The sequence below is a fragment of the Lathyrus oleraceus genome, chromosome 4, assembly GCF_024323335.1.
Source record: "Lathyrus oleraceus cultivar Zhongwan6 chromosome 4, CAAS_Psat_ZW6_1.0, whole genome shotgun sequence".
Taxonomy (NCBI): Eukaryota; Viridiplantae; Streptophyta; class Magnoliopsida; order Fabales; family Fabaceae; genus Lathyrus; species Lathyrus oleraceus.
In genome coordinates, this window is record NC_066582.1 from 424,677,757 (window position 1) to 424,749,845 (window position 72,089).

Below are 72,089 nucleotides of genomic sequence, written 5' to 3' on the forward strand. Positions count from 1 at the left end.
ATACGAGACCAAAACAAATCATAAGTCTTTAATATTTAAATAAATAAACATCACTTTTAAAGAAATAAAAATAAACTACAATTGTTGAGATTCGAAAGATATTTCCTAAATTAGTTTTACCATCGTTTTTCTATTCCAATAGAGGAAATATATGATATTTAAAAAGAAATCAAAACATGACGCGTCCAAGAATTATACCTCAGTTATTTGTTGATTGAAGTGAAAATTTTATCATAAAATATGATATTTGTTGTAATGCAATTAAATTTACTCTTAATTTAGATTTAAAAAAAACAACCAATTCAAATAGGTTCAACTGGAAAATTCATTAATCGCAAGTAGTAATAGAGTTTGACACCCCCACACTTCCCTATTTTACTACTTGCACTATTTATTAATACACTTACTAAATTGCAATTAGACCTTGATGCAAACAAAGAGAAAAACATATTTTTAGAGATACTGATATGACATTTTCAAGAATTGTTGAATTTTTACGACAACTAATTGTCATATAACTGTCGGACATCAATACGTGTTAGATGCTGCTATCAGTCTTCTCCTAAAAGTGTATGTGCTTCATTGATTCCATTACATTTATAAACAATAGAATAAAACCTTGGACCATATTGACCCCAAATACCTAAGTGGTCCCTCAACTCAACCATAAATCAAATAGTACAAAAATCCAGCTATATATCTTGAACAAAAAATAGTGTTTAATATAAGAGAAAGTTAACATACAAAATAGGCCTCTACATCCTATACTATGAGCATGTAATCTCACGGGATTCTTTAAGGTTTGAAAATATTATGAAACAAATCACTACACTCAATATTATTATTCATCATCTCAATGATGAAGGAGCATAATAAAGGAAAATATCCAATATATAATATTAATGAGACACTTTACCTTACACCCTTATTTTCATTTTTCATAGTTAAAAGGATTAATTAATCCTCAAGTTTGGAGAAATTCTTTTGTTCTTGTTTCTGGAAGACCAATGAATAATTCAGTCTCCACGTATGAACTTGGACTACTTTGATCTGCATAAGCTTCAACCTCAACTACATTTTCTCGATCATCATTATTTGCTTGCTGTGATGAATAACTATCATACTGCAGCAGAATTTGGATTTTCATTATCTATAATAACAATGATTTGTAACAGTAGGATAGAAAATGAACTCACCTTCTCAGAGAGTCTGGTACTTTCAGCAACTAGGGTTTTTTCCTGAATTGTATTCAAAATATTTTCTTCAACATCAGAATCTTTTTTTAATGTAATGCTAGGTTGGAGTTTTTTCTATATAAAGATAGCTTACCTTTTCTTTAAGCTGATCCATCTGTTCCTTGAAAACCTCAGCCTTAAAATTATAAAGATCATCAGTAAAAAAAATCTATAAACTTTTAAACTTTATATGATTTTTTTTTAATTATTCTAACCTTTTTAACTCGAATTTTGGTTATACTCCTCTCCAACTGTTGCTCTATCCTTTGTAGTTCATCAATAGAAAAAGTCCCCAAACCTTCGCCTAAGAATTTTCTGCGAGCTCGACATATTTTCATCTTAGACATTGAATATTGTAAAAATATTTGTCAGTATGAATATAAACTGAAGATGTTTAACCGTTTTGAAGTCTCGAGAAGATCAATCTTTTTCATCATATTTTCTGCTTCTTCCTTCAAACGCTGTATAATATATACGACGATTTCATTCAAACTTGAAGTCTCTTATTAAGTTGAAGTAGAGGGTCTAGAAAAATGAATAGGAAGAGAGTATATGTAATTAAATAAACCTGAGTAGTTTCAGCAGATTCAGATGTTGTTGGAGTATTATGGATCCTTGTATGATTGCGGTATCGTTCTATTGTTTCTAAAATGCTGTGACAGTAAAGCAAATGTTACTGATGAATTCAAGGTTCAAATATATAACCAGGCACTTCCTAATAATTGGTTAGAAAATGAGTAAACTCACAAGGATGCATGTGAGAAAATGAAATATCAATAGGATATGTAAAATAAGAAGCAATTCCAGTTAGTATCTATATGACTCTATGATCCTGATTACTATGATATACTATCTAATCGTTAAGCCCTGCAAAGCCACGTTGAATACATATTTTACATAAAGATCAAGAGGAGGATAGCACATCATAGCCCTGCCAATTCCAATTGAGATATGTTGTTAATCACTTTTTTAGGTAGTTAGAAACAATTAAATAACCATCTTGCATATACAACAAGTCAGGTTGTTACTAAGTCAAATATTTGGAAAATATGTTTTTGAAGATCACCCATCTTCTATGCAGATGACACCTTATTACTGGCTGTCCAACTTTGAGAACATATAGAGAATTAAGACGATTCCGAGGAGGTTCGAGTTGGCTTCGGATCTTCTGATTAATTTCTTTAAGAGCAGTCTCGTTGGAGTTAATATAGACCCAGTCGTTCTGTCGTCTGTGGGTGATTTCCTCTAGTATAAGATTGAAGCACTCGCGTCCTTTTATCTTTCATGAAGATGTCTAAGAAGTTTTGGAATAAGCTAGTTAAGATTCAAAAAGGTTATTCTGGTAGGTGTGAAGGGTGGTTTAAAGATCTGTTGGGTCAAGTGGGATAATGTTCGTAAACCTAAGATCAAAGGAGAGCTACGAGTTAGGGATCTCCGATTGGTAAATATATCCTTATTGGCCAAATAGATGGCGATTGGTTACCGCAGCTTCGTATTTGGTGCAAGATTTTTGCTATCAGAGATACCGTGTCTCTATTGTTTCCTCTCATCGGGGATAAAGAACTCTGAGTTTCCGAATCACCTTTTCATGGTGGAAAGAAATGTCTCTTCTTGGGTGAGAAGAGGTTGACTCTTATGATTGGTTTGATGATGGAATTTTTAGGATTCTGTGTTGGATCCTCTAGACTTATATTTGGGAGGATATTTGGGTAAGACCTGTATCCCTTAGGAAAAAGTACCATGTTCTTTATTCAATATTTACTAAACAAGACACTTTTGTAGGAGAGATTAATAAGATGAAAAATGGGAATTTTGTTTGGGATCTTAGATGGAGTAGATAATTTTTCCTCCACGAGTTACTTGTAGTTGACGGCCTTCTCTCCGTGATCCATAGATTTATTCTCTCTTTGAAAAGAGATAAGCAGAAGTGGGATCATTGAGGAGATGGTGTTTTCTCGGTTACCTTGCTTATCTTTTTTTTTTTTTTGCCTTTCGAACCCCTCATTTGCCTTATATGGGTCAGTGAACCTCTTCAAATGTGGTGGTATTCTCTTGGAAGCTTCTATAAGACAAACTTTCTTATAAGGACAATCTGTTCAAAATGGGGTTGATTGTTGATTCTAATGGGATTGTCTATACCTTGTGTGAGAAAAATGGTTGAGTTGGTCTTTCATCTCTTTATCACCTATTGGTTAGCATTGTTAGTGTGGTATAGGATCTTTCATTGGTTAGGTTGGTAGGTGGTTATCTCTAGTGACCATAAACTCTTTATTGAGTATTTCTTCACTCAAGGTGGAAAGTCTAAGTTTAGGGGTGATTTTGTTATGATTTGGCATGTTATTGTTTTTTCTATTTGGAGGTTCATGGAATCTATTTGGTGGTCTATGCCCCATACTCAAAGGTAATCTAGATAAGGATAGGAATTATCCCTCTCATCATTCTTCATTGCTTAAGGCTCATGGAACATAATTTGTGTCATAGCTGTTAAGTATTGATACTTCTTTGTCTTATTGGTCCTGTTGATGCAATATTGCTTGTGAAGAAGAAACTTGATAATCATTTGATTTGAGTTGTACTAAAGTCTATAAGTGAAGGTGAATACTTTGAGTAGCTAGGGCCTATGCCTCGTACTCAAAGGTACTCTAGACAAGGATAAGAAAAATCCCTCTCATCATTCTTCATTGCTTAATACTCATGGCACACAACTTTAATCATGATTGACAAGTGTTGATACACGTTTGTTGTACTTGAATAGAAATTCATTGTCCATATGCAATGTGAATGCCTTGTACTGACTTGAAGTCTTGAACTCTTGATCTTGAATCTTGAGGTCTTAAGCTCCTGAGATCTAGTGCAACTTGAACACAACGGACTTGCCCTATCAAGTGATCAAGGGTCTTTTGATCACTTGAACAAACTTGGGGATTTGAGCATAATGCAAAGAATTTGGTTGATCAAAGTAAACTTTGATCAACACAAAGGAATAGTTTCTAAGATCCAAAAATCTAACTATAATTAACTAAACATAATGAATCCTAATTAAACCTAGTTATATCACATGATAGAAAAATTAAACTAACCCAATATTAACTAACCTACTATTCAGAAATGGTTAATGTATTATTTCCACTTCGGAGTAAGACATCTCAAAATCTATCATAACACACCATGTGTATTGGTTGGCTATCAAGAAAACAACATTTTGTTCAAATTTATTTGAAACCGGGATGTTCGATACCAAAGAAATCGCCGGAGTGGACATCACAATTCACACAAGACGCTGAAACTTGACCGAATCACTTTTTGGAAAGGATGGAAGAGTTCACCAAGTCAAGCGACTTTGAAAGAGAAATAAATAAATAAAGGTCAAAGAAGGAACCAACCGTAGATTTAGGTAATGACATATCTTTTAATGCATTTTAGTTTTAATCTAACAATGTAACTCATTTTGTTTGACATATCTTTTAATGCATTTTAGTTTTAATCTAACAATGTAACTCATTTTGTTTTGTATGTAATGCACCGCATAATGTTATAAAATTGGGTGATATTTTTTAGACAATTTTAGTGTTTCTAAAATTCTACACAACATAATACTAAGGTTTTGTATGAATAGTGGTTTGGGAGGATTCGGAGACGCATATTCGAACACACATTCTACTTATAAAAAAACAATACAGAGGACTTTACAGAGATGCATCTCCAGACACACCTTTAAATTATTTAAAAAACCCGAAGAATGAGGTTTATATTGATGTGCATCTCCGTAATGCCCTTTGATGATATATAGTCATTTTTTTACACAAACCAGAATGACTACATATCCCTATATTTTATTTGCGTATTTCAATGGCGCAAAAGCTCCACTTCAATTTTGGGTCTGCAAGGACACATTTCCCATAAATCTGAAAAACAAATTGAATACTCTCTTGTGATATCCAGAACATTGCAGAGTTGTCAAACTCGAGTAGCGTTCACCATCGATTGACAACGAATGAAAGATACACTTCACCATGCTTGAACTGAAGATAGATGATGATTTAAAGATTATGTGGAGTATCTTTTACCATTACCTAACAAAGTGTCTGATTGAAGTGGATCCAACGATGACAAGATCGACTGAAGATATTCTAAGGATGTTGCAATGTCTTAAACCACCAGTTTATAATTAAATGTAATGTTAAAGTTATGCTAACGTTAGCTTTTATCGATGTAGTGTTTATTTTGAAGTTAAATTATGTTGTTTTTACATTATGCTGCCTTTGGTCTTGGTTGTTTTTTGTTTGAACTAACAGAGATTTTTTGGAGATGTATTTCCGAAAATCTCACTGAAAATTGAATTAAGTTATGTTATTGAGATACATCTCTAAATAAATCATTTATACATACGGAGATGCATCTCCGGACCAATTTTTAACAAAATAAGAGTTCCTCAACAAACTCAACTAAAATGTGAGAAAAAAATATGTCCAAGGATACATCTCTATAGACGTTAGGGATATTTCTAATTATTCACGTTGGTGTGGGAGCACCCATTAAAGTGGAAACAACTTTTTCCATAAAAAATATAATTTCATAAGTTCTTTAATATTTAATACACTTGTGTTTAGGTTGAGTATCATGTTGTCCAAACAAAATTATTTTAAATTTTAAATTTATATATTAATAAATTAATATAGAATGATATAACACTCCATGGTTAATCAAATTCTAAGCTATCATAGTGTTAACTTACAAAATATTCCTTCATTAAAATTTATTTTTTAAAAGTCATTCATACTCTTATATATGAGATATATTCAGTGAATGAATTTGATGGAAAATATATTAAAAAATAATAATAATTGAATTATTTAAGTGATTCAATGTCATTAAATTGAAACTTATCAAATCTATCCATTATGATACCATCTCTTGAATTTCATCCATATATAGGTTTGAGAATATTATCAAGAAAATCACACTCAGTATTATTATTTATCATCCGAATGATGAGAGCATAATAAAGGAAACAAATCCAATATCCAATATTGATGAGACACTTTGCCTTACCCTTATTTTCAATTTGCATAGTCAAAGGGATTAATCAATCCTCAACATTGGAGAAATTCATCTTGTTCTTGTTGCTGGAAGACCAATGAATAATTCAGTTTCAACATCTAAAATTGGTTCAGCCTCAGCTATATTTTTCCTGTCATCTTTTTTTGCTTGCTGTGATGAATAACTACCATACTGCAGAGAGAATGTTTCATGTTTGATATCAAATGTTGAATTTTCAATATTTCCATTAGGGTAGGACTAGAATTAATTCATCAAGTAGAAAATGAACTCACCTTCTCAGAGAGTCTGGTATTTTCAGCAAATAGGGTTTTTTCCTGAATTGTTTTCAAAATAATTTCTTCAACATCAGAATCTTTTTTAATGTAATGCTAGGTTGGAGTTTTTTCTATATAAAGATAGCTTACCTTTTCTTTAAGCTGATCAATCTGTTCCTCGAAAACCTCAGCCTTAAAATTATAAAGATCATCAGTAAAAAAAATCTATAAACTTTTAAACTTTATATGATATTTTTTTTAATTATTCTAACCTTTTTAACTCGAATTTTGGTTATGCTCCTGTCCAACTGTTGCTCCATCCTTTGTAGTTCATCAATGGAACAACTCCCTAAGCCTCCTCCTAACAGTTTTCTGCAAACGCGACATGTTTTCATCTTAGACATTGAATTTGTAAACATGATTGTGAAAATGAATAGAAATTCAAGATGTTTAACCGTTTTGAAATTTCGAGAAGATCAATCCTTTTCATCATGTTTTCTACTTCTTCCTTCAAGCGCTGTAGTATAAATGACAATTTTATTCAAATTTCAAGTCTCTTATTAAGTTGAAATTTAGGGTCTAGAAAAATGATTAGGAGGACAGTATATGTAATTAAATAAACCTGAGTATTTTCAGCAGATTCAGATGTTGTTGGAGTATTATGGATCCTTGTATGACTGCGGTATCGCTCAATTGTTTCTTGAATGCTGTAACAATAAAGCAAATGTTATTGATTAATTCAAGGTCCAAATATATAAGTAGGCATTTGGTAATAATTGGTTAGAAAATGAAAAACTCACAAGGATACATGTGAGAAAATGAAATATCAATAGGATATGTAAAAAGAAGAGAATCTGAAAAGTAAAAAACTCACTCAGGATTCAGTTATGTTGTTAATCACACTGTTAGGTAGTTAGAAATAATAAATTAACTCTCTGGCGTGCATAACAAGCTACAGTTAATTTGTTACTTGAATAGCAAGTAATGACTCTTTCCCTTACATACAGATTACACACCTCGCATTAGCATAATTAAGCAATGTACTAATTAAGAAAATGACAACTTGTTAAACACACATGAACTGAAGATAGAAAAGATGTTTTGAATTTGATTATGCATTTTGTATTTCTTATTCATGATAACATTGTGAGTACTTATTCAAGATATCAAGTAATATAACATAAATAACTAAAATAACTTGTTAGTTAGTTGCATTTTAGGTTCTATTCATGATGTGCATAAGTAATCACAGTGTGAACATTTTAGGTTTAAATTATCAATCTAGTTATGGTAAGAGAGATATATGTCACCGAGTGATAACTGCTTGCATATGACATTTTAGGTTCCTGCATAAATTTGTTTACCACAATTAGATTGTGACATATATTAGGTTAATAATTGTAAGCATATCTCAAGCATTCCACAATCTTTTTGTATATTTAGGTGCTTTCCATATTCAACTTTGCCTAATTTTGAGTTTGCTTCCGTAAGAGTGCATGATGTGTTGCAGTTCAACATGTTAAGTATTTTCAGAAAATCAATGATGTACTTCCTTTGTGGATTACCAATCCCTTCTTAGGTTCAGATAAATCCAGACCAAAAAAAGTACCCCAAGGCTCTTAGGCCATTCATGTTAAATTCAATGCCTTATCTGCAGTTTGAGGTTTAGGCCATTCATGTTAAACTCAATGCCTTATCTGCAGTTTGAGGTTTTCAATCTTTGTATGATTACTCTGGTTAAGAATCAATCATCATCAATTTGTATCAATTATAATCAATTGTAATTATTGTATTACCTTATATGAATGTAAATATACCTAGTATATCCTCATTAGACAAACAAGATTATACAGAAAAATACTTTTTCAATACTGTATCAGAAGTAAAGGGTTTCAAGATCCTTTCTTTTGTGCCCTAGAAACCTCAGTCGCCCACAATACAAAGCTATGTTGCAGGTCTCCATTCTCTGCCACTGCGCATCCGATCATTGTTGCACTACCACCACTAGGTTTGTAACACTTCGGCAAACCCAGCGCCACAACTCCTACCTCTAGCTGACGTGGCATGCGCCCTCACGCGCAGCCACAGTCCCGGCACGTGAGCCCCACGCGCACTGCAACAAATCAATTTTTCAGGCGTGTTTTCTCCTTGTTTCGTTGTTCGTTTCGACCGTCACTGTCCTCCCCACCACTAAGTAACCCTTTTTTCACGGTTTTCAGCCATCAGATGCCATGGGAGATCCATTCGCAACGGATTCGGCCATTTGTACCAAACTTCCGCCCATCCAGTGTGAGAAGCTAACCGAAAAAACCAACTATAACATATGGGTCGGCGCCGTCAAGTTATGGTTTCTTGGTCAAGGACTTCAAGTTATGGTCGGCGCCGTCAAGTTGTGGTTTATATATATATATATATATATATATATATATATATATATATATATATATATATATATATATATATATATATATATATATATATATATATATATATTGTGTTGTGGTTTTCTATAGCGCCTAATCTTCAAACGCAATATCTTCACTTGCTATGAGGTTTGAAAAAAGACTAAGAAAGTTTTCTCGAACGATGTCCATGTCCACTGTCTCTATATTGTCATCCTTAATCTCAACTCTTTGAAATTGGAGAATATGAATATATGCAATAGTATCTGAGTAAGCTTGATTAGTTGAAGGCTAATTTTTCAAACCTAATGTCGTTTACGAATGATGCAATAGTTCATTAACAACAAAGTTTAAGGCATTGGTCGGGTACACCCACATCCAAACATGTCTTTAGATTTTATGCTCTACACTCATGGTTTACCTTTTAATCTAATTTTCGTCAACAAACTCACTCGTACTCTTGATAATTCGGTTCTTTTTTATTGATACTTTTGTTTGTGTTTAGGATCGACGTACAGGACGGACGATTGGAGCAGTGAGTGATTTTTGAGGATTATACAGTATATCTCCACCGGTGACATGTGCTTCCATTGTTTCTCAAATACTTACACATCAATATTTGGGTCACCCCATCCTTAATAAAATGCCTCTTTTAGTTCTTATGTTTTCTAAGCTTTCGTCATTTGAGTGTTAGTCGTGTCAATTAGGCAAACATACTAGTCACACCTATTATCAATGAGTAAATAAAAGTGTTGCGTCAGCTTTTTCTTTAGTTCATTGTGATATTTGGGGTCCCAATCGTGACGAGAAAACTTTGGGATATTATTACTTTGTAACTTTCATCAATACTTTTTCACAATGTACTTGATTATTTTTAATAAAAAATTATTCATAGATTTTCCTTATATTCCAATAATTTTATGTCGAAATTAAAAACCATTTAGATACTTCCATTAAAAATTTATGCACTAATAATTCTTGTGAATATATGTGATCCCAGTTTCAATATTTTATAAAATCACAGGGGATTATTCATCAATCTTCATGTTCCTACACACTATAACAAAACAATGTCGATGAATGGAAGAATAGTCATTTAGTTGAAAATGTACGAACTCTTTTACTTCATCACAACGTCCCTTCTTGTTTTTGGGGATATTCTCTTCTCACATCTTCTTACCTTGTCAAAAGAATCCCTCACCAGTCGTTCAAGATTAGATTTCACACTCTATCTTGAACGGACAACATGATCTCTATCTCATTCCTGTTCGTGTCTTTGGTTGCGCATGATTTGTTCATGACCTCAATCAAGGTAAAGACAAACTTTCTGCCAAATCTTTAAAATGTATTTCTCTAGGTTATTCGCATATTCAAAAAGGATATTTTTGTTTTTGTCCCGAAATTCAACGGGACATTATTTTCTCCGATGTCACGTTCTTTAAAACTTCCCCATTTACCTCTGCCACTGGGTCACCTAATAACAATTATACTTCTGATGTTTCAAATATCCCTTATGTCATCCCCCACACCTATTGCAACCCCTACACCTCCATCATGTGTCTACCAGCGATAGACACACCCTCTATCAGAAGTAAGAGATGATATTGATCCACCACCAATACCATTTCATGCTCCAACTACTCCTCCAGTTATGTCGCCTGAGCTTAACCTTCCAATAACATTACGAAAAGGTATTCAGTCTCATCATCCTAATCCTAAATATTATTGTGTTTTAAATTATATTTGTCTCTCTACTTTCTATGTTTTTTTTTGTTTCTGCTTTGGATTCTGTGTCTATTCCTAAGTCTTCCAGTAGAGCTATGATTGATCCAAATTGGCGTCAGGCAATGGTGGAAGAAATTATTGCTTTGCATTCAAATAACACATGGGACATTGTCTCTTTACCTCCAGACAAAACTACAGTGTATGCTAATGGGTTTATACAATGAAAGTTAAACCAGACGGTCAGATTGATAATTTCAAAGCTCGTTTGGTAGTTAAAGGATACACATAAATATTTGGTTTCGATTTTGGTGGACTTTATCTTTGGTGCCCAAGATCAAATCAATCTGTCTCTTCCTTGAAATCGTTGATATTCACCATTGGTTGCTTCATCAATTAGACTTTAAAAATTCCTTTTTACACGGAGATTTGGAGGAGGAACTGTATATGGATTAACCTCCAGGTTTTACTATTCCTGGAAAACTCTAAACTTGTTTCTCGACTTTGGCATTCTCTTTATGATTTAAGACAGTCCCACAAGCTTGGTTTGATATCTTCAGATCTTCCTTGAGACATTTTGGTATGACTATATGTGAATCAGATCACTATGTTTTCTTCCTTCACTCCTTTATCGGTCGGTGTATATTTCTTGTTGTCTATGTTAATGACATTGTTATTACTAGCGACGACCCATATGGTATCTAACGACTCAAAACACATCTTTTCAAAAACTTTCATACAAGATTTGGGTCCACTCATATGATTCTTAGGCATTGAAGTTTCCCATTCCTCATCAGGAAATACAACTAACCAACGTATGTGTGAATTAGACAACGTATATGAAACTTGTATGCTTGATTGTCGTAGTATTGATACTCCTATGGATCCCAATGTCAATCTTCTTTTGGTCCAGGGAGGCCATTGGGAGACTCAAGAAGATATCAAAGTCTTGTGGATAGACTTAATTATCTTACAGTCACTAAACTGAATATTAGGTTTGCAATGAACATTGTGAGAAGATTTCTGAACTCTCCTTGTGATAGTCATTAGAACGCAAGTATTTAGATTCTCATATATATATATATATATATATATATATATATATATATATATATATATATATATATATATATATATATATATATATATATATATATATATATATATATATATAGGAAGAGGAATATTATATGAATATAAGGGTGGTGCTAAAAGCACTTGTTATTTATATGTAGATTGGGCCGGATTACCATCATATAGAAGATCCACTTCTGGATATTATATTCTTATTGGAAGAAATGTGATCCCATGAAGAAGCAAAAAACTATACACAATTGCACTCTAGTATTGAAGTTGAACACTGTTTTATGGCAGCAATCTTAAAGAAGCTCGCATGACTTAAAAATTTACTCTTAGAGCTCAGGTTGGGAGATTTTCAGGCCATAAAACTCATGCAAAAATCAAACGGCACTCCACATTGCATCCAATTCGGTTTTCCATGAACAAACCAAACACATAGAAATATATTGTCATTAAGTAAGAGACAAAGTATATTATGAATAAATAACCATAGATTTCATCAAGTATGAAGACCAATTGGTTGATGTGTTCACTAAGCCTCTCACGGATTCTCAAATGGGTTACATTTGTAACAAGTTTGACTCATATGACATATATGACCCAGCTTAAGAGGGAGTGTTAAGAAGCAATCATCATCAATGTGTATCAATTCAAATAAATTATAATTATTGTATTTCCTTACTGTATACAACTCATACAAATATAAATATATCCTATTGTGATCTCATTAGACATACAACATTATACAGAAAAATACTCTTTCAATAAATCTCAATTATGAGTATATCATCCACATACAACCACACTATTTTTCAACTTCCTAGATTCAAACATTTGACATAGATTCCATGTTTAACTTTGTATTTAGATTAACCAAATTTGTTGAAGGGCTCATTTGCTCTCTCGTTCCCGGTTATTGGAGTTTGTTTTATGCCATAAAAAGCATTGTTAAAGTTCAATACCTTGTCTTCGTGAACCTTCACAATAAATTCTTAAGTTTGTTCAACGTAAACTTCTTCATCAATAAAACCATTTAAAGATATTGAATTGACATCAACTTAGTTAGTTCCTCTTAAATAATGAACACATGTAACTTTTTACTTACAAATTAACCAACACTCCTAAATTACATATTTGAATCATATTTTGACAATGTTCAAATATATGTAATTTATACTATTATGAAAACAAGTGAATATAGATATTTTTGAATTAAATTAGTAGTTGTTATGAAAAAATATGCACACTTCAAAGGTTAATCCAGGCTTATATATTGTAATGGTTAATGAGAAAAATACATTTATTGAAATGAAGAAAGGGATAATACATCGGCATATATATACAAGACCATGAGGTGTAACTAAGAGCCACAAAAGAAGGAATTAATTTAAAATAAGTAACATATGAAAATTAATCCTTTTAATGCCTCATAAATTGGGGAATATATATTTAACAGTCCTAGATTGGGAAAATAGTGTGAAGTACTATGCAGGTCGTAGAGATTTGGATGATAAATTTGCAATTTGGTGAAGAGATAATGGGAAGTAGATGAAAAATACCAACATTAAGTAATTATCCAACAATGTGACAATTATTATCGAGATGTTTTGTTTTTTCATAAAAATTAGGGTTCATTGAGGTGTGACAAGAGAATTTCCTAGCATATTTTGAAAAAAAAATGTTTTGTCGTTGGAGAATGAAAGGAAATGATATATGCAAAGCTCCTTTGATCTACTAAGACACTTTTGATTTCTCTGTCGTCACACCTCACAGTGATGTCCATGGGATCGTCGTTATGTGGATTGCTACATGTTGCATCCTTCTATGAAAAATAGATCTCGACCTCTAGCGTCTCGATCTCGCCTTTCATTGATTGTGTGGGAAGATCCTCTATATTTAATACCTGGTGGGCATACCTTTTCTGGACGGAGCTAGTCTCTCTGTCCATGTAAATCCTCCTACAATAGTTTTAAGTGTTTGACATATGGTATAGTCGTTCTCTTCTTTGGATGGTTCCTTTCTCTTTATGGGTCTGAGGGTTCTAGTGTAATCATGCCCACGAGAGCCGGTTACGCCCGACCCCTTAGAGGAGTCTCCTTTGACATATATTTTTAGGTGGCCTTCTTGGATCAGGTAGCCTATCTCTTTCCTAAGTTGGTTGCACTCCTCGGTGTGGTGTCATTTCCTCTACGAAACTTACACCATCTGTTAGACTCAGGTCACATAACATATTCCTTTGGAACGATATGTATAAGAATATCATGTAAGTGGAGAAATTCATACCATATCTGCTCGCGACGAGTGTTCAGGGGCGTGAAGCTCTCCACATCCCTTCTGCTTTGCTTAAATGCCGCCTTGCCCTTGAGAGGCTTGGTGTAGTTGATTCTCCATGTGTGTTATGTGCCTTAGGAGTTAGGAACACACTCCATTACTTCATGAGCATTCTTATTGGTGTTCCTCTATTCACCTTTTATATAGCATTCCACCCTTGTGACCACCTTTTCTAGGAGAGAGGTTGGTTGCTAGGTGAGGGATTCATTAAAATGCCCTGCTTTGAGACCATTCTAAAATTCCCCTACAAACATTTACTGGTTTTGATGGACAACTCTTATGGTGGCCTTATTGAAATGGGTGGGGTATTCTCTTAATGACTCTAAGGGACTTTGTCGGATATTAAACACGATAGTCGTGGATATATTCCTACGTTGATTGGATGCAAAGTGGCGCATGAGTTTCTTCACCAGCTTCTGGTAACTGGAAATGGAAGCTCGAAGTAGGCCAAATGTATCATCATAGGGCTTCATCTCTGAAAGTTGCAGACAAGAGCTTGCAATTCAAAGAATCAGGGGCTCTTATGATGTTATGGAGGTGGCACTATTGTAAGGGTCACTATGCCCAATAAACTTCACCAATGAGGGAGACTTGAAACCTTTGGGGACATGTGTTTCCTATATCTTGTCTGAAAGTGGCTAGGGGTCCAACACTTCCATTTCTTCTACATATATGGTTTCCTTCTGGTGTTGCTGGATGTTAAGGACATTATCCTCTGGGTTTTCATTATGACGGTGTAATACGTCCAAGATGGCGCACATATTCGTTATGACATTGGGATTGATGCTACCTTTAGTATACTTTTCTGTGGGAGATTATGCTCTTCTAGCCTCCCTGACTAGAAACAGTTAGGGTTATGAGTGAAGGTTTTGGCGAGTGATACAATGGAGGTGACAATTGAAGGTGTGGCGTGAGTTAGTTTTACTGGTGCCCCATGGAGGGTGCCACTGTACTTGTCAAAAAGTACATAATGCATGGCGCCTCTATGCTAGTAAGGGTGGTCAAAGACCTTAGTGATTTTCGGTGGTTTAGTGCTTGCTCACGATAGGGAGAAACCCTGTCCCAACGTGTTTTTGTCTATGGATAGAGAAAACTCACTTGAGGTGAGAAGCTCTCTGTTCTTAGTGGTATTTTGTGTGTACTTGAGGTGTTCCTCAACCCTAGAGTTAAGTTGTTTATAGAGGCTCATGAGCCTGGATTTTGGGGAACTCTTGGGAATCACTAACCGCTCAACTTTGACTAGGGAAGTTGTTGACTACCTAATTACTAGGGATCTGTGATTAGGACCACCCGCACATGTGGTTATTGGATATGCACACGTAAGAGGGATTTCCTCCACAAATTATAGGGGAACCTTATCCATAAAAATAACCCCTTTTTTAGTTTCTTCTACAAGTTTTTCATCTTGGACAACCTTAAATAGACCAACTCGCTTAAATCGATGTTGGGATACCAGAGGAGAACGTGTGCATTTGCCTTCTCAAATGGATAATTATAGTAGTATACAAACTCTATATGAAACTCTTCTAAGTTGACTTGTAGCACAATTTTGGTGATCACATGAGCAACAAGTGTATCCTTCAAGGATTTTATCTCTTCCCCCACCTCACCCAATTAATCACCTAACTTCTTATAAGAATCATCCTTCTCCTTTTTCTCCTTATGTAACTTCACAAGGGTAATAATCTTCTCAGTTGTTGAATCTAAAATGTATTATTATGGTCAAACCTTTCCTTCATATTAATCAGATCAACATTCCACTTTTCGAATGCCCTCTTTGTTAGGTCATATTATTCAAAGTAGTTCTTCCCAAAAGAGCGCCCCTCTGCATAAAAGGTCTCATTCTTTTGATAAAAATCCCTCTAGCCCATTTCCCCCATCCTCTACAGGTCATTTGGTGCATCAAGGTGATCATATATGAACTCTATGTCTTAGAAGTCCTTTTCCTATAAGGAGGACACCTTTTGACTTCTACAAGAGGTTATAGAAGTTGCTTCTTAGGGAGAGCTTACAATACCATCTTCCATGGAAATTCCCTTCTCCAGGTCTATAGAGGCACCCACTTCCAAATTGATATGAACCTTCCCCGAGTTGGCCTTATGTTTCTGTGCCCTAAGAAAAGACCTGGTGTTTGCAATCGGATCTCTAATAGCAAAGATAGGTGTAGCCTGAATGGTCTTGCAGATCCGTCTACAGGTTTCCTTATTTAGAATATGAGTCAGCAAACCAGGTGGGTTGATTTTTTGAGTAGCGACTTTTTCCTCGCCTTTCTTTGCCCTAACTTTCTCTAGAAACACTTTATTTTCTAACACTAACACAGAAGCCGTCCTCAGTACATAAAAACATTAAGGGTTAAAAAAAGAATAAATAAGGAAGAACTAAAGGTGATACAAACAAAACAGACTTATCTAAATAAGCATCAATCGTTGACTTATCCTCCTCACACTACATTAACTCTCTAACATTCATAACATGGAATTGTTCTAAAACCTCTTAGTTATCATAGATACTCTAATAACTATCATAACTAAAAAACGTCTCCATTTAGACAAATCTTCATCTCATGTTGCCACCTACTTACCTCAAACTATCACAACAATAACGCCAAAACTCCCACTTCCCATCCTGGATATCAGGCTCAACTACGTTACCACTAGAGTCGTAATTCCTAAGTAATACCATATTTTTCAAAAGCAAATCAAAAAATATGCGAAAGACTATGAGAAGACGGGTTTAGTCAAAAACCCTAAATATGAGCGAATGAGACCCATTATAGGTCAAGACCAAAAATGGTAATTTTTGTTATTAGGGAATGAAGAGACAATTGTGATTCTCTGATTATTGCTTAGATGCATGGAATATGGGCTTAACTTATTCAGCTGATAAGTTTTGAAAGTGTTTGTTGTTTTGTTATCACTGGTGATAAGAGGAGTGTGTGGTATGGTACAAGGTGGTGTGGATATTTCAAGTGAACGACATTTTTTATAGTTTCATCGTCGTGTTCCATTACAAGGGAGGTGAAGAAGAGCAATAGCATGAACAAAAACATGAAGAAAGAGGAAAATGTGATATGTATTTGCTCAGAGAGAAAAAAAAGATGCTAAATAGTGGGGCACGTGTTAGAAAAAAATTAAAGAAGAGAAAAGAGAAAAAAAGTCAGAGACTATGTCTACTAATACCATGAGAACAAATAATATGTAAATGCAAAAGACGAATTATTACGAACAACATTTTGTAATAATTTCGAAAATATATTTTTATTATTAGCAAAGTAGGAACCATATTTAAATAATAAAAAGAGTAATAAAAAGGTATAAATAGAAACAAAGAGCGCCAGAGGTACCCAAGAACAATAAACCAAGGAAAAAGCCAAGTCAAAAAAAAAACCAAAGAGCAAAAAATAACAAGCCAATAAACACCAGACCGATCTACAAAAGAAAAGCAAGCCAACCAAGCAGCAATCCAATCTATACTAAAGCCACATGCACCACAAACCTCCAGAAAGAACAACTTGGAAGGAGGAGGACCTAACCACAAACCTCCAGAAAGAACAACTTGGAAGAAGGAGGACCTAACCACCTGCAAAAACAAAATGAGGCTTGATGGCCACCCAACACACCCTAAATACCTAGTTACTCGAACGCGGGTCAAACTCCCAATCTAACCAAGAAACGACAAAACTCCGACAATGGGCATGGACCCACTTTCACGGCAAACTGATAATCGAAGACATCCAATGGTTAACCATCAACTGCTCTCGAAAAAAATGAATGTGTTCCGCAATTTCCGAATTGTTCAGACCACAGATAGACAGATCAACACCAAATTGAAAAACACTGTCTTACCATGACATAAACCATGAAACATCTCAAACACCTCTAAAATCAATTGCGGCAGAGGACAAAACCATCCTACCGACCTAAAACATATACCAAATAGCTAAAACAACTTCGAATTATACAAACAAATGATCTGCTGACTCCAAAAGTATCATTGATCTTTATAATACAATGTTAAAATTACATAAAATGCATCAATAGGGGTCTTAAATAACAAATAAGGAGAAAAGTTATGGTAACAAAGCCAACAATAAAGTAACTACTTGAAAAATAGTAATTAACTAATAATTATTAATATATTAGTTATGTTTAAAAATTAACACAAAGAATAAAAGGTTACAGCTACTACCGGTACACAGACCCAACAAAAGTACAAGAGATAACAACAAAAGATAATAATCGCATAAGCGTAAGTTTGATGATAATAATTATATTGATGATAATAAAATCATATATATATATATATATATATATATATATATATATATATATATATATATATATATATATATATATATATATATATATATATATATATTACTTAACAGCCTTGGGATGTTAATGTTTTGGTGACCTAAAGTGTTATTTACATGCGATCTCACTGCATTTTCTTTTATATTAATACTGCACATTAATATTAGAAATGATGAAACAAAAGTACTAGCATACGATCCTTAACATAAATCAAATTAAGATATTTTTAATATTAATCATGAGATATTGGAGGAGAGAAATCAAATCTTAATTTTGGGTGAGATTAAGCATTAAACTACTTAGGAAATAAAAATGATTTTCTAACATATGATAGTTTTGATTATATATTTTGTGTTGGTGTTATTATGTTTTTTTTGTTAATTTTTTATTTTGGCTATGGATTTAGGTTAAAAATTAGTAGCTTTAGATACATATTTTTTTATTTCTACACATGAATTTTTCTAAACAACAAAGATTATATAGTTATAAATTTTAGTCCAGAGAGATTGAATCGATGTTGTCTTTATTACTCATATCTATGATTCCATTTTTCTTTAGGTTTGAAAAATCTATGATTCCATTTGTAACATAAAAAAAAAACCTAAAGCTTACTAAATTAGAAGCCACAAGAAGTTTTAAGCTCTTATTTTATTGGTTGACGAAGTGTTAAGAATTACTATAAATTCATACATACGAAATTTAGGATTTGAATTCTGGTGTTGTCGTCTACATAAAAATATTGTTTTTTTTTAATTGAATTAGGATTTACCGACAAGTTATAAGCTCTTTTTATCAGCACACTTAAATATATAATATAAGAGTTTGTTTTAAATATAGAAAATCATATTAAATATAAAACAAGTGCATGACATAGATACCTTGAACTTGCAAATTCATAAAGTCTTCCTCTTTGTGAGAAAACAATAAGAGCAACTTCAACATCACACAAAATTGATAATTCAAAAGCTTTCTTCATCAAACCATTTCTTCTCTTTGAGAATGTTACTTGTCTGCTTGTTGCGTTCTCTATACGCTTCATCTGCGTCTTCCCTCTCACCATCTTTGCTGAAATCACAACATCAACAAAAAATATGAAAAAAAATGAAATCACAACATCAACACAGAGGGTTACCCCACCATATTAACAAACAAATTATTTTATTTAATTAAAATATTGAAACGTCATTATTTGCTTGTTTTGGGTAAAATCAGACTCTACTTCACCAAAAATAGAAATTTTTAAATTTAAGTCAAAAGAAATTCGAAAATGATAATGCCAAGTTTTATATCAAAGAAAAAGGAAGGACAGATAGAGGTTTTTTTGATATTGCAAAAAGAACAGATATGTGTAATGTGTTATCAATTAATTCATGATATTTTATTAGTATATATATATATATATATATATATATATATATATATTATATATATATATATATTATATATATATATATATATATATATATATATATATATATATATATATATATATATATATATATATATATATATATATATGTTTTATATGATATACATGTTTATAAAATTTAATAAAAATCGAAAATTATTTTATATCTCAACAAGATACCTAAAAACGAACTTCTTACAAAATTTCATCAAAATCGTTAACTTTTATCATTCTTTTTAATATATCAAATAATTTTTTATTGATATGCAATTTTATAGGCATGATCTATATGATAATAATATTCAATCTAATAATGAATTTTATTATACAGACATAGGGTGAAGAGTTATCGAAGGTGGCATGTTACTAAGTTTGACACCTTGGTGTCATTTGATGATGAACATGATATAACCTTGTGTTGTGCTACTGAGTGAATTAGGGTTGATGGTTGTGTTCGTCATGATAAGGAAAGTCGATTTTCTTGGGTTCACTAATTTCATTTCCTAGATGGATTTTATCAACTTTCCTATTATATGAAGAAATTTTACTTAGTTCTAACCAAGTAGAGGGGTTTCTAGTAGTCTTTTTAGGATTTTTTTGTGTCAAACGCTTGATTTAAGAGATGGAAAGAAGTTGGAATTAAACGTGGATAAAGGAGTTATCCATCAGTTTGAGTTAATGGAGATGTTGAGGGCCATATTCGACCTCTTGACCTTGTTCACAGTTAGAGGTTGTATTACGCAATATTCTAAATTATAAAATGAAAGTTGAATTTGTTTTTCTATCCAATCCTGCCTATGTTAACTTTGTTATATATAATCAGTCTCAAACCCGAATAAAATGATAGGGTTGTGTTACGCAATGAACTGCCAACATAAAACATTATTCAATCTCTACGTCATGGATGAACTATGAAATTATGTTAATAATAATAATAATAATAATAATAATAATAATAATAATAATAGATGAGAAGATAGTAGTGCAACTTGCAAGATGTATGCGGAATAAACAAAGAAAGAAAATGATACAAAGTGACTTTTGTTTGTACAGGAACTTATGTGAAGTAACCAATAAGGAGTCGTAAACGTAGCAATTTGTCCTCAAGTGTATACATCACAATTATGTCCCATCAGAAGCTTTTTGATTCTTCTTTTTAATAAGTAATGCCTTTTCTATTTTCGTACATATAATGTTTTATAATTCTAGCTTGTCCTATTTTTATATTAGTCAATTACTCATTTGTTAATAATTCATTATACAGAAGTATGGGAACAAAGCAGTATTGTATTTAGCATATGATATTGTTAAGTATAGGCACTTGCATATTTGAAAGCTTTGACAAGCATTCTTTGCATTATCGTAAAAGTCTTGTAAAATGCTATGAAAATTAGTGTATTGGCTTTCTGTAACATTTATGGAATTTAACAAGTTGGTTTATACTTTGTTATGAATTTTAGTGCATTATTGTGCAAGTGTCTCTCTACACTACCTTTGTTCACTTTTGGTATGTAATTCAATGCATTCTTGTGAAAATGTTTTCAAATATGCAAAAGCTTGTATAAATAAACACTAATTGTATTATGATATGAAAAAGCATGAATTTATGATATTGAGCATAAAAAAGAAGAAGAAAGTGATGGCAAAATGAAAGTGAATCCCCATCTATTGATTAAGTTGTAGTGTAGCTTATATATAAGAGTTAGTAATTCACTAGTTACTTAGGATACAAGCAATCTTCTTAAATAACTAAAAAAGAGTGTAATTAACTGTACCTAACACTAACTATTTTCTATATCATTTAAGAGCTTCCTGTAAGTTGAACTTAATTAAATTAAGTTCAACTTGGACACGCGTGCTCGAAAAAGTTTCAAAAACAAAGTTTTGGTAAAAAAACCCAGCAAGTTGATTTTTGTAGGAGACATGAATGAGCTTCATGACACGTGTCAAGAGCTTTTCTCGAACAATATGACAATCAACCTCAAGGTGATTAGTTCTTTTGTGAAAACTACATTTGCGGCTATATGAAGGGAGCTTTAGCTGTCACAAAAGAGAATTTTTGCAGCCAAAGCATTATATTCAACTTTAGAAGAAGAACGTAATACAATATTTTGCTTCTTAGTTCGCCACGATATGAGAGAAGACCCTACGTAGAAACAAGAACCAGATATATATTTTCTTGTGTATATGCAATATGTCCAATTTGAATTAGATAACCCTTAGAGATGAAGAGATAAATCTCTAGGGCCATATCCCTTAAGTATTGAGTATCTAATTTCTTCCCGCTAGAATAATCTAAACCGCCAGCGGCCATTTCGACTAACTCGTGCTCAGGCACTTGTGTGAAACACCTTGCCTTCAGCAAACGAAATCTATTGAGATAATCATCTATTGGCTTAGTAAATTTGCGCTTAACACTAGCCAATTCTTTCAGACTAATCATCGATTGTCCCATGTAAAATTGTTCACGGAACAATCTTTCTAGACGAGTTCAATCATGAATCGATTTCCCCGGGAGCATGGTGAACCATGTAAAGGCATTCTTAGTGAGAGAGATGGCGAAATATTTTATTCTCAAATTTTCATTATTGGCGACGTCCCCTCCCTCAGTTAGGCACCTTTCCAGATGTTCAACGGTAGATTCATTAGTGTCTCCAGAAAATTTCGTGAATTTTGGGACCTTCAATCCCTTAGGGAATTCGATCTACAAAATATACTCTGACAATGGGGAGTTATAATTTAGCCTATGATGGACAATGTTCACCCCATTTCGTTACATAATCCTTTCGACCATGACAGCTAAGTTGTTATCTCCTGCCACATCATCGCGTCGAACTTGATGTATGATTTCGTCTGCGTCTTGATTCCTATTAACCATTACCACCCTTGGTTCCCTTTCCCTCGACACTAGTTGTTCGATCCTGGGAGGTTAGACTCCAACCGCTTGATTTTCCACGTCTGCACGGGGTGCATTTCGATGGGCTTGGTTAATGGTAGGGTCCTCTTCAAGAATTACTCCATGGTTTTATACTACCCGTTCCCTTCGAAGTTGTCGAGGCGCTTGTGGAACCCTAAAGAAGTCTGTAATTCGCATCATTTGCGCTACCATTTGTTGGTTTGTTTGGGTGATGTTTTGAATCAAGGGATTGAATATTGTACCCGTCTTTTGGGCAAGCATATGGATTATCTCATGGTTATTTTCGTCCATTTGCTGTGTTAAAACTGTTGTAGGGTTTATAGTAAAATTGGGCATTTATTGGGCAAAAAATCCCACCTCTGGCGGTTGGTTGATTTGACCCATATTATTAACAGCTGACCCAGACCCTTGTAAATGCGAGAACGTGTTCACCAATGGCTCAACGAATGTTGAATTCACATTGTGAAAATTTTCCATCATCGATGTTGGCATGCCATATGACTGTTCGCGACCGTTCAAAGGCATTGTAAATCAGTCACATAGGACATGAGTGCACCAATTCCTACTATAGGAGAGGTCAACGGTTGACCCTGCATCCTCACAGGAGATAAAATTGGTCCACTGTAAGTGCTCGACGGTATGATCGTCGTACTCGCCATGGATGGAATTGCTTCAGACACAGATGTTGCAGTCGTAGCTTCCCCTTCCGACCGAGGAGGTTGTTCTCCATTGTTATTTGCTGGATTCATCATCCTTCTTACGTATCTCCTTTTTGGCATTGCTTCGTTATTTGTGGCTACTTTACCACTTCTTAATCTCAAGCAATGAAGTTAGAGAAACTATAAATGAATAACTTTTAAATAGTTCAGAGATTTAAGCACTGGTCTCACTGAGCGTGTCAATTTGTTTACCGTCAAAATTGGTAAACAAACGCTAGTCTTCCAAATTCTATATTTTTGGTAACTCACATGATCGACTAGATTGATCTGAGGACATGTGCTTTAATTCTCTTCAAGTTTTATTACTTATGCACATTTTGACAATGCTCTTTTCGTTGAAAATAATGTTGACGTTTATAAAGAAACGCAGAAATGTAAGTGGCAATATAAATAACTTCAAAGTAAATTTACAAAGAAAGTAAATAACAAAATTATAAATGGTTTGATACAAAAGTATAAGAATGGTGATCACACGTATATTGCACTCAAGAACTGGTTTCTCAAAAACACATATAGTTTGAGTAATATGGGAGTTTTTATACAAAACGGAACACCCTAATCCTAATCACTAAGATCCTTATTTTTAATAAATTGAAAATAACAGTAACAAACGATCTCTTCTCCAAAAGATGACACGTTCTCGCTTGCATGGACTTCGTTACTCACTACTTTCCACGTGTCTTCTTAAGAAACGGATAAGGCCAAAAATGGTTATGAGCCTTTATTTGAATCACGCTCGTCGAACCCAACTCCAAACGGACACCTTCGTTGAAAAATGAATCTCAATCCAAGAATATTTCCAAGTCCCAAACCAAACCTTCTTCAACAAAAGTCTTCTTCGACTATGTATTCTCAATTCTTCGTCAAAAATAATATATTCTTTTCCAACGTCGAAATTCTATCTAACAGATATGTTGTCATCATAAAAAATGGGGAGAATGTGGAACCATATTTTGCAGGTTATTCAATTAAGTGATCAAAGTTAACGATGAGTATCATGGTATGCCTTTATTTTATCATATTAATTTCGAAATCAACACTACTACAAAAAACCTATTTTACCTCATTAGAGAAAGGGTTATTAACTAATTTTTATGGGCGACGTAACGAAGGATGTCGTAGAAACTCGTCACTTTTCCCCTTGGTCTTTCTGCAACACAGGAAAAATGTGAAACTGATAGTGGATTTGATCTCCATCAACTTCAAATTCGTATTTTTTTAAAAACATGCTACTTTACCTCTCGATTTTTAAAATACCCAGGTGGATATATATATATATATATATATATATATATATATATATATATATATATATATATATATATATATATATATATATATATATATTGCATGCATTTGTTTATAATATAAACTAAAAAAACGTTAGACAAATAAGAGATTATGTAAGAAAACCAACCTTGCATTAAAAAAAATTATACTCTTGTAATTTATCGCATAGATTGTTTCTAAATTTCTTTAAGTTTCATTGTTTTCAATTAAAATGCTTTCATTATCAATGTTTGCGTTTCAGAACGTAGTGCCCAATATATATAATTGTGGTGTTCGCGTTCGGATTAAATGTATAGGATTTTTTGTGGTTAATGACAATATCCTTAGATTTTAACTTTATAAATGGACAATAAAGATTCGTTATAGAGAAAAATGGGATACTTGTTCCCTTGGTTCTTAAGTAAAATCCAGGTTAAAGATTATTTCTTTTTATAATTTAAAATAAATAAAATAGGGACTTTTTCACTCGGTGTCTAAATTCACCGAGGTAATAAATTACTTCAATTGCAAAATAAAAAACAATGAATGTAAAAAATTGAAAGTAAAAAATATTGTTTTCTTTCTCATTTTTTTATCATTCACTAATTTATTTGTGTGTTCCAATATTCAAACAAATGACTATATTCAAAATAAATTTTTCAAGATCTTATTTTGTGAAACATCAACATTGCTTGCAATATATTATCATATTATTAAAGATAAAATTCTCAATGTTATTGGCCTAGGAAAGTAATAAATTATAGATTATTTTCTTTGACCGACAACATTATGAAGTTATTGTAAAATATAACAATGTTTTTGCAAGAGGTGAAAACAACAATAACAACAACATTATGTGAGATAGATTGCAAGAACATAAAAATATTTTGTTCAAGATTGGTAAAACTAGTTTTTCAATACATGTATGGAAGAATAACAACACACAATCTTAAATGATTTTTTAATTGATTAAGAAAACATGAAAAAAATTATGTTTTGCAAGCTATCCCAAAAAATTATGTTTACGAGTTTTGAGTGGTTCTAGATAAGATAAGTTTAGAGCAAAATTTAATGAACGGATATTTTTATAGTTAAATTTAGGTATAAAATTCCTCACTTAGTTGTATAATCGAAGGAATAGTCATTTAATTTTTAAATAAAAAATAAAATAAAAAGGGAAGAAATCATTTTTAAGAAATAAAAAAATAAGTTTTTGTTGTTGGGACTCCAAATATGTCTCATAAATTAGTTTTCCCCTCGGTCATCTTTGTTAATCGAGGATAGAGATGGTATTTTAAAAAAAATAAAAATTAAGAAAAAAGGTAAAACTTAATGAACGAATGAATGTTTTTTTAAGTTAAATTTGAGTATCAAACCTCCTCAATTAGTATTGTAATCGAAGGAACGGATCATTTAATTTTAATATCTTTTTAGTCTATTATCTAAACTTAGAGTTTTATTTTGTTCTCTTAACTTAAAAAAAATCCATATTATTCTCTAAACTCTTCAAAACATAGTATGTTAATCATTTTTGTCAAATTAGCGACAAATTTATCAACTGAATTTTGAGTTTTTCGTCAATAATCATATAAAAATGACTAACTTGATATATTTTGAAAAATTAAAAGATTAATATGAACCTTTTTAAGTTAATGAACATCGGGGTTAATATACGAGACCAAAACAAATCATAAGTCTTTAATATTTAAATAAATAAACATCACTTTTAAAGAAATAAAAATAAACTACAATTGTTGAGATTCGAAAGATATTTCCTAAATTAGTTTTACCATCGTTTTTCTATTCCAATAGAGGAAATATATGATATTTAAAAAGAAATCAAAACATGACGCGTCCAAGAATTATACCTCAGTTATTTGTTGATTGAAGTAAAAATTTTATCATAAAATATGGTATTTGTTGTAATGCAATTAAATTTACTCTTAATTTAGATTTAAAAAAAACAACCAATTCAAATAGGTTCAACTGGAAAATTCATTAATCGCAAGTAGTAATAGAGTTTGACACCCCCAAACTTCCCAATTTTACTACTTGCACTATTTATTAATACACTTACTAAATTGCAATTAGACGTTGATACAAACAAAGAGAAAAAAATATTTTTAGAGATACTCATATGACATTTTCAAGAATTGTTGAATTTTTACGACAAATGTGATACAATTGTCATATAAGTATCGGACATCGATACGTGTTGGATGTTGCTATCAGACTTCTCCTAAAAGTGTATGTGCTTCATTGATTCCATTACATTTATAAACAATAGAATAAAACCTTGGATCATATTGACCCCAAATACCTAAGTGGTCCCTCAACTCAACCATAAATCAAATAGTACAAAAATCCAGCTATATATCTTCAACAAAAAATAGTGTTTAATATAAGAGAAAGTTAACATACAAAATAGGCCTTTACATCCTATACTATGAGCATGTAATCTCACGGGATTCTTTAAGGTTTGAAAATATTATGAAACAAATCACTACACTCAATATTATTATTCATCATCTCAATGATGAAGGAGCATAATAAAGGAAAATATCCAATATATAATATTAATGAGACACTTTACCTTACACCCTTATTTTCATTTTTCATAGTTAAAAGGATTAATTAATCCTCAAGTTTGGAGAAATTCTTCTTGTTCTTGTTTCTGGAAGACCAATGAATAATTCAGTCTCGACGTATGAATTTGGACTACTTTGATCTGCATAAGCTTCAACCTCAACTACATTTTCTCTATCATCATTATTTGCTTGCTGTGATGAATAAGTATCATACTGCAGTAGAATTTGGATTTTCATTATTACATAATAACAATGATTTGTAACAGTAGGATAGAAAATGAACTCACCTTCTCAGAGAGTCTGGTACTTTCAGCAACTAGGGTTTTTTCCTGAATTGTATTCAAAATATTTTCTTCAACATCAGAATCTTATTTTTAATGTAATGCTAGGTTGGAGTTTTTTCTATATAAAGATAGCTTACCTTTTCTTTAAGCTGATCCATCTGTTCCTTGAAAACCTCAGCCTTAAAATTATAAAGATCATCAGTAAAAAAAATCTATAAACTTTTAAACTTTATATGATTTTTTTTTAATTATTCTAACCTTTTTAACTCGAATTTTGGTTATACTCCTCTCCAACTGTTGCTCTATCCTTTGTAGTTCATCAATAGGAAAACTCCCCAAACCTTCGCCTAAGAATTTTCTGCAAACTCGACATATTTTCATCTTAGACATTGAATATTGTAAAAATATTTGTCAGTATGAATATAAACTGAAGATGTTTAACCGTTTTGAAGTCTCAAGAAGATCAATCTTTTTCATCATATTTTCTGCTTCTTCCTTCAAACGCTGTATAATATATACGACGATTTCATTCAAACTTGAAGTCTCTTATTAAGTTGAAGTAGAGGGTCTAGAAAAAATGAATAGGAAGAGAGTATATGTAATTAAATAAACCTGAGTAGTTTCAGCAGATTCAGATGTTGTTGGAGTATTATGGATCCTTGTATGATTGCGGTATCGTTCTATTGTTTCTAAAATGCTGTGACAGTAAAGCAAATGTTACTGATGAATTCAAGGTTCAAATATATAACCAGGCACTTGCTAATAATTGGTTAGAAAATGAGTAAACTCACAAGGATAAATGTGAGAAAATGATATCAATAGGATATGTAAAATAAGAAGCAATTCCAGTTAGTATCTATATGACTCTATGATCCTGATTACTATGATATACTATCTAATCGTTAAGCCCTGCAAAGCCACGTTGAATACATATTTTACATAAAGATCAAGAGGAGGATAGCACATCATAGCCCTGCCAATTCCAATTGAGATATGTTGTTAATCACTTTTTTAGGTAGTTAGAAACAATTAAATAACCATCTTGCATATACAACAAGTCAGGTTGTTACTAAGTCAAATATTTGGAAAATATGTTTTTGAAGATCACCCATCTTCTATGCAGATGACACCTTATTACTGGCTGTCCAACTTTGAGAACATATAGAGAATTAAGACGATTCCGAGGAGGTTCGAGTTGGCTTCGGATCTTCTGATTAATTTCTTTAAGAGCAGTCTCGTTGGAGTTAATATAGACCCAGTCGTTCTGTCGTCTGTGGGTGATTTCCTCTAGTATAAGATTGAAGCACTCGCGTCCTTTTATCTTTCATGAAGATGTCTAAGAAGTTTTGGAATAAGCTAGTTAAGATTCAAAAAGGTTATTCTGGTAGGTGTGAAGGGTGGTTTAAAGATCTGTTGGGTCAAGTGGGATAATGTTCGTAAACCTAAGATCAAAGGAGAGCTACGAGTTAGGGATCTCCGATTGGTAAATATATCCTTATTGGCCAAATAGATGGCGCCTTTTCATGGTGGAAAGAAGTGTCTCTTCTTGGGTGCAAAGAGGTTGACTCGTATGATTGGTTTGTTGACGTAATTTTTAGGATTATGTGTTCATTCCTCTAGACTTATATTTGGGAGGATGCTTGGGTAAGACCTTTCTCCCTTAGGAAAAAGTACCATGTTCTTTATTTAATATCTACCCAACAAGATGGTTTGGTGGGAGAGATTAGTAAGATGGAAAATGAGAATCTTGTTTGGGATCTTAGGTGGAGAAAATCTTTTTTCCTCCACGAGTTACTTGTGGTTGACGACCTTCTCTCCATGATCCATAGATGAATTCTCTCTTTGAAAAGATATAAGTGGAAGTGGAATCATGGAGGAGATGGTGTTTTCTCGGGTTCCCTGCTTATCTTTATTTTTTTTTGGCTTTCTAACTCCTCATTTTCCTTATGGATCAATGGAGCTCTTCAAATGTGGTGGTCTTCTCTTGGAAGCTTCTATAAGACAAGCTTCCTTATAAGGACAATCTGCTAAAAATGGGGTGATTGTTGATTCTAATGGGACTGTCTATACCTTGTGTGAGAAAAATGGTTGAGTTGGTCTTCCATCTCTTTATCACCTATTGGTTAGCATTGTTAGTGTGGTATAGGATCTTTCATTGGTTAGGTTGGTAGGTGGTTATCTCTAGTGACCATAAACTCTTTATTAAGTATTTCTTCACTCAAGGTGGAAAGTCTAAGTTCTCTTTATCACCTATTGGTTAGCATTGTTAGTGTGGTATAGGATCTTTCATTGGTTAGGTTGGTAGGTGGTTATCTCTAGTGGCCATAACCTCTTTATTGAGTATTTCTTCACTCAAGGTGGAAAGTCTAAGTTTAGGGGTGATTTTGTTATGATTTGGCATGTTATTGTCTTTTCTATTTGGAGGTTCGTAATGATGATATTTTCAAAGGTGTTTTAACATCTATAAAGGAAGTGGAGGAGAATATTTTTGTGTGTGCATGTTTCTAGATAGGGACCAATAGTGGAGGGAGAGTTGCTATGTAATACCGACACCTCATAAAAAATGCACGTCTGTGTCCATGTCCGTGTTGGACACCTGCATCGACACATATGATTACGTTTTCTATGGTGATTTCACCTCTATTAATATATCATTTTTTCATTAAAAAAGTTTAAATCAGTTACTTGTATAGAAAGCAATGACTCTTTCCCTTATATACAACTTACACGCCTAGTATTAGCATAACTAAGCAATAAACTCTTGTAATTAATAAGGGAAATGACAATTTCTTTATTTTACTCTCATTCATAGTAACATATATAACCTATACTTTAGAACTTTTTAAACACACACAAGAAAGGAAGATACAAAAATATGTTTTGAATTTGATTATGCACTTTCCACGTCTTATTCATGATTACATTGTGAATACTTATATGTTTTATAATGCTACAATTTATCCCCTGCATGTCTTAGGGGCTTTTGGAGAACACATCCACATTCTTCGTAGAAGGCATGTGATCTCTTGTTGTTCAACTTTAACTAGGCAAGCATCCAACTTTGTGGACTGGAAACTTTGAGTCTCGATATGCACTTCTTTTAGGTCTTATGTTGAAATCATCATATCTTCTAGGTTTTCTTATCAAGGGCAAAGATCCATGAAGTTCACGCTGTTGGAGTTCGACCTCAAGGATATTGAAGGTAGTGTGGATAGTACTACCTGTAGGACATTGATGATATTGGTGCTTTCACAATGAGGTATTTGACTTTTATGGATTTGGCATTCTCATCCAATTTAAAAATGGTTCTAATGGAAATATAGTCTCAAACTTGTAAGTATTCACCTGAGGAACCCATTAGTGAGCCTTTAAATTATTGTAGGTGCTTTGGATCTAGTTGCAAACTTTTGAAAGCATTCCAATATAGAACATCAATCAACCTTTTGGGATATATTAGCACTCACTTGATATGTTAATTGAACATCTCCACACAGATGACGATGTGATCGTCTTTATAGAGTGAGATTCCAACAATGTCTTGGTATGCAAACGGGACTTCTCGTGTTTAGGTGGAATGAGGTTTCAGGGGAGAGTTTGCAATGTGCATAACTTGACGACATGATTTTTCCATAGCACGTGACATCTTTGATATGGAATACGGATCGCCATTTCTAATGGCATCCCTAACCATTATGGAATAATGGTTCAGTTAGCAAAATTTTGTTGGAATAAGTTTGGTTCTACAACTATTTTTATTTTTTATGATAAAAAAGTGTAGAGAATAATTTTGTATTCTAACTATTTTTATGAGTGTGTCGAAAATAGAAAACATGTTCTGATTATAAAGATGTCTAGATTTTGAACTAAAGGATAAAAACGTATTTACAAACAAGTCAATTTTGATGTTTTAAGTCAACTCTGATCAGTAAAAGTCAATGTTTCTGAATAGAAACCAACTAGATAGATTATGATATAGTTTTTTACTTTCAGCTTCTAAAAGTCTCAGAATCCTAATCTTCAAGACTCTGAAGTCTCACTAAATTCCGAAGACAGACTCTGACCTTTACTCAAGCTTCATCAACTTGCATAAAGGAAGTCTCTGACTAGAAGATTTAAATAAAAAGATCAACGACTAATTGATATGACAGAAGTACAAAAACAAATCTACTTTTTATATAAAATATTGTACTTTGTACTAAAGAAATATCTCACATCCCATCATTCTCAGCGACTCTATGTTGTAAGCGTCACTCTATATTGTTGCATATGAAGTGACCTTAATACAACGTTTATATTGAGGATATTCCAATGTCCCTCCCACATATCTATTTGCTACTATATAAAGATGACCTTGAAGATTGGCAAAAGAAGAAGCATTGAACAAATATTAACACTTACACTCAAAGAGAATATGTGAAAACAGAAAATTAAAAAGAAGTGTTTCTCAGTCTCATACACTTAGAAAGAATTTCCTTGAATATCTTTATTAAGTGTAACATTTGTTTTAAACATGTGTATCTTCTTTGTTGAAGCATTTTGTAACACAAAACATGTTATCTTAACATTTGATTAATTTTTTTGAGAGAATAAGTTTAGTCAGAATTCTCAAGAACTCTTAGACAATTATTCTTTGAGTTATTTTCCTTGAGAGACTGGGGTATAGTCAGAATTTCTCAAAAAGTCTTAGATTGCGTGTCTTTTAGTTTGTTGTAATCTGGTTGATTATTAGATTAAGTCCTTATTGAGAAGGAAAAATCACCCAGGCGGGTGGACTGGACGTAGCTTTGTTAACAGCGAATCAAGATAAAAATACGTGTGTTCATATCTTTATCATTATCTTTGTTGTTTGATATATTGGGCGGAAATAATATTTAAATCTAGAAACTCAATTCACCCCCTCCCCCCTCTTTCTTGTGTTTCTTGTATCATTAATTGGCATCAGAGCTCCGGTTCTGGTGTTGACTACTTTGTATCAAACACTTAGCCATGTCAGACAAAGATACATTATTTTTTAAACACATTATGGAACAAGAAAACATGATAAAGATCATTACTATGCAAAACCTGCAATCTTTGATGGAGAAAATTTTAACTATTAGAAAGATATAATCGAAAGTTTCTTCATAGGTCGTGATTTTGACCTATGGGATACGAATACGATGTGAGATTGTTACACACATCATGTAGATGCAAATGGCACTAAGTTTGATAAAAGCAAAATGGATTATCACCAAAAGAAGGATCACAAGAATCATCAAAGATCAAGAACTATATTGTTGAATGTCATTTCTACTTTGAGTAGGAAAAAATAACAAATAGAGACTCTACTAAATCTATATTGAATTCTTTGAAAATGACTCATGAAGGAAATAAGCAAGTGAAAGAGAGTAAAGCCTTGGCTTTGATCTAGAAATATGAATCTTTCAAAATGGAAGAGGATGAAATGATTGGGGAAATCTTCCCAAGATCTCAAACTCTTATGGCTAGACTGAAAGTCATGAACAAAGGTTATACTATTTCAGATCATGTTAAGAAAAGCATTAGAAGTCTGCCTAAAAAACGAGGCCAATGGTGACAACACTGAAGGTGTCAAAATATGTAAACAAGACTACTCTAGAGGAACTCATAAGTTCTCCGAGAAGTCATGAGATTGAAATTGAGGAAGATGAGCCTCAGAAAAAGATTAAATATGTGGCCGAAGTTCTTCAAGCTAAAGAAGAGGAGTCTGAAGAAAGTTCAGAAGAAGATGATGAGTTGTCTCTACTCTCCAGAAGGGTCAACCAACTCTGGAAGAAAAGACAAACAAAGTTCAGAGGCCACAGAAGAACAGATGGACATGCTGAGTCAACTTTTGGGCAGAAAAAGTATGGAGCTGATAGAGAAGTCACTTGTTTTAAGTGCAAGCAACCTAGGCATTACAAAAAATGAGTGTCTCAAACTCATGCTTAAAAAGAAATTCTCTAGAGAACGGAAGAAGGTTCTTATGGCTATTTGGGATGACTCAAAATCTTCATTGGATGAAGAAGAACATGTGCACATGGCACTGATGGCTAGCTCAGAAGCATCTGACTCTAGATCAGAATCAGATTCAGACTCAAATGAGGTATTCTCTAATCTTACTTATTCTGAAGTTGAATCTTGTCTCACTTAAATTCTTGAAAAGTTTCAGAGCCTTCAGATCATACACAAGGATCTAAAAAGAATCCATGTAGCTGACTCTGAAGTTCTTAGTGAGCTGAAAAAAGAAAGTTCTATTCTAAAAGAAAAAATTTGTTCTTGAAAAAAATAATTCTGCTCTAAAAAAGAAAGAGTAAAGAAATTGAAAAGAAAATTCTTTCAAAAGCTCTTATGGATTATGCTAATGTTCAAAAGAAATATGACATGACTTTTCAAAAATTTCTTGCACGAAACATAGACATAAGTAAAATGACTTCTATGATCTATAGATTAAGAAGAAATGGTAAAAGAGGTCTTGGTTATGTGCTAACCAAACCCCTTAAGATAAAACATAATTCAAAACAAAAGGATGCAAAACCAAAAGCTCTATACTCCCATTTCACTTTTGGGAACACATATGATTATGCTGCACAAAAACCCGTTTTTAGAAAAACTTTGGGAAAACTAACAAGAAAGGACCCCAAAAAAATATGGGTACCTAAAAGGTAATATAATTTATGTTGCAGATATCCTTAGTAGCAGAGTTGAAACACCAGTCATGGTACCTAGACTATGGATGCTCACGGGACATGATAGGAAGAAGGCATATGTTTAAAAGTGTGGAACTTAAGCCTAGAGGCACTGTAGGTTTTTGAAGGCAATCAAAAGGGAACATAATTATTTCAAAGTCTATGTAGACAGAATTTGAGATGAGTCTATGGGAGAATTAAAGTTCTTTCTAGGATTCAGATCAACCCAACTTCAGAAGGAACATATTTACATCAAACCAAATATACAAGGAACTTCTTAATAAGTTTGACCTATTAGAGTGCAAATCAGCCAAGACTCCAATGCATCCAACATGCATTTTGGAGAAAGATGAAAGCAAACAGGTAAAACAAAAGGTATACAGAGGTATGATTGGATCTCTCTTATACTTGACTGGTTTTAGAACTGATATTTTATTCAGCGTATGTCTTTGTTCTAGATTCCAATCAAATCCTAGATAATATCATTTAATAATTGTTAAGAGGATCTTTAGATATTTGAAAGGTAGTACTAATCTTGGTTTGTTTTATAGAAAATCCAAAGATTACAAGTTAACAGGTTATTGTGATGTTGATTATGCTTGAGATATACTAGAAAGGAAGAGCACCAGTGGAAGATGTCTGTTTCTAGGTGGAAATCTCATTTTTTGGTCTAGCAAGAGGCAATCAACACCAACTTTATCAATGGCATAAGCTTCATACATTACAGCATCTGGTTGCAACACTCATTTTCTCTGGATGAAAAGTCAGTTAGAAGATTATCATAGAAGGTCTAACGGATAATACTTCTTTTATTTGTCTATCAAAAAATCCTATTTTGCACTCCAGAGCTAAACACACTGAAATTAAACATCATTTTATAAGATATGGAGTTCAGAAGGGCGTGATCTATTTAAAATTTATAGATACAAACCATCAATGGGATGACATCTTTACAAAACCCCTTGTTGAAGATATATTTGTTTTTATTATGAGAATTTGAATATGGAATTTTGTCCATAATAAAACAAAATATTTTCAATATGTGTAGACTCTGAAGAGTAAGATAAGACTCTAGGATATATTGGCTCTAAACCAGTAGCTCTCTGAAATGAGGAGGCTCTCTAGGTCAGAAGGTGTAAAGTTATAACCCTTCTGTGATTATCTGTCTTCTGGACTCTGAATTCTTAATGGAGTAATCAAGCATTTTTGCATGGCTCTAAAGTAAGACAAATGTCCTACGTTAAAGTCATCTAAAAATTTGACATGACTCATTGGGATAATATTTCTTGTTTCAAGATAAAATCTCTTCACTTTCCTCCCCTTTTCATATCGCGTGTGATTTTATAACTTTGTTTGATCTTATAGATTACACGCCCCTTGTCCAATCACAAATATCATAATTTGTTTGATCTTATATATACTAATTTATGGGGACCTATAGCAACCTCCTCCCGTAATGGTTACAATTACTACATTGCCTACGTGGATGCATATTCAAGTTACACTTGGATCTATTTCCTGAAGAAAAAAAAGTAATGCTCTTTTAGCATTCAATCTCTTTCGACAATATGTCACTACTCAATTTAATGGCAAGATCAAGGCAGTTCAGTCTGATTTTGGTGGTGAGTTCAGACCTCTTACCAAGTTGCTTAATAAACAAGGCATCCCACATAGACTTACTTGCCTGCACACATCACACCAAAATGGAAGGGTGGAAAGGAAGCACAGGCACATTGTGGAACTAGGGATCACCTTACTTGCTCATGCAGTTATGCCTATTACATAATGGGATCATAACTTTACCACTGCAATATATCTAATCAACAGGTTGCCTACTAATGCCCTACCAGGGTTTTCATCTCCTTTTGAAGCAGTGCATAACAAGAAACCTGATTATTCCTCACTTAGAGTGTTAGGTTGCGCCTGTTACCGACACCCGAGGCCCTACCACAAGCACAAGCTTGAGCTCAGAAGCTCTAAATGTGTTTACTTGGGAGTCTCTCCCATACACAAATGGTTTAAGTGTCTGAATTCTGAAAGAAGAGTCTTCATCTTGAAAGATGTTGTCTTTCATGAGGCAGAATTTCCCTTCAAACTTGGCTTCACCACCACAGGAATTCTAGCTCCTTTATCCTTAGGGCATAAGCAACGTACAAAGTTGTACCTACCTATTCCAATTGGCAGCAAGAATGATGGTTCTACAAGACATTTAAAACAATAATCAATAACTAATGATACTAATCATCAAGCTCAATCATGTTTAGATACAAATCTCCTTGCTCAAGATTCACTACCAGAACTTGAATATCATGACTTTAACATGTCCCACTTTCCTGAGACATTGTTACATATGTCACAATCTTAACATACTTCCTTGTCAGCACCTGCAGACTTTGCAATCTCTTCTTAAGTGTCTGACCAGGTGGCAACATTTATATCCAATTCTTAGTTGGATGCCTCATCTCCAAATGAAATTCTAACTCACACAACTAGGTTAGGCCCGCTTCCCTTTATAGCACCTCAGGTCAGAATATTATTCCTCTTGTGACTAATTCTCATCATATGATTACAAGAGGTAAACCATGCAACTTGAAGCCTAAGACCCATATGGTTCACTCTGAACCTACCACCTTCAGAAAAGCAATGGTCAATCCTGAATCGTTACAAGCTATGGAATCTGAGTATGCTTCACTAATTAAGAATGAAACTTGGGTTCTAACTACCTTACCACCTCATAGGAAAGTCATTGGCTGCAAATGGGTATTTAAACTCAAGGAAAATCCAGATGGCAACATAGCTGAATACAAAGCACGATTAGTGGCTAAAGGATTTCACCAATAGGAGGGCTTTGAATTCCATGAAACCTTTTCTCCTATAGTCAAGCCTACCACCATTCACGTCATCTTAACTTTGATAAAGACAATCCTCAGGTTTTTCGCAAACTCAATAAAACACTATATGGGTTAAAGCAAGCTCCTCGTGTCTGGTATTAAAAGTTGCATCAAGCCCTCATTTTGTTTGGTTTTTCCTCAAGTAGGTGTGATCACTCTTTATTCGTGTACAATCATTACAACGTTACACTTTATCCCCTTGTGTATGTGGATCATATTATGGTTATTGGCTCATCCTTCACATCAATTCATGAGCTTATTACCAAGCTTAATCTCAAATTTAAACTCAAACAACTTGGTGTTCCTCGATATTTCCTTGAAGTCAAAGTTCACAAACAAGCTGATGGCTCTCTATTACTGACTTAAACGAAATATATCCATGACTTACTCTCCAAAATCACCATGATAGGAGACAAAGGAGTACCAACCCCCATGATGAGTACGTGCAAATTAAGTAAGCATGGCTTAAGTGTTTTATTTGATTTGTTTCTCTACAGATCCACTGTTGAGGCTATTCAATATCTCACTCTTACAAGGTCAAATATTGCCTTTGCAAAAAATAAGGCATATCAATTCATGGCACAACTGTTAGATTCACACTAGTCTGCCGTCAAGAGAATACTCTGTTACTTGACTGACACGACAATGCTTGGCCTGATGCTTGTTCCAACTGCAACCTCATAATCATTCTCATTATGTGCCTATAACGATTCTGACTGGGCCAGTGACCCGAATGATCGTAGATCAACATCTGGCTCTTGCTTGTTCTTTTGTCCTAACCTTGTCTCACGGAGTTCAAAGAAACAAGTCATTGTTTCCCGATCCAGTACAAGAGGCGAATATCGTGCGCTGGCTCACATAACATCTGGATTATTATGGCTTGAATCCCTACTTGGTGAACTGCATATTCCCTACTCAGCTCCGATGCTATTTTATGACAACTTGAGTGTTGTTATGGTATCACATAATTCAGTTCAACATGCGCGAATAAAGTACATTGAACTAGATATCCACTTTGTCCCTGCAAGAGTTGTGGCCAAACAACTTTAGATTCAACATGTCTCGTTCCATGCTTAGCTTACAGACATGCTTAGAAAGCCTCTCATGACAACCTTGTTCCTTAAATTTTATTCCAAACTCAAAGTGATGTCTAAGCCGCCATCATGACTTTGTGGTGGGCGGGGTATTAAAGATGAGCTTAGTATAATTAGGTAGATGTTAAAAGTTGTTACAAAATGGTTATGCAGTTAGTATTGTTAGAAAGTTACAACTAACATCTACTATAAAAATAGCAGCATGTGTATATTGAAGTTAATCATAAAATAACAACTTCTCTTTCACTCTTCTTCCTTATCTTTCATCTTCTACTCTAACCAAAGCTCATTTTCCAACATATAACTTTTTATATTTGGTCATAGATGTTAAGTTAGCTAAGAATAAAGGTCGTCTCAGTTGTAATTTGGAAGCTCGGCAATCCAATTTGAATCCTTGCTTTTTAATATCTTAGTTGTTTGTCTTCTATCCTTTATAATTGTTGAGTATCTCTTGAATTCTCTTTAAGTCTCATTTCTTTATATATATATATATATATATATATATATATATATATATATATATATATATATATATATATATATATATATATATATATATATATATATATATATATAAAGTTAAATTAATAGCTTTAGATACATATTTTTTTTATTGATGTTGTTGAATACATCGTGATTTCTTCACATCAATATTTTCTAAACAATAAAGACCAACATTCTTATAAATTTCTTAGAGATTCAATCGATGTTGTTTTAAATGTAGATATTAATATTAAATATAAAACAAGTACATGACATAGAAAATACCTTGAACTTGCAAATTCATAAAGTCTTCCTCTTGGTGAGAAAACAATAAGAGCAACTTGAGCATCACACAGAATTGATAACTCAAAAGCTTTCTTCATCAAACCATTTCTTCTCTTTGAGAATGTTACTTGCCTACTTGTTGCGTTCTCTATACGCTTCATCTGCGTCTTTCCTCTCACCATGGTTGCTGAAATCACAACATCAACAAAAAATATGAAGAAAAAAAATGAAATTCAAACCATAAAAGGAAAAGAGGATGAAAGTATAATAGCTTTCAAGATCTAGAAAAACTGTGGGAGATGAAAAAAAATGCAGGAGATTTATTAGAGTTTCTTACCAACAAATGAAAGCAAAATCTTAGGGTTTAATTGAATTATGAAGGATGAAAGAAGTTTAATGAAAAAAGTGAGATAATTATCAAAGTATTTTGATGAGAAAATTAAATGGTGTGAAATAGGTTCCTAGGTTAAAGATTTATATCTCATTGAAAGTAAGTGATTTTTCTGAACTTACCAGCAAGAAAAGCAACTTCAAAAGGAAATTTATTTGCTTCAAATATTGAGAAAATGAGCAAGAGAAGAGATAAGAATAAAGTGTTGAGTCTAAAAAAGGAAAAGAAGGTTAAAAATGAATAAGAGCTAAGGAATCAAAAGAAAGAAGAAACAATGCATCCCCAAAAGTAGTAATACACAGAGAGATGCCTTAATTTCCTAATTAATCAACCTCATCCAATCTTGCTACCCCACCATATTAACAAACAAAACATATTGAAACCGCATAATTTGCTTGTTTTGGTAAAACATACTCTTCTTGAAAAAAAAAATATAAATTAAAGTCAAAAGAAATTTGAAAATGGTAATGCCAAGTTTTCTAGGAAAGGAAAAGGAAAAAAATATGTATATATATGTGAAAAGAAAGGACAAATCCAGGTTATTTTTATTTTGCAGAATAATTTGTTATTGCAAGAAGGACAGATATAGGTAGTAGTGCTATTAATGAATTCATGATATTTCTTTAGTAATATATATATATATATATATATATATATATATATATATATATATATATATATATATATATACCAGTTTTCAATTGTCTGCTGGTGTGATTTTTACTCTTACCAAAGACTTATATGAAATAAGATTTTGATATGCATTTGATTTTGATTAAGGTTAAAATTTTCTAACTATTATATATACATAAATTAAGGTAGGGAAGTCTCATATTTGTTATAAATATGAATATTTAAGCATTTATAAGTGGATAAACTCACAAACCTATTACTTTAAAGTTTTTTGGTGAGTATGTGATGTGTTGCTTATAAAGAAAGTCCACAAACTAAAAATGTTCCATCGTGTTGAACACCTAAATTGACCCCAACAATCGTATCATGAGTCGTTGGTTCGAGTGAATGATCGACTCAATTTTATTGAAAGTACTCCTCATAGGTGGTGGATAGGAGGTGTCGTGTCGAAGAGTGTCAACGGTGGTATAGATGTATGTTGATGAAAAAAGTTTTCGCTTGAGAGGAACATTTTGGATAGACTCACACTTGAGGGAGAGCGTTGAGAATAACAAATGTGAGTACTGTGGGGAAGTCTCACATTGATTATAAATGTGAAAAGTTGAGCATTTATAAAAGAGAGAACCCGCACACCTATCACATTAAGGTTTTGAATGAGTATGTGGTGTATTTCTCACAAAAATATGTTGGTGAAAAAAATCATTAAAATAAAATAAAAATGTTCTCTCGTATTGAACCTCCGAATTGACTCCAACAAAATAAACTATGATTATGAAAATATGTTATCTCGTGTTAAATCCCCCAACCCCAAAAAAATAATCTGTGAACTTTTGATATAAATAGTAAGTTATGTTTTTCGCAAAAATTATTCATTAATGCACGTTTAATATTATTAACAACAAAATTGTAAAATTTTCTAATTAATTTTTTTTAACAAATTGGTATTGTGAGTTTTTTTCTATAATATGTGCTTAAGTTGTCGCATGGTTTAGTTAGGGACAAGAATTTATGTATTTATTCGGTCATTTCTCATATGTTATTTTCAATCCCACAATTAGTTTTTGCATCAAACAATGTACAAAAAATAGTTGTCATGTCTTGTGATTTTTTTTAATTTATAATTTGTGATTAAGTTGTCTCATGGTTTAGTGAGGGGCAAGAACTCATGTATTTATCCAGTCAATTCTCATATGTAATGTTAAAACCCATGATTAGTTTTTCCATCAACGTACAAAAATAGTTGTCATCTCCAGTGTCTCGTTTTTTCAACAAATCAAATGCGGGGGGAGAGAGAGAGAGAGAGAGGAAAGTTAATGTGGGATACAATAGGTATCAGACTAAATCACATTCATGAAACTACTAAAAGATATTGTCTTGCATAAAGGGCGGTTGGGAGAAACGTGGAATATGATCGTGTTCATCATGATGGGAAACTCGATTGTCTTGGGTTTACTAATTTCATTTCCCATTTGGATCACATTGACTTGCCCCTTATAAGGAAGAATTTTACTCAGTTCCAATTAAATGGAGGGGTTGTTAGTAGGATTTTTAGTATTTTGGTGACAAATCATTGGTATGAGAGATAAAGCTTAATGTCATCGCAGTGCGCGCTCCCTACAAAAATATCAGATCATTGCCCCACTATTCTTCACTATGATAAACAATATTGGGCCCTAGACCTTTCCGATTCAATAACAATTATTCTTCACTATGATAAACAATTATGTGATTTTTTTTTCTATAATTTGTGCTTAAGTTGTCACATGATTTAGTTAGGGGCAAGAATTTACGTATTTACTCGGTCACATCTCATATGTTATTTTCAATCCCACGATTAGTTTTTGCATCAAACAATGTACAAAAAATAGTTGTCATGTCTTGTGATTTTTTTTAATTCATATTTTGTGATTAAGTTGTCTCATGGTTTAGTGAGGGACAAAAACTCATGTATTTATCCAGTCACTTCTCATATGTAATGTTAAATCCTATGATTAGTTTTTGTATCAATGTACAAAAATAGTTGTCATCTCTACTGTCTCGTTTTTTAACAAATCAAATGCAGAGAAAGGAAAGTTAATGTGGGATACAAGAGGTCTCAGGCTAAATCACATTCATGCAACTACTAAAAGATATTTTCCTGCATAAAGGGAGGTTGGGAGAAATTTGTCATGCGTTTTTGGGTGATTTTAATTTGGTTGTTCTGCTACTAAAAGAAATGGGGAATATGGTCGCGTTCATCATGATGGGAAACTCGATTGTATTGGGTTTACTAATTTCATTTCCCATTTGGATCACATTGACTTGCCCCTTATAAGAAGGAATTTTACTTAGTTCCAATCAAATGGAGGGGTTGTTAGTAGGATTTTTAGTATTTTGGTGAAAAACCCTTGTTATGAGAGATAGAGCTTAATGTCATCACAATGCGCGCTCCCTACAAAAATATCATATCATTTCCCCATTATTCTTCACTATGATAAACAATTATAGGCCCTAGACCTTTCCAATTCAATAAACCATTGATTGACCCATAAAAGTTTATGTAGAGAGAGTTCACTCTTGTTGGACCAATTATAATTTTGTGGGCTGGAAGGATTTTGCTCTCAAGGAGAAACTTAAGGCTCTTAAAAATGTGCTAAAAAGTTGGAATAAGTAAACCTTTGGTAATTTGGCCATTCGTATTGACACCTTAAGAGAAGAAATTAAGAAGTTATATTTAAAAGTGAATAAAGGAGTTATCTAGTAGTTTGAGTTAGTGGAGAGATCGAGGGCCATAGAGGACCTCTAGTCCTTGAGAATTAGAGGATAACACAACAACTAGTAAAATGAGTAAAACGTGTGAGCACATGTTATTTTCCTTTAAAAATGCACCTATTAGAATATAGAAAAACAATTGGTCAAACGAGTAAAAATACTAGAACAAGAGAAAAAAAACTAACTAAATAGACCTAGGATGTAAAGAAAAACAAAGCAAGGAATCTTAAACCAGTCAAAGGGAAAAGAGGTTAGATCTCAACCTTTATATATCACCATGAATAGAAATAGATGAACACCTGAGTTAGCACCAAGAACACTTCACCAAAGGAATATCAGACTCTCGAAATGATATTGTATCAGAAATATTATATGGTTAGCAAGATAATCAGAGAAAACACAAGAGCTAGTTGTAGACCTTCTAATAAGATATTTTACGGTAGTATTTGTATCCAAATACACAAGACTACTAAGTTCCAAATCATGGATATGCCATCTCTAATCCTAGTTACATTATCCAACAAAATAATCATCTCAAAAAGAGACAAAAGGTATCTAGGGATATATGAGTTTCACCTTAACCAACTAAAAATCCTTTACCACAGAAAATTCTCCAAATCACAAGTGACGAACAAATGATAAAAAAACTCATATGCTCCCGTACGCAAAGAACATAAATCATCGTTAGGATCAAATGTTAGAAAATTTCATGTTTAGGATCTTGATATCATAATTTTCACGGTGCTATAATTTCTATGAAAAACAATAAGAACGTACTTATATCCATGATAAGGATTTTTTTAGTTCTTGATTTCTTGATTCAAATTCTTCTCTCTTATCTTCCTTCTTCTCTTATGTGTATATTTGATGATGCATGTATTATTTTATTTGGTTTTGAGGAAACAAAAAAAGTGAGAAAAAAATATTATGCTAGTTTCTAAAGTTTCTATTTTATAGGCATCTTATTCCAACAATCAAAACTCATTTCCAAGATTCATGTCACATAGTCATGAAAGAAAGAGAAGTGTGATTTAAATTTTATTTTGAATTTCAAAATAAAAACCCCATTGGATTAATTATCCATCAATCTAAATAATCATCACATTAATATATCTTTCATTTAAGCTAGACTTTTAATTACACGAGTCATATTTATTGGATTAATAAATTAATCCAATAGTATCTCATTTGACTCATATGGCAACTTGAAGTTCCAATCTTATATCATAATTTTGCATCATTAATTGAAAGCACCAAGTCATTATCTTTAATGAACTAAAATAACCTAATAATGGTTGTCACAAATTAGTTGTCAACTTGATTCATTCTATGTATCACAAATCGATCCGATTCAAATAACTTTAAGGGACACAATAACGCATCTTCCATGTCTACTCAAAGACACCCGTGTCATATCATATTAACAATAACGTATATAACATAATATGGATAATAAAACTTCACAGAAACATAACATTAATTGAATTCACAAGTTTCATAAAAATATAAACATTAAACTATACATGTATATATATCGATTATATTATAATGTTAACAAGAAATTTTACATAATACACATTCTTTCTACATGGCCAATAAAACTCTTCGGCGGTAAGCCTTTAGTTAACAGATCCATGTAGCGGTAAATTCATGACCACTGAGCTATTGGTTAGCTAAATGTCAATAAAACCAGAGTCGTCACCGCGTTTTTATTGTCTCAAAGGAAAAGGTAAAAAATACGAACAAAACCCAAAGATAAGAAGTTTTCAAATCAAAACTAATAAAATGTCAGAGATTACAGGTAAGGGGGATGGTTACACAAAGACAATGTATTAGCACCCAAAGTGTCCTAGGTACTCCTAGGGAGCCCTTTTTTGTGTGCAAATGTTCTGGTTGAAAAGATGTTAAAAATAAAGTGAGGGGATGAGAAAAGAATTCATTTATTTACAATTTTGTGTTTGAAAATACTTTCGGTCTTATGCCTACGTACCAACATAAAAATGAGGGATCAAAACCTCGTAGTTCATGGTAAAAATTTCAAATATGGGTGAATTGATTTTTACAAAAGCTTAAAGATCTTTTGTTATCAACAGGAGAATACTCAACCAAACATCCACCGATAATGAGGGCTTTACGACATTTAAGGGGAGGGCTCCAACTTGGATTCAATCAACAAGTATGCCACTAACCCCTAATAAATGGAAAGTCTTACAATCAATATATCATGGAATGAGAGAATTATATCTCCACCAAAGATAACTCAAATCTAAATGCTCTTTTTTGAAAAAGTTAAAAGGAAAAGGCTCAAAATGAAATTCAATATGATTAAAAGAACTAACAATAAACCAATATAACAATTCAGACAAGAGAGAATGACTATAAAGATGAATCAAAGGAGTCTCTCAAGGATTGTATCACATTAATGTCATTGGCCAAGAAATGGTCTCAAATAATGGCATTGGCCAAGTTCTTCATAGCTCAGGTATGTTTCCTACTCTAAGTCCAAAAGTTCAGATCAAGTCTCAGACAGAGGTCCAACAGTCCACCAATATATTTTTTAGGGTTTTTGTTTTTATTAAGTGTTTTAAGTTCCTAAGACCACAAATAAAACAAAGTCAAAATAACACAAAGTATATCACAAGCACAAATACAATGGCTCAAGTGAGCAAAGTGAAAATGACTGAAACATAAACCACTTGCATGAATGTAAATGACAATGAATGGTAAATTGCAAGAATTTAAATTGCATTAAAGTAAACGGCATTAAAAATAAAGTCAATACAAAGAAATTTTATTGAATGTTAGTGAAATAGATAATTGTTTAAGTCATTCTTTCGAGAACACTCAACCATCCACTCACAAGCATGAAGATATGAACTTAGACATCATCTATGACAAGGGCTCTAACTTAGATAAAATCAACAAGTATGTCACTAGCTCTCAAAAATGTAAAAGAGGTAAAATCTTCACACAATACCATGAGGAATGGGATACTTACAATCTCACTTACAAAAATGTTATTGCTTTCGGGAAAAATTTAGCGCTATGTTAAGCAAACGTAATTGGACTTATGTAGAAGTCACAACTATATGAGGTCGAGAAATAATAATATTGGAGTCAATGCATGCTAGAGACAAGGTATAAATAACCAAGCTCCTAAAGCATATCACACACAAAAATAAGAAGGGATGGACTTATCTCAATCAAGCTCATGTTGATTCATCTAACACAAGGTCATTGATGAATCAACTAACATTTGATATTTGAGAAATCATTGGTCATGGATGGATTGGGAAAGATGATGAGATGAAGATGAGAAGATGAAGTAGAAGAAATCTCAAATTGATCAAGGGATGAACCTCACTTGATCAATACCATCCATTCATCTTGAGGGATGAAGTTTAAACTTCATTAACCCCCGAAATCCAATGGTATTGATCAAATTAAAGTCTAATTCAACCAAGATCAATGCCAAGCAGAAGTTGAGTAAACACAAAGTCAATCAAATAGCTCAACACAATTTTAAAGCAATTAAATAATTTAAATTCAATTTTTAAATGAAGAAAAATACATTTTAAAAGGTCAAAAACCTCAAATCCCATCAAATCACCAAATAAATGGCCAAGGATTTATCATAGGTCAAACGAGGTCAAAGGACCTTAGAATAATTTTTTTGGGAACTTTTGAAAGTCAGAAGTATTCAAAATCAATTAAAAACAAGTCAAAAATCACAAAATTCACTAAAAATATAAAACTCAATCAAAAAATTAATTTTAATTCAGAAATAGGAAGAGGAAATTATTTGTGAAGTTTTGGTGAAAGTCCCATATTTTTTGGATTAAAATCGAATTTATAGTGAATGAAATGAGAAAATCGTGTTTAAAATATTAAATGCAAAATGAATTAAATCATAAAAAATGAGGACCATCAGATCTCCTTCATTAATTGAGGTGGCAGATCTGATGGCCAAGTGCATCACATTCACCATGGACCAAAGTCAACACACGCGCAAAGATGGTAATAAGTATAGATGACTAAGATTAGAACGTGGATCAAGGATCAGATGGCCTGGACTATGCCAGTGCACCACCGAAGCCCTAGCTCCGATGATCTTCTCCGACCATACTCGCCGGAATGGTCCAACAAAAATGTCACCAAAATAAATGGATCATACATTAAATTTAAGAGAAAAATGTCAGGATCTCGAATATGACCTCCAATTTCTTCAACTCTCACTCTATAAGAAGATATGTGGAGTTGAAAATTGAGGTTTCATAACCGAGTTGCTTCGATTCAACCTTAAAGTAACTCAATCTAAATTCCTACATTGGTAGGACTTTAGCCAACAAAAAATCAAGCTAAAATATTGAGAAATGAGAGAGAATCGAAGAGTTAAAGTTTGAAAAATTCCACCTTCGGTTAGCAGCTATGGAGGTCGATCTTGATGCAATTCTAATTGGCTTTGCTTCCTCTTGCTTGAAGGAGATGATTGATATGAAAAAGGATGTGAACCCTTGGAGTTATAGTTCACAAACAGAATTTGAACTCGAAGCTCAATTTCAAAGAAATCTTCAAGGTGTTCTTTCAATCGTGGTTAGGGGATTGTTGGGAAGATCTTGGGCAAGGTTCTCCTTCAATTCTGAGACAATGCACATGTATTTATAGGCTCATGAATTCATTTCCACACCATTTGAAATTTGAATCCAAAAATAGTAAGTTGTGTGCATGGGTGAATGGGCTTGTGCTTAGGCCCAAATGATGATGCAATCCACTCCAAATTCATGCACAATTGATGCTGAGATCATAACATGGAAGCATGCAAAGATATGGGATAATTGAGTTCAAAAGTTTATAAATTGGGACATGCAAAGATACCATGCGCAAGTCCCTCAATTTTGATCCAAATACAACTTTGATGTTGGGACTTTTTCCATTTGAAGCTTGGATCATGATGAATTTTGGCCTTGAAGTTAAGAGTCAAATCACCCATTTTTCCACCTTGAATTACGTTTTCTATGAGCTTCAAATGACTTTGGTTCCTTCTTTAAAGTTGTACCTATTTCAATTATATTCAATTTGGTCACAAATTGGATACCATTTGGAGCTTTCATGATAGAGTTATGGATTTTAGAAGTCGAGGAAAATTGTTTGTTCAATGATAAGGACCCAAATGGACCTATAATGTTTCCTTATGGAACATGACCTTGAAAGTGGAATTTGACCTTTCTCAAAGAAGAAAAGTTATAGAAGACATCTTAAAATTTATCATGAAACTTGGATTATCTTCATATCATAAAAATTGAATAAGTTATGGTTCTTGGAAGTTGACATTCTATCTAGGGCACAGACAAACTGACTTATAATCTTTCACCATAAAAAATGACTTTCCAAGAAAAATTGGGTCTTTATGCCAACATGAAAGTTGTATGGAATGTCATAAATATTAGCTTTTCTCTTAGAACCATTTTCATATGACAAAAAGTGTAGGAGATAGGGTCTAGGGAACCCTAGATTTGACCAGTTGACTTCTCTGGTCAACCATCCTTGAACCGACTTGCAAACTTGAAGTTACTTTGCTCTTTGGGGTTCATGGAGAATCATATATGCATAAGATTATGTAAAATAGATTATACATTTATATATTTTACCAAATGTTAAAGAAACTTGCTGAGGAAAGCATACAAGATACCTAGATGAATTAGGGCTTCCTTGACAAACAAGCTTCAAACTCTTGTTGAATTCTTGATCAAAATGACAAATAAAGAAAATGGGGATCCATATATGATTATTCAAACCAAATTAGACCTTTTCTAACTTGATCATTTACATTGACAGTCTCAAACCCTAAATGTGAGATTGATGAGGCACAAGATGATGTACATACTACCTACAAAAGAAATAAAACTATACTAGACATATTTTTGGATTTTGGTTAGTAAACAAAAGAAAATAAAGTATGATACAATCAAATGCTTGGTGATCTCTCCCAATGCAAACCTAATGAATGATAGGTGATGAGGATACCAAGGTGTGATCCCATTGCTAATGCCATGTTAATGAGATGGCATGAGGGATCTTAGGGGTCAAAATTGGAGTCTTACAACTCCCCCTATTTAAGGTCATTCTATATGGGGATGTGAAAGTTAAAATCTTCGTGTCAATACGGTAGAATGGACTTAAATAACAACAACAAGAAACAAATTTTGGTCCCTAAGAGACCTCATGATGCATATGATATGAATGCAAAAATAATCTTTGTGGGAGATATATTGCCATAAAGGAAAAGAATCCAGGAGAGACTTAAAGTCCACAGGAGCATAATGCATTCCATAAGGAAAACTCACTAAGGAGACAAAGACTTTAGGGTTAAAAGTTATGCGTAGGCCAGACTACAACTTAAAATTACTGGAGACACGAGGGGATTTACATGAAAATAAATCAATGGAAGGACTCGGATTGGGAAAAAGAATTTGCATGTATCGGGATAACACCAACACAGTAAGAAACATCGACTGGGGGAAAGGTGTAAATCAGAACAAAGCTGAAATACTCAAACAAAAGGAAATTCAATTTCACAAAAAATTGGAATCCAGACTCAACTAGGGAAGAAAAACATGAACACAAGAGTAAAAGAGATATATTATCTACCACATGTTACTGGGTAGGAAGATAATACACTCGGGCAGAGGGAAATCCGTTACCGGTTAAGGTAAACATATCAAGGATGACTCGCTGAGGAAAAAAGAGGAATATCCATTACCGGTTACTGGGTAAGAATAACCTACTAGGGAAAAATGAAGTAATAGGATTTACAACTACCTACTACTAGGTAGAAGACCAAAGATGGAGAATATCCATCACCGGTTAAAGTGAACATATTTCCGGTAATATCTTTATTTTCGGGATAAACTTTTTTTGGGATTTACAACTACCAGTTATTGGGTAGAAGACCAAAAATGGATAATATCCGTCACCCGTTAAGATTAACATATCAAAGATAAATTCATAAGGAAGAATATTTGTCACCGGTTAAGGTGAACATATCAAGGATAGACCACCAAAATAAATAAGATTTACAACTACCAGCTACTGGGCAGAAGACCAAAGATGAGAATATTTGTCACCAGTTAAGGTGAACATATCAAGGATAAACTCGCCGCAAAGGATATCCATTACCGGTTAAGGCAAACATATCAAGGATAAACTTGCTGGGAAAGAAGGGAAATCACCAACTACCAGTTACTGGGCAACTTAACAAAGGTGATGAACCACAAGAGAAATAGGATTTACATCTACCAGTTATTGGGTAGAAGACCAAAGAGAATATTTATCACCGATTAGGATAAACATGTCAAGGATAAACTCGTTGGGGAAACGAAAACGAATCCGCAGGGGGAAATCAAAGAAGTAAATTACCTTTTAACGGTTACTGGGTAAGAATAGCCTACTGGGGAAAAATGAAGAAATAAGATTTACAACGACGAGTTACTAGGTAGAAGACGAAAGATAGAGAATATATGTCACCAGTTAAAATGAACATATCAAGGATAAAATCGCCGCAAAGAGTACCCGTTACCGGTTAAGGTAAACATATCAAGGATAGATTTGCTGCGAAAGAAGGATTTACAACTACCTTTCACTGGGTAGAATCCCGAAAATAAAGAATATTCGTCACCGGTTAAGATTAGAATTTCAAGGATAAACTCAAAAGAAAGAATATCCGTCACCGGTTAAGATGAACATATCAAGGATAGACTTGTTAGGAAAGAAGGATTTACAACTACCTGTCATTGGATAGAATACCGGAAATAGAGAATATCTATCACCGTTTAAGATGAACATATCAAGGATAAACTCAGAAGGAAGAATATATGTCACGGATTAAGATGAACATATCAACGATAAACTGCTGGGGGCAATGGGATTTACAACTACCAATTACTGGGTAGAAGACCGAAGAGAGAATATTCGTCACCGGTTAAGGTGAACATTACAAGGATAAACTCAGAAGGAAGAATATCCGTCACCGGTTAAGATGAAGATATCAAGGATAGACCACCAAAAGAAATAGGATTTACAAATACCGGTTACTGGGCAGAAAACCAATGATGAGAATATCCGTCACCGGTTAAGGTGAACATATCAAGGATAAACTCACCGCAAAGAAAATCTGTTACGGGTTATGGTAAACATATCAAGGATAGACTTGCTAGGACAGAAGGAAAAATCGCCAACTACCCGTTACTGGGCAGCTTAACAAAGGTGATCAACCACAAGAGAAATAGGATTTACACCTACCAGTTACTAGGTAGAAGACCAAAGAGAATATTCATCGTCGATTAGGATGAACATATACAGGATAAACTCGCTAGCAAAACAAAAATAAATCCGTAGGGGGAAATTAAAGAAGTAAACTACCTTTTACCGGTTATTGGGTAAATTAACACAGGTAAAATACTCAACACAAGAAGGATATTACCAGTTACTGTGTAATAAACTCTAGGAGGACCAAAAGATCTATCTATGTAAGAACTAGAAAGAAATGGTCAAACAAAGACTCAACCCAATGAGGATATAACTCAAGGGAGTAGTTCCATCCAGATAATGAACTGGGGAGGAGATAAAAGTAATAAACATCCACGAGGAAATAACTCAGTGGGGATGAAGAAGGGATAAACTCTTTCTGTTTTAGTTGTGGATACTCTACATTGAAGGAGGACAGATACACCAAATATGCATTGAGAAATGATATCACCAAAGCAGGGGATCAGAAAAAATTAGTCAATGGTAAAATGCACAATGAAATATTTGATGCTATGTTTATGCATGAATATTTATGAGTATGTATATGATTATGCTGATAGACGAGCACAAATGATACAAACATGAAGATTCTATCATCACAACTAGATACTCGACTAATCTCAACAAGATGGAAACACCAACTAGAGAACCTGCTAGGGGTGAAAATAAATCATTGAGGAAATAAACCTTATCTCAAATATTCAAATCCATAGGGACAGTACATAACCAATGTACTTAAGGAAGATTGGGGATATAACAATCCAAAACAAATGCTCAACTCGGGTTGGGGAAAACATGGAGAACATGCATCCGACCAAAAACTGCTGAGAACTCAGTGCCTAGAGGAAAAATATATATATATATATATATATATATATATATATATATATATATATATATATATATATATATATATATATATATATATATATAATATATATATATATATATATATATATATATATATATATATATATATATATATATATATATATATATATATATATATATATATATATATATATATATATATATATATATATATATATATATATATATATATATATATATATATATATATATATGAGCAACAATCACGAGGATTAAAACAAATCCAATTCAAAACTCAACTCTTGAGAGAGGAGGAAATAACTGCTAAGGGATAAGAAAAGATTGACAAAGATCTTGCTTAAAGCTCAAACTCTCTGGGAGAGGAGAAATTATAGCTTGGCAACTCCACGGGGAGCGAAAGCAATGCTGAGAATATCAACTAATATGCTGAAGATGAGAGAGATCTGTTGAGGATCCACATCTTCAAGCTGAGCGATATATATATATATATATATAAGCAACAATCACGAGGATTAAAACAAATCCAATTCAAAACTCAACTCTTGAGAGAGGAGGAAATAACTGCTAAGGGATAAGAAAAGATTGACAAAGATCTTGCTTAAAGCTCAAACTCTCTGGGAGAGGAGAAATTGTAGCTTGGCAACTCCACGGGGAACGAAAGCAATGCTGAGGATATCAACCAATATGCTGAAGATGAGAGAGATCTGTTGAGGATCCACATCTCCAAGCTGAGCGATATATATATATATATATATATATATATATATATATATATATATATATATATATATATATACATACAAACACACGCACACAAACTTCAAGGCCACAAGTCAACGCTGCAGAGAATTTTAGGTCAACACCATCTCAAATGGGAGACAATCCTGTAGGGGGTGACTTCATCAAATACTTCCTAGAATCAAACATTTCCCGAATGAGGAGAATTTTCATTAGAAGATGGAACTCCGATGGGGATCCACGTAACAACAAGAGGCAAAACTATGAGTGGGGAACCAAACAACTTATTGGGGATTCCATCAATTAAAATCAACTTTATGGGGAATAAAATTCTGCCAGGACAAATCAAAAGTCACACGAGAATGAAAATAACAACAAATTCCTCAAGAGGAAAAAACAGTCACAAGACTCTTCTTGGAGATTGAGAAATAAACCAAATCCAATGTACCAAAAATATCAACCAACAATGCATGAACTCGCAAAGGGGAAATTCTTCCATGACTATGCAACAACCAAATAAAGGTGCGGTGGGGACCTGACAACCAAATAAAGGTTTCACTGGAGGTCTGGGGTTCAATCACAAGACAAATGCAAATTGAGAATGAAAATATTCACAAAGTCTCAGCTAGGGGCAAATTATGAACTACAAGGAGAACAGAGATAAATGTTGAACTGTTGGGGATAAAACATCAACCATGTTGGGTATAAACGAAGAACTGTTGGGGAAATAAAGTCACCAAACAAATGCTCAGGGAAAACAATAATGCTTCACACATCAAGACTTACTGTTCTTAGATTGTTGTTGACATTCCTTTTTGAATTTGAATTTCTTAAAGTATATGTGTTATCATTTCAAAAAATGTTTATTCATTAATCTATTTATTTCAAAACTATCATCATAAATATTCAATTTTATTAAATAGAAACAATAAGAATAACAATCAATTGGATAAAGACTCAACTTTATTTAATATAATGGTAGTCTGCAAATGGCAAGACTCCATGGATCATACAAAGTTTGAAAATTGTAATTTACATGGAAAATGGCTACATTGAATACAGTGACCACTACTCTCCCTACCAACTCTGAAATCCACTATGTTTTTGTCTTCGGCTGAGAATGATGAGTCAGAACCAAATGACTGGATATGCTGCTTCAACGATCAAATCTAATCGGATGTAGTTAGTTGTCATAATCCCTAATTTTTGCATAGATTTCCCCAAGGTGGGGTACTCAATCTACTGGAATGACTTTTCTGTTTTATGTCTCTAACTTTTTCCGGGATCACCCTTTCGGGTTTTTAATCCACCGAGACGCTCATTTTTGCCTAAGTCGCCCTTTCGGTTTTTCAACTTAGTGAGCTATTCTTTTCTTTTTTTAGGAGAAGTATTTCTTTACAACATCGGCGTTCGTAGGATGAGTGAACTATTCACGATCCATAGTTGTAAGAATCATTGCACCGCTTGAGAAGGCTCTCTAAACAACATATGTTCCTTTGTAATTATGAGTCCATTTCCCCCTAGAATCAGGTTTAAAAGATAAGATCTTCTTGAGCATAAGGTTACCTTCTCGGAACACACGAGGCTTAACCTTCTTATCAAAAGCTTTCTTCATTCTCTGCTGATATAATTGACCATGACACATGGCAGCTAATCTTTTCTCTTCAATCAAATTCAACTGATCATACCTGGTCTGACACCATTCAGTTTTGGTCAACTTGGCTTCCATCAGTACACACAATGATTGGATCTTAACCTCTACGGGAGCACAACTTCCATGCCATAAACAAGAGAGAAAGGGGTTGCCCTTGTTGATTGCGGACGAATGTACGGTACTCATGCAAAGCAAACGAGAGCATTTCATGTCAATCTTTATATGTCACAACCATCTTCTGGATAGTCTTCTTGATATTCTTGTTCACAGCTTCAACAACCCCATTCATCTTAGCTTTGTAGGGAGAAAAATAATGATGTGCTATTTTGATGTCTTTCTAGAGAGCTTCCACCATATTTTTATTCAAGTTTGATCCATTATCAGTAATGATATTACTTGGCACACCATATCGACACATAATCTGATTCTTGAAGAACCTCACAATAACTTGCTTGGTCACATTCGCATACGATGCCGCTTTAACCCATTTTGTGAAGTAGTCAATAGCCACCAAAATGAAACGATGTCCATTCGAAGCTTTGGGCTCAATCATATCAATCATATCAATTCCCCACATGGAGAAGGGATGTGGTGAGGAAATGACATTCAAAAGTTTCGGAGGAACATGAATCTTATCCACATAAATTTGACACTTGTGGCACTTCTTCACAAACTTGCACCAGTCAGATTCTATTATCAGCGAATAGTAACATGCTCTCAACATCTTCTTTATCATAGAATATCCGTTGGAATGAGTATCAAAGGAACCTTCATGGACTTCAGTCATCAATAGGTCTGCTTCGTGTCTATTCACGCATCTAAGCAAAACCATATTGAAATTTCTCTTATAAAGCACATCACCATTTAGGTAGAAGTTGCTAGTTAATCTTCTCAAAGTCTTTTTATCTTTCAAAGATGCCCCAGGAGGGTAAATATGACTTTGAGGAAACATTTGATACCATAATACCATGGCTTATCGTCCTTGATTTCTTCAACAACAAATACATAGGTTGGTTTGCCAAGACGCATCACAGTCAGATTGGGAACTTCATTCCAATACTTCACCATGATCATGGAAGCTAACGTTGCAAGAGCATCTGCCATCCGAATTTCATCTCGAGGGATATGATGAAACTCAACCTTTCTAAATAAAGTTGATATCCTCCTCGCATAATCTCTATACGGTATCAAACCGGGTTGATTCGTCTCCCATTCACCTTTGATCTGGTTAACAACCAGGTTGAATCTCCATAGACATCAAAATATTTGATTTTGAGATCAATGGCTTATTTGAGCCCCATAATGTGAACTTCATACTCAGTCATATTGTTTGTACATTTGAAGGTCAATCTGGTTGTAAACGGAAAATGAGTGCCTTGAGGAGTAATAATCATTGCCCTAATTTCATTACCATACGAATTAACAACTCCATCAAATATCATGCCACAACGGAACCATGCTTTGGCCCTTATTCAAGCAATGGTTCATTAGAATCTTTCATCTTCAAATATATAATATCTTCATTAGGGAAATCAAACGATACTAACTAATAATCATCAATTGGTTGGTGAGCCAAACGGTCAGCCAAGACACTACCTTTAATCGCTTTTTGAGCTCGGTATTCAATATGATATTCAGATAACCACATATTCCAATGGGAAATCATCCCAGCTAAAGAATGCTTTTCAAATATGTACTTGATTAGATCCATCTTGGATATCAACCAAGTAGTATGATTCAACAAATACTGGCACAGACGCTTAGCAGCCCAAGCCAAAGCACAACATCTCTTCTCAAGCATAGAATACCGAGACTCACAATCGGTGAATTTCTTACTGAGGTAGTAAATAACATATTCTTTCTAACCATATTCATCTTGTTGACCAAGAACACATCCCATACTCTCTTCAAGCACAATCAAGTACATGATCAAAGGTCTTCCTTCAACAGGTGGAGATAAAGTCGGAGGCTCAAGAAGATATTCTTTAATACTGTCAAAAGCTTTTTGAAATCCTCGATTCAATCACAAGGCTGATCTTTCTGAAGGAGCTTGAATATAGGTGCACATGTGGCAGCCATATGCGAAATAAATCTTGAAATATAGTTCAAGCGGCCGAGAAAACCTCTGACTTGCTTCTTAGTTTTGTGCGCAGGCATCTCTTATATTGCTTTGAACTTGGCACGATCAACTTCAATACCCTTCCCACTGACAATAAAGTCCAATAACCTACTAGAGCAAACACCAAATGTACACTTATTGGGATTCAAGCGAAGTTTATACTTCCTCAAACGCTAGAATAGATTCAATAAATGCTCAGCATGCTCATCTTCAGTCCTTGATGGAAAAAAGTGGTCATAGCTCTTTGGTACGTTGCACCAGCGTTCTTCAAACCAAGGGGCATTACTCAATAATAGAATGTTCCCCAAGGTGTAATGGATGTAGTCTTTTCCATATCTTTGGGTGCCATCTTAATCTGATTATAACCGGAAAATCCGTCCATAAAAGAGAAGATATTGAATTTAGTTGTATTATCTACCAACATATCAATGTGTGGCAGAGTAAAATCATCTTTTGGACTAGCTTTATTCAAATCTCTATAATCAACACACATGCAGACTTTTTCGTCCTTCTTCAGAACAGGTACAATATTGGCCACCCATTGCAGATACTCAAAGGTGACAAGGAAACCGACATCAATCTGCTTTTGCACTTCCTCTTTGATCTTCACTGCCATATCAGGATGAGTTCTTCTCAACTTCTACTTGATTGGCGGGCATTTTGTCTTCAATAGAAATCTATGCTACATAATATCGGTATTAATACCTGACATAACTTGATAAGACCAAGCAAACACATCAGAGTACTTTCGAAGAAGATCAACCAACCCCTTCTTATCCTCTGGATGAATCTGCGGCCCAATCTTGACTTCCTTGATATCATCTTCGGAACCCAAGTTGACCAATTCAATTTTCTCTTCAAACGGATGAATGGTTCTCTCCTCGTACTCAAGCAATCAGGATAACTCATCAGAGACATCTTCATCATCATTCTCTTCCGCATCTTCAAACACAGGAAAATCAAAGCTTGAAGGGGGAGTATGATCATTATGTTCAATGGGTTTTAGAAGCAACCTACATAATGATTTGATATTTTGATTTTAAAGATATGAAATGAAAACAAATATTATGCAGATATGGAAAAATTATTGCTTATTTATATTTTTTGTGATTACCATTTTCAAAATAAGCAAAAAAGTAAAAACAACATAAATATGGATGAATAAAATTGCATTTTATTGATGATAATTTGAAAATGCCCAACAATGTTTCACTTCTCCCTTAGGCATAGGAGAAGGATTTTTCATAAACAATAAGACATATTACTTTGAATGATAGACTACAATAGGAACGTCAACAACAAGCCAATTGTTGCAAATCTGTCAGTGTGTGACAAAGTTGGTGTTGTCTCCTTTGTCTTCGTCTTCAATTATTGCAGTTGAGTGTTGTTCTTCTTTGTGAATGAACCCTCAAATGTGGAAAACTTGTTGCATAGCATTGGCATTGGCTTTGAACGGCCCTTGCTAAAATCCTAGACCAACCATGTTCTTGTTCTCAACGACTTCTACGACACGACCCCACTTGTTAGTGCCACCAGCTTGAACAACTTCCCTTGCATCTTTCAAAGAAGATATGGATGCCCCAGTCTTCTGAACTTCATCAGCTACAGACAGAGCTTGGAACAAAGTTCCAACTTCTTCTTCAGCTTCAACATAAGTGAAGGATGACAGATGGAGTACCAACAACGCTTTCTCTCCTCCCACAATAATGAGTTTTCCATTCTTAACAAATTTGAGTTTCTGATGCAAAGTCGACGTGACAACACCAGCCTCGTGAATCCACGTCCTTCCCAGTAAATAGTTGTAGGCCGGGTGAATGCCCATTACTTGAAAAGTAATATGGAAGTCACTCCGACCTATCTTAACTAGAAGGTCCACCTCCATAATGACAAATTTACGGGAACCATCGAACGCTTTCACAACAACACCGATGTACCTTATAAATGCGCCTTAATAAGACAACCTTACTAAAGTAGATTTAGGTAGAACAGTCAGTGACAAACCAGTGTCTATAAAAACATTTTATAAAGCATTTTCTTTACAACTCATGGATATATGGAGGGCCAAGTTGTGATTTCTGCCTTCCTCAGGAAGCTCTTCATCACAAAAACTTAAATTTTTACATGAAGTGATATTGACGATGATATGATCAAACTGATCAACCGTGACATCATGCTCCACATATGCTTGCTCAAGCACCTTCTGCAACGCCTCTCTGTGCGCCTCAGAGTTCATCAACAAAGATAAGACAAAGATCTTGGATGGCGTTTGAAGTAGCTTCTCCACAACATTAAACTCACTTTTCTTGATTAATCCTAGAACCTCATCATCATCATCCTTAAACTTCAACCCGCTGGATTCACCAAACTAACAAGTTGGAGCGTTAATAGGATTAGCTACAGAAACATCCACTTTCTTACCAACCACAACATCCTCCATAACCTTTGGAGAAACTGGGCCAAATACACGACCGCTACAGGTCACTTTAACAACATTTGTGATGCTCACTACTGAATTTTTTGCGGGAAGAGGAACCTCTTGCCTATTCTCAATCATAGTAGCATTATATTTATAAGGTACAACTTTATCGGATGCATACAGGACTGGGTCTGCTAACCGTATTACCAATGGTGATACCAATCTATTATCACTTCTTTTGTTGCTGTCAATTATATTCACATTATTACCCATATCTGTGGACTGGTTGATCTGAATCACACCTCCATCCATCAACTTCTGAATGTCCATCTTGACAATAACACATCCTCGTGGATTAACACTATAGATAACACAACCATCATGGTCATGTTCACAATCATTGATCAAACACAGAGTTCTATGAATTTCCACCAAAGAACTTTGAATACGACGAACATCAAACACCCTAAAATTACCAGAACAACCATCTACCATGTTCACAAAAGAATTTCCATGAGCGGGCAAAGGATTAGCTTTGACATTTGGTGCGCGGTCCTCAAAGGACACCATACCATTCTTGATCAACTTCTGAACCTCATACTTTAATGGATAACAATTCAAGATGTCATTGTCAAGCGCCCCCTGATGAAAAGCATAATGCATATCGGGTTTTTACCATCATGGTAGAGGCTGGGGTGTATGCGGAGGATTCCTCGGCTGAATCAAATTCTTGACAACCAGGGAAGGATACAGTTCTCCATAAGTCATCGGAATAGGGTCAAAAGTGACCTTCTTCCTCTCAATATTATTCTGCTGATTATTGTGGGTACATTTTTGTTGATGTTGTTGAATTGGTACTGATTGAATAGCATAATTGTTGGTAAATACCGGAATGATAGAGGATACTTGATGATGCTGGCGAGATCTAGAATTCTTCCTCACACGAGGCCTCCTTTGCCTCCCTATAGACACTCCATTGATTTCCCCCTCCTTCTTCTTGGAGAAACTCCCACCATATTTCTTGCTCGTAGATGCTTCTTCCTTAGACAAAATGACCCTCTCGGACACCCTCTTCTAAACGCATCCCCATGTTCACCATTTCAATGAAGTCATTGGGAGTACTGTAAATCATACGTTCATAATAGAATAAACTCAGAGTTTTGAGGAAAATCTTCGTCGTCTCCTTTTCCTCCAATGGGGGACTGATTTGAGAAGCCAACTCTCTCCACCTCTGTGCATACTCTTTGAACGTATCTTTATCCTTCTGAGACATGGACCGTAACTGATCACGATCGGGAGCCATATCTATGTTGTACTTGTATTGCTTGACAAAGGCTTCGCCCAAGTCGTTGAAAGTATAAATACTAGCATTGTCTAAACCCATGTACCACCAAAGCGCAACATGAGTCAAATTGTCTTGAAAGTAATGGATGAGAAGTTAATCATTATCTGTCTGAGTAGACATCTCGCGAGCGTACATTACAAGATGACCTAAATATCAAGTATTTCCCTTATACTTCTCAAAGTCGGGGACCTTGAATTTGACAGGGATTTTCACGTTAGGCACTATAGTGGAAAATTCATGATCATCAAGCTATGGATAAGCTAGATATCAAATAAACAAGAGTCGCCACCGCGCTTTTATTGTTTCCAAGGGAAAAGGGAAAAAGTACGAACAAAACCCAAAAATAATAAGTTTTCAAATAAAAACTAATAAAATGCCAGAGATTACAGGTAAGGGGTTGGTTTCACAAAGGGAAGGTGTTAGCACCCAAAGTATCCTAGGTACTCCTAGGGAGCCCTTTCTTGTGTCCATAAGTATTTTTTGTAGAAATGATGTTTGCAAACAAATAGAATGGGGGGATGAGAAAAGAATTCATTAATTATATTTTTGTGTTTGACAAGACCTTCGGACTTATGCCTACGTACCAACATAAAAATGAGGGATCAAAACCTCGTAGTTCGTGGTATCAATTTCAAAGTGGATGCGTTGCTTTTAACAAAATTTTAAGTTTGAAAGGCACAAAGGCATAAAAAATGGTTTGAATGAGTTAGTTCTTTTAGGCTTTTGAATATTTAAGTTAAGTATAGTTAAGTTTATTTACAAGTTTGATTAAGAAAATGAGTTTGAAAATGCAATGGCATAAGGCCAAAGTTTCTAATTTTACAAAAGTAGTCGAAGTTTTGAAAAAAATAGATACAATCAAAGTAGATTTTTAAAAGGAGGGAGAGATTTTGAAATTAAAGAAGTGGGGAGGAGATGAAGAGACTAATCCTAAGCATAAATTAAAAGTTGAGAGTTGAAAAGATCTGACCAATGGGCTGCAATCCAATAGACAAGAATGTCATATAGAAACCCAAATTCCCTTGGACTTTTAGAATTAAGCAACAAACAATGCACAAAATATCAACTTGAAGAGCAAGTCATCAAATAAAGATATCCACATCCAAGCTTAGCAACTCCATGATATTCTTCAAATTTTCCCATGTAGCAGATGAATTCCATAATGCATAAATCACAGGTTCAAAATAACAGCTTCACAATGATCATGTTGTAGATGAACTCAAATGGATCTTTATTGATGTATCAGATGAAGTTTCAAATTACAAGCACTTGGTTACATGAAAGTTGGCATTGGCCAAGTCCTTTGCAAAGGGAATGTTGCCTAAATTCTAAGTCCAATTGTCTCAGATCCAACCAACAGTCCACACAAGATATGTTTTAGGGTTTTTGTTCTTATTATGTACATTAACGTTCAAGGACCACACAAACAAACACAATATACACAAACAAAATATATCACAAAATATGGTCCAAGTGGACAAAGTGAAAATGACATTAACATAAACAATTAGAATGGTATTAATAATGGAAAATGAATAAAGCTCAAAAATTAAATTGAATTAAAAGTAAATGACTTGAAATTAAATGTTAGTTGTTAATGAGTTAGAAGTTAGTATTGCTTTTGCTTTTCTTTTGTTTACGTCATTATTTGGAGAATACATAACCCACTTATCACAAGCATAGATCCTTGAACCAAGACATCTTCCAAAGGAAGGAAAAAAGACCAAGTTTCCATACAATACCATGAAAGAGGGGAGACTTACAATCTCACTAACTAGAATGCTATTCCTTTTATGTCAAAATTTAGCGCTATGTTAAGCAATCATAATTGGACTTTTGTAAAAGTCACAACTATTTGAGGTCGGGCAATAGAATTTTGGTGTTAATGCATGTTAGAAACATAGTATGATAAAATATGCTCATGAAACATACCACACACAAAAAGAATATGCAAATTGGGGTGGCCTAATCTCATTCATACTTATGTGGATTTTGCAATCAACTAGCCTTAGGATATAGAGATATCATAGGTCCATGATATGAATGCATAAAGAAGGGGAATGAGATGAAGAGGGAGGGGAAATGGATCAAACTCAAATTGGACAAAGGAGGACTTTTACCAAGTTAACCTAACAAAGTCAAATCAACCTTGACCAAGGCCCAACAACACAAGTTAAACTCACAATGTCAATTAAAATGGCTATACACAATTAATTTGGCATTTAAACAATTAAAAATATTAAAAATAATGCATTAAATTAAATATGGCTGTTCAATTTCCTAAAACCTTATCAAAACACCAAAGAAATGGCCATGGATTTATCATAGGTTAAACAAGGTCAAAGGACCTTGAAGAAAAAATTTCAGAATTTTTGGAAACTTAAAAACATTTTTAAACAATTAAAAATAATCACAAAATCAATTAAATCATGAAAAATATTAATAATGATCCATAAAATAATTTTATTTCAGAAAATGAAAGAGGAATTTATTTAATTTTTTTTTGGTGAAACTCTCATATTTTTTGGTTCAATATTAAAATTAATATGAATTAACGCAAATCAAAGGAATAAAAATAAAAATCAGATAATAAAAAAAACGTGGACCACTTGATCTCCCTCATTAATTGAGGTGGCAGATCAAGTGGTGGAGAGCGGGTGTTCCATGATACGCTTGAGTCAACTGATCACACGTTGGGTAATCACAGTGTACGCTCTTGATTAAAACATTTTAAACTCATCTAATGGCTTTGAACACTTCCAGCGCTTCGCCGGAGCCAAAGGCCGGTCATCTTCTCCGATGACGTTGGTCGGACTGGTTCAATCATCACCACATCATAAATGAAAAAACAAAAGGACATGATCTTAAAGAAAAAATGACGTAGATCACGAATATCAACTCAATTTTAACTAACTCCAAATATATAGAGAGATACATGGAGTTGAATTTTGAGGTGTGTCAACTGAGTTGCTTCGATTTGATCTCAAAGAAACTCAATCTACTTGCCTACATTGGTAGGACTTCAGACAACAAAGGATCCAAGAGAATTGATGAGAATTGAGAGAGAATCGAAGAGAAGAAAAATCTGGAAAAATACCTTCATGTTGTGCAGAACTGGATCTCTCTTGCTTTAATTCATGCTTGATCTTGCTTATGGAAGGAGGTTAAGAGTAATGCAAAGCTTTGGATCCTGGAGTTTTTGAATCTCCAAACAGTGAGATTCAAACTCAAATTTCAATTGAAATTTCTCAGGTTTTCCTTTGAATTGAGAGGGTTTGAAGAATTGGGGGCAAAGCTGGCGCGCAAGGTCCTTTGAACTGAGGCATTGGACCTCTATTTATATCAACTGAAATGAGGTTTACATGAAGCTTGGATGGCAAGGCAAAGTTGTTTGAACATTTGAGTTATGAAACTTGCCAACTGATACAGGCCTGTTTAAGCCATGCGCAGACCCATCAAACTTTGTCCAAAATGGATGAATTAGGACTTTTTGGAAAGCTTAGATCAATAGGAACAACTCTTATGTTGAACACGTTTATATTTGGAACTTATATCGTGGTGAATTTAGAGGCGGAAGTTTGGAAATTTCAACATGTCAAAATATTTTCTAAGTGTCAAGTCACATATTCAATTATTCCACCTTTCTTAACTTTGTATGTGGGATTCAAATGAGAAACGTGTCTTCATCAATGTTGTATCTCTTTCAAAAAACCTCAAAATTGTCACCAATTTGACATCATTTGTATTTAGGATGAGTGAGTTGTGCATTTTTGAAGTTGAGAAAAATCACTTGTTCAATGACATTGGTGCAAAATAACCTATAATGTATCCTCATATCACATGCTTATAAATGTGGATTTAGCTTTCACTCAAAAGATAAAAGTTGAAGTAGAATTTTTTATTTGATTGTGAAACTTGGAAATCTTTCATCTCATAAAAATTGAGCAAGTTATGGCCTTGGGAAGTTGACTTTCAAATTAGGGTTTAGACAAAATGACCTATAATGTTTCAACATAGAAAATGGCTTTCCAAGCAAAATTAGCTCTAGACTTAAACATGAAAGTTGTTTGGAATGTAACTTAGAGTAACATTTCTCTTGGAATCATTTTCATATTATGAAAATTGTAGGAGATAGGGTCTAGGGAGACCTAGTTTTGATGAGATGAATCTATTTGGCCAACCACCATCAACCAACTTGCTAACTTTTAATTCTCTTGATTTTTTGGGCTCATGGTAGATCAAATATTCATAAGATGATGAAATTTGAAGTGTCCCCTTTAGAAACTTGAACAATTAGTGAAGAAGCATGTTGAAGAAGTTACTCAAGATACCCAGATGAACTAGGGTTTCCAAGACAAATCAACTCTAAACTCTTGAAGAATGCTTGACCAAAATAACATGTAGAGATCATTGGGAATCATATATGATGATTTAGAGACATTATGGATCATTCCTTGGTTATGCTCTTATAAAAGAGGGTCTTAAACCCTAGATGTGAATTTGATAGATCAATGGTGATCATGTCTTACCTACAAAAGAGTTAGGCAAATGCAAAGACATATTTTTGGTATTTTGGTTAGTAAAATGATAATACACAAGTATGATACAATCACATGGTGCTTGGTGATCTCTTCTAAAATAAACCCAATGAAAGAGTGGTAAGGAGGATGCCAAGGTATGATCCCAATGCTAATGCATATGATGAGATTGCATGAGGGATCTTAGGGTCAAAATTGGGGTCTTACAGCTGCCCCTATTTAAGGATATTCTAACTGAGGAGTTGAAGGTTAAAATCTTCGTATCGACTCAGTAGAATGAGCTTAAATAACAACATATAGAAACAAACTTTAGTCCCTAAGAGACCTCATGATGCATATGATATGAATGTTAAGATAAATCTTTGTAGGGAAATTTTGCCACAAAGGAAAAGAATCCGGAGAGACTGAAAGTCTGCAGGAGCATAATGCATTCCATAAGGAAAACTCACTGGGAAGATAGATACTCTAGGGGATGAAAAGGGTTATGCGTAGGCGAGGTTACGATTTAAAGACTGCTGGGAGACTAGAGGAATTCCATGAAAAATGGAAAGATTCAGCCGGGGAGACACAAGAACATCTGCAGGGGAAACAGGTAGATCAGAATAAAACTGAAATACCTGAGTCATGCAGAAACAACGATTTCACTAAGGAAATACGCACTCAACTCAATTGGGGAAGAGATAAACTTCAACACAGGAGTAGCAGAAATCTATTGTCCACTACCGGTTACTGGGTATGGAGATAATAAAAATATGACGGAAAAGACATCCGTTATCGGTTAGGGTAAACATATCAAGGATGACTCACTGAGGACCGCCAAGGGGTATATTCATCACCAGTCACTGGGAAAGAATAGACTCGCTGGGGAAAACTGAAAATAGGATTTACAACTACCGGTTACTGGGCAGAAGACCATGAAAGAAGAGAATATTTGTCACTGGTTAAAGTGAACATATCAAGGATAGATTCAAATGGAAGAAAATCCATCATCGGTTAGGATGAGCATATCAAGGATAAACTTGCCTGGAAATGTTAAGGAGGATATTCGTCATCGGTTAGGATGAACATATCAAGAATAAAATACCTCAACAAAAATAAGGAATTATATCTATCAAATCCTGGATAGAATACCAATCCAAAAGAATATCCATCAACGATTAGAATGAACATATCAAGGATAGACTCTGAGGGGAGAAATAGGGATTACAACTACCTTTTTACTACGTAGAATACCACAAAAGAGGATATCCGTCACCGGTCAAAGTGAACATGTCAAGGATAAACTCTGCAAGGGGATAAAAAGTAGGATTTACAACTACCGGTTACTGAGCAGAAGATCGTAAGAAAAGGAAACTCGTCATCGATTAGGATGAACATATCAAGGATTAACTCTCTGGGGAACAAAATAGGGATTACAACTACCTTTTTACTGGGTTGAATACCAAAGATGAGAATATCTGTCACCTGTTAAGATGAACATATCAAGGATAGACTCAAAGCAAGGGAAGAAGATATCCGTCATCGATTAGGATGAACATATCAAGGATATACTTCTTGGGGAAACATAAAGATGAATCCGCTGGGGAGAAAAAGGTTACTTTTGTCGGGTATTGGGCAAGAAATAACAAACTACAAACTAAGAAGAATATTACCAGTTACTGGGTAATAAACTCTTAGGGGACCCAAATCATCTATCTAGGTAAGATATAGAAAGAAAAGGTCAATCAAGACTCAACCCGATGAGGACATAGCTCAAGGGGAGTGGTTCCATCCAGATAATTAACTGGGTTGGAAATTGAAACAAATCATCGTCCACGAGGAAATAACTCAGTGGGGAAAGGAGAAAGGTTAAAGTCTTTGTGCTTAGGGGGATGCCACTCTATAATTGAAGGAGGACAGACACCAATATTGCATGGGGATAAAGTACCACCATAACAGAGAATTAAAAAAAATCACGAGAATGAATCAATAAGTGTGATGATGCAATAATGAAATTATATGAGTGTGTGTGTGTGTATATATATATATATATATATATATATATATATATATATATATATATATATATATGATGATGATTATGCTGACAAAACAATCGCAAAGGATACAAAAGTGTCGCAGATTTGAATCATCGATACAATTCTCGGTCAATCCATAAAAGAGGGAGACAACTGGGGAAGGAGGAGATCTGATGAGGAAAACTGTTATCAAGCTTGCGGGGAATTTTAGATCAACACCATATCAAATGGGAGATAACCATACATGTGATAAACACAAATAGCTTCTCAGAAACTAGGAGGAAACTCTGACTGGGAGCAAATCTGATGGTGTTTGGTGTGGAAACCGAGGTTCTACCAGAAACCAAATATAAAATCGACTGGGGAATAAATACTAAACTCCGCAGGGGATCAATCAACCAACTCAGCTGGCGACTTCACTGGGGAAATGGCGAACAATAATTGTATGGAGAAATCAACAAATACCGAGTTCTGATCAATGTTGTCGCGGATGAAAGAGAAAATGCGCCTACTGCTTGGGGAAAACCAATAATGCTCCACACTTAGGGCTTATTGCTTTCGAACCACTGTTGATATTCCTTTTTAAATGAAATTGATAACTTAAAATTCATGCTTTTATATGTTTAAGAAAAATGATCATAATAAAATTTAAAACTATTTGGTTAAAATAAATAAGAGTAGAAACAATTGGATAAAAGCTCAACTTTATTTAATGGAATGGTAGTCTGTAATTGACAAGACTCCATAGATCTTTACAAAGCTGAAATGGTAATTTACATGGAAAAGGGTTACATTGAATACAATGATCATTAATCCTTCTGCCACCTCTTGATTTCCACTGTGCTCTTGGTTGCTGCCACTGGAGATAATGAATCAACATCGACTGTTGTGCTCAAAAACGTCTCAAAAACTGAAAATCAGCAGGATGTAGTTACTTGCCAGAATCCCTAATTTTTGTATAAATTTCCCCCAAGGTGGGGGTACTGAATTTATCGGGATGATTTGTTTGTGTTTTATGTCTCTATTTTTGTCCCGGATCTCCCTTTCGGGTTTTCAATCCACTGAGACGCTCCTTTTTGCCTAAGCCTCCCTTTCGGGTTTTCAACTTAACGAGTTATTATTTTATTTTTAGGCGAAGTATTTCTTGACTGCATTTGCATTCACAGAACGAGTGAAATCTTCACCATCCATAGTTGTAAGAATCAAAGCACCGCCTGAAAAGGCTCTCTTAACAACATATGGGCCTTCATAGTTAGGATTCCATTTGCCCCTAGAATCTGGTTTGAAAGATAGAATCTTCTTGAGCACAAGGTCACCTTCTCTGAACACGCGAGGTCTGACCTTCTTATTGAAAGCTTTCTTCATCCTCTGCTGATATAATTGACCATGAAACATGGCAATTAATCTCATCTCTTCAATCAAATTCAACTGATCATACCTAGTCTGACACCATTCAGCCTCAGTCAACTTGGCTTCCATCAACACACGCAGTGATAGGATCTCAACCTCTACGGGGAGCACTTCTTCCATACCATATACAAGAGAGAAATGGGTTACCCCTGTTTAAGTGCGGAAGGATGTATGGTACCCATGCAAGGAAAATGGAAGCGTCTCATGCCAATGTTTATACGTTACAACCATCTTTTGGATAATCTTCTTGATGTTCTTCTTTGCAGCTTCAACAACCCCATTCATCTTAGGTCTGTAGGGAGAAAAATAATGATGTGCAATCTTGAAGTCTTTGCAAAGAGCTTCCATGATATAATTATTCAAGTTTGATCCATTATCAGTAATGATCTTACTTCGCACACCATAACAACATATGATCTGATTCTTGATAAACCTTACAACAACTTGCTTGGATACATTTTCATACGATGCCACTTCAACCCACTTTGTAAAGTAGTCAATAGCCACTAAAATGAAACGATGTCCATTCGACGCTTTGGGCTCAATCATACCAATCATGTCGATTCCCCACATAGAGAAGGGCCATGGGGAGGAAATGACGTTCAACAGTGTCGGAGGGAAATGAATCTTATCCGCATATATTTGACACTTCTGGCATTTCCTCACAAACTTGCAACAGTCAGATTCCATTGTCAGCCAATATTAACCTGCTTATGCAAGACCCCAATTTTGACCCTAAGATCCCTCATGCAATTTCATCATAAGCATTAGCATTGGGATCATACCTTGGCATCCTCCTTACCCCTCTTTCATTGGGTTTGTTTTGGGAGAGATCACCAAGCATGATGTGATTGTATCATACTTGTATATCATCATTTTACTAACCTAAATGCCAAAAATATGTCTTTGCATTTGCCTAACTCTGTTGTAGGCGGGGAATGATCTCTATTCATCTATCAAGTTTATATCTAGGGTTTGAGTCCCTCATGACAAATAGCACAACCATGAATTGATCCAAGAATGGTTATAAGCATCATATATGAGTTCCATTGGTTCCTACATGTTATATTGATCAATTTTTCTTCAAGAGTTTGAGGGTGATTTGCCTTGGAAACCCTAGTTTGACTGGGTATCTTGAGTAACTTCTCCAACAAGCTATCTCACCAATTTATCAAATTTATCAAGGGAAACTTAAAAATTCATCATCTTATGAACATATGATCTACCATGATCCAAGAGAGTCAAAATAATTGAAGGTTAGCAAGTTGGTTGATGGTGGTTGGCCAGATGAATTCATCTGATCAAAACTGGATCTCCCAAGATCCTATCTCCTACAATTTTCATCATATTAAAATGATTCCAAGAGAAAAGTTACTCTAAATTATATTCCAAAGAACTTTCATGTTGAGACCCAGATCTAGTTTTTGATGTAAAATCATTTTCTATGTTGAAACATTATAGGTCATTTTGTCTAAACCCTAATTTGAAAGTCAACTTCCCAAGGCCATAACTTGCTCATTTTTTTTGATATGAAATATTTTAAGTTTCACAATCAAATTCAAGATGAGTACTTCAACTTTGATGTTTTGAGTGAGAGCTAAATCAACTTTTATGAGCATGTGATATGAGGATACATTATAGGTCATTTTTGACCTATACCATTGAACAAGTGATTTTTCCAAACTTCAAAAATGCATAACTCTACCATTATAAATCCAAATGACATGAAATTGGTGACCATTTTGAAGGTAGTTTAAAGGGCTACAACTTTGATGAAGACACGTTTCTCATTTGAAGCTTACATAAAAAGTTAAGTAAGGTGGAATAGTGAGATATATGGCTTGGCACTTAGAAATATTTTCAACATGTTGAAATTTCCAAACTTCCACCTCAAAATTATCCATGTTCCAAGCTCCAAAATGAAAAATTGTTAAATATCAAACTTGTTTCCCTTGATTCAAGCTTTCCAAAGATCCCAAGTTCATGCATTTTGGATGAGGTTTGCTGGGTTTGCGCATGGATTTAACAGGGCTGCATCATTGGAAAGAATCAATTGCACAAATTTCAGTTCCCAATGCCTTGCCATCCAAGCTTCATTTAGACCTCAATTGGAATCATTTTGGACCTTATTGCATTGCATCATGGGACTGTACATGCCCATGAACTCGTGCCATTCACATTTCCAATTTTGGATAGATTTTTGAAGTGTACAAATATCATTCCCTTTGGCTATAAATAGAAGGCCTCTGAGCTCATTTGAACAACTTTTTGCGCGACAACTTTGCCCCCCATTGAAACCCTCTAATTCTAAAGGAAAACCTGAGAAATTTCAATTTGAAATTTGAGTTTGAATCTCAACTGTTGCTAGCTTCTCAAGTGTGATCAGATCGTGTTTGGAGCAAGCCACATCAAAAACTACATAGCATTGAAGGTAATTTTCAGAAAACTTCATCTCTTCGATTCTCACTCAATTCTACTCAATTCTCTTGGATCTTTGGTTGTCTGAAGTCCTACCAATGTAGGCAATAAGATTGGAGTTGCTTAGAGGTCAAATCGAAGCAACTCAGTTGACACACCTCAAAATTCAACTCCTCATATCTTTTTATATATTTGGAGTTAGTTGAAATTGAGGTCAGATTCGTGCTCTACGCCATTTTTTCTTTCAGATCATGTCCTCCTTTTTTATTTTGGTGATGGTTGAAGGTGAACCCGTCCGGTGAGGTCCACCAAAGAAGAAGACCGGGGTTACAGCTCCGGCCGTGTGTTGGCACGTCTCCAACCATAGGATCCTTTTCAAATGTTTTAATCTCACGCGTTGGTTCTGATTACCATCCCTGTGGTGCATTGACTTAAGCCCACGGTGGAAAGCGCGCTGAGGACCACTTGATCTGCCACCTCAATTAATGAGGGAGATCAAGTGGTCCATGTTTTTTTTTCTATTTTCTGATTTTCTTTTATTCCTTTTATTTTCATTAATTCATATTAAATTTAATATTGATCCAAAAAATATGAGAGTTTCACCAAAAAATTTCAAATAATTCCCTCTTTCCAATTTTGAATTACAATTATTTTTTGGATCATTATTAATATTTTTCATGATTTAATTGATTTTGTGATTATTTTTAATTATTTAAAAATACTTTTAAGTCTTTAAAAATTCTGAAATGTTTTCTCCAAGGTCCTTTGACCTTGTTTGACCTATGATAAATCTCATGGGAATTTCTTTGGTGTTTTGATGAGGTTTTAGGAATTTGACAAACCATATTTAATTTAAATGTATTATTTTAGTCTTTTTAACTTTGTCAAGTTAATATCATTGGATTTAGACTTTGTCAAGGTTGATTTGACTTTGTTGGGCCTTTGTCAAGGTTGATTTGACTTTGTCAAGTTAATATCATTGGATTTAGAGGATTGATGGAATGTACATTCCATCTCCCAAAATGAATGGATGATATTAATTTGATAAAAGTCCTCCTTTGACCAATTTGAGTTTTGATCCATTCCCCTCCCTCTTCATCTCATCCCCATTCTTTATGCATTCATATCATTTGGTCTATGATATCTCAAAGTCCTAAGGCTAGTTGATTGAAAAATCAACATGAGTATGGATGAGATTAGGCCACCTCTTTGGCATATTCTTTTTGTGTGTGGTATGTTTCATGAGCATAGTCCATTATACTATGTCTCAAACATGCATTAACACCAAAATTCTATTGCCCGACCTCAAATAGTTGTGACTTCTACATAAGTCCAATTACGATTGCTTAACATAGCGCTAAATTTGTGACAGAAAAGGCATAGCATTCTAGTTAGTGAGATTGTAAATCTCCCCTCTTTCATGGTATTCTGTGGAAACTTGGCCTTTTTTTCTTCCTTTGGAAGATATCTTAGCTCAAGG

General features: G+C 34.0%; 3 protein-coding genes across 4 annotated transcripts; all 3 read right to left on the reverse strand.

The window, feature by feature from the left end:
- Nucleotides 1-964: 964 nt before the first annotated feature.
- Nucleotides 965-1,582, reverse strand: LOC127137803 (MADS-box protein SOC1). Its single transcript, XM_051064225.1, has 4 exons — nucleotides 1,451-1,582; nucleotides 1,330-1,371; nucleotides 1,197-1,238; nucleotides 965-1,150 (listed from the first exon to the last, which is right to left on the reverse strand). Exons 1-4 carry the CDS (start codon nucleotides 1,580-1,582, stop codon nucleotides 965-967), a joined length of 402 nt encoding a protein of 133 aa, XP_050920182.1.
- A 4,556-nt stretch (nucleotides 1,583-6,138) lies between these two features.
- LOC127075837 (MADS-box protein SOC1) lies at nucleotides 6,139-19,459 on the reverse strand. The gene is made up of 7 exons (XM_051017324.1): nucleotides 19,277-19,459; nucleotides 7,173-7,257; nucleotides 7,006-7,067; nucleotides 6,823-6,922; nucleotides 6,701-6,742; nucleotides 6,569-6,610; nucleotides 6,139-6,467 (listed from the first exon to the last, which is right to left on the reverse strand). The coding sequence occupies exons 1-7, from the start codon at nucleotides 19,456-19,458 to the stop codon at nucleotides 6,345-6,347; spliced, it is 636 nt and encodes a 211-aa protein (XP_050873281.1). The 5' UTR covers nucleotide 19,459; the 3' UTR covers nucleotides 6,139-6,344.
- A 7,804-nt stretch (nucleotides 19,460-27,263) lies between these two features.
- On the reverse strand, nucleotides 27,264-39,838 carry LOC127075834 (MADS-box protein SOC1). Of its 2 annotated transcripts, none has more exons than XM_051017321.1 (8): nucleotides 39,536-39,838; nucleotides 39,023-39,209; nucleotides 28,196-28,280; nucleotides 28,026-28,087; nucleotides 27,842-27,941; nucleotides 27,721-27,762; nucleotides 27,587-27,628; nucleotides 27,264-27,512 (listed from the first exon to the last, which is right to left on the reverse strand). In XM_051017321.1, exons 2-8 carry the CDS (start codon nucleotides 39,202-39,204, stop codon nucleotides 27,342-27,344), a joined length of 684 nt encoding a protein of 227 aa, XP_050873278.1. In that variant the 5' UTR covers nucleotides 39,205-39,209; nucleotides 39,536-39,838; the 3' UTR covers nucleotides 27,264-27,341. The 2 variants fall into 2 exon arrangements, with proteins under 2 accessions (XP_050873278.1, XP_050873279.1); XM_051017322.1 differs by having other exon boundaries at nucleotides 39,360-39,547.
- Nucleotides 39,839-72,089: the final 32,251 nt, after the last annotated feature.

What these genes read in the sequence shown, in the direction of transcription:
- LOC127137803 (XM_051064225.1), bottom strand. Translation starts at nt 1,582, where the DNA reads ATGTCTAAGATGAAAATATGTCGAGCTCGCAGAAAATTCTTAGGCGAA. An exon ending in CCAAAATTCGAGTTAAAAAG is followed by an intron (nt 1,372 to 1,450) that starts GTTAGAATAATT and finishes TATAATTTTAAG; the next exon opens with GCTGAGGTTTTCAAGGAACA. An exon ending in GTACCAGACTCTCTGAGAAG is followed by an intron (nt 1,151 to 1,196) that starts GTGAGTTCATTT and finishes TTGTTATTATAG; the next exon opens with ATAATGAAAATCCAAATTCT.
- LOC127075837 (XM_051017324.1), bottom strand. Translation starts at nt 19,458, where the DNA reads ATGGTGAGAGGGAAGACGCAGATGAAGCGTATAGAGAACGCAACAAGC. An exon ending in AATCTGCTGAAAATACTCAG is followed by an intron (nt 7,068 to 7,172) that starts GTTTATTTAATT and finishes TTTATACTACAG; the next exon opens with CGCTTGAAGGAAGAAGTAGA. An exon ending in ATACCAGACTCTCTGAGAAG is followed by an intron (nt 6,468 to 6,568) that starts GTGAGTTCATTT and finishes TTCTCTCTGCAG; the next exon opens with TATGGTAGTTATTCATCACA.
- LOC127075834 (XM_051017321.1), bottom strand. Translation starts at nt 39,204, where the DNA reads ATGGTGAGAGGAAAGACGCAGATGAAGCGTATAGAGAACGCAACAAGT. An exon ending in TGGATCAGCTTAAAGAAAAG is followed by an intron (nt 27,629 to 27,720) that starts GTAAGCTATCTT and finishes AATACAATTCAG; the next exon opens with GAAAAAACCCTAGTTGCTGA. An exon ending in GTACCAGACTCTCTGAGAAG is followed by an intron (nt 27,513 to 27,586) that starts GTGAGTTCATTT and finishes ATTCTACTGCAG; the next exon opens with TATGATACTTATTCATCACA.